General features: G+C 40.8%; 2 protein-coding genes across 3 annotated transcripts; both read right to left on the bottom strand.

Moving 5' to 3' along the window:
• Positions 1-4,232: 4,232 nt before the first annotated feature.
• LOC118577059 (short-chain dehydrogenase/reductase family 16C member 6) lies at positions 4,233-27,861 on the bottom strand. Its single transcript, XM_036177062.1, has 7 exons — positions 27,779-27,861; positions 27,004-27,350; positions 20,542-20,673; positions 17,096-17,195; positions 16,370-16,514; positions 6,246-6,371; positions 4,233-4,359 (listed from the first exon to the last, which is right to left on the bottom strand). The coding sequence occupies exons 2-7, from the start codon at positions 27,322-27,324 to the stop codon at positions 4,233-4,235; spliced, it is 951 nt and encodes a 316-aa protein (XP_036032955.1). The 5' UTR covers positions 27,325-27,350; positions 27,779-27,861.
• A 33,499-nt stretch (positions 27,862-61,360) lies between these two features.
• On the bottom strand, positions 61,361-66,762 carry Penk (proenkephalin). 2 transcript variants are annotated; one of them, XM_036178787.1, is made up of 4 exons: positions 66,598-66,762; positions 66,469-66,523; positions 65,848-65,988; positions 61,361-62,353 (listed from the first exon to the last, which is right to left on the bottom strand). In XM_036178787.1, the coding sequence occupies exons 3-4, from the start codon at positions 65,983-65,985 to the stop codon at positions 61,685-61,687; spliced, it is 807 nt and encodes a 268-aa protein (XP_036034680.1). In that variant the 5' UTR covers positions 65,986-65,988; positions 66,469-66,523; positions 66,598-66,762; the 3' UTR covers positions 61,361-61,684. The 2 variants fall into 2 exon arrangements, with proteins under 2 accessions (XP_036034680.1, XP_036034681.1); XM_036178788.1 differs by having other exon boundaries at positions 66,469-66,762.
• Between the last annotated feature and the right edge of the window lie 5,327 nt (positions 66,763-72,089).

Consider the following 72,089-nt stretch of genomic DNA (forward strand, 5'->3'; position numbering starts at 1 on the left):
TTCTACTTTAGTGATCTTTTTCCACTCTGGTTTTCAGACAGAGGTCCCATCTGTACCAGCTTTGCATGAGTGTTCTCCCTGGCTGCTGGATCTTTCTGTGAGGTGTCTTGAAGCTCGCCCCTGGTCCGGACACTGTGGTGCTCGCTGGAGGCACTATTTCTTCATTTGGGGAAACTTGTATATAGTTCATACTTTCCTTTCCTAGTATTTCTTTGATTTGCCTCTAGTTCCTCTCTCTCTAATCCCAACAGGATCTTACTGTGTAGCCCAGACTGCCCTGGAACTCAAGATCCCCACACATTTCCAGTACTGGCATTGCAGGCTGGTGTTACCATGTGCAGTGCCTGTTTTTACCTTCCACCAATTGTATGGTCTGAGTGTAGGGTCTTCATGGGGCAGCTGCTTCTTGGCTGCACTTGGAGGCCATACTTTGTGCTTTTTATTAGTCTCTTCACTCAAAGCATATGGGTCTCCTTGGGCCCCAAGACTGCTAGAAATGACTTAGATATCACCTGTGCCACCAACACCCAGCAGAAGCACTGTTGGCCCATAGGATGCCTTGCTTCCTACTGGAAGCTCCTCTTCTCTCCAGCTATGCAGCACATCTTTTTTCCTACACGGTCTCCAGGAACTCTTGAGTAAACCTAAGGACAAGAGAAGCTAGTACCAGTCCAGCTCTACTCCTGCATTCCAGGAGGGCTTCTTTACCCAAGCTTCTGCAGTCTTCCTGGGAAAAGGCGTAATTCTTTGAAGATTATCTCCACTTTGCATCGTCCTTTCTACTGCTCATCCTTGCTTTTCTTCCAGGTTCTGCAAAGTTATCTCAGACTCTCCGTTTTCTTTTTCCAAAGCAAACTCTGTCTCTAAGGCCAAGTACATTCGGTGATTTCACAAAGAGTGTTGCTTTCAGGCCCCCAGTAAAGATAGTTGCAAGAGAGCTAACTTACTTCTGTCACTCAGGTTTTCAGGGTCAGGTGGGTCCAGGCGACGGGTCACTCCCTGTCTTTGACTTTTGAAAAACTCCTTTCACACTCAGAACACCCTTTAAACTTGAGCAGTGTTATTATTAAGAAGTTCTTTTTAATGTGAAGCCAAATATTCTTTCCCGTATTTAAAAAAAGGCTCATTTTTAAAGCTCCTGGGAAATTCTAGTGCAATGACAGTAAGATTCTATTTCATTAGCTTTGAATATTTCCCCCAAACATTTGATTTTGAGTGGCTCACTCATTATTAAATACTGGTTTCACTTTTTAAATTGCTAGCATATTTGATAATTTTTAATAATTTAGTGTGTTGTTTTTGACAGTTTCAGAGATTTATCTAATAGATTTTGACTACTCTCACCCACCCCCTTTCATCTTCCTTCCATCTTTGTCCACTCTTTCCTTCCCACAAATCTTTCTTACATTTTTTTGACTCTGTGGGGTTTATTCAGGACAATTTGCATGATCCCAGGTTTGGAGCTATGCACTGGACACTGGTAAGCTCACCAGTGGACACACAACTCTTTTTTGAAAGATGAGGGTAATTGCCAATTACAGTGTTGTAGAAAAAAGAAAGAAGAGGGGTGAACCTTGTGTTTTAATGATTGCCATTCCCCACAGACCCCTGCTTCCCAGACAGACAGCATATGAAATGTTTAATTGCAGTTACTTTTTGAGAGGTAGGTAGAAAGAAATCATATGTGACTAAGTTTCAGACCCACTCAATTCAGTATTGATGAATTTGTTAGTTTTCATGGCTGATTTTAAAACCATGGACAACATTATACAGGTACCTGCTATGTGTAGTTGGCCCTCCTTATTCAAAAGTTCAGATATAAATAACCTGAGACAGAAAAGATTTGGGGAAAAAAAGATTCCAGTAAAGTACAAAGGGTGAAACTTTAATTTGCCACATGCTGAGTATTCCGCTGAATTCACACTGAGGTAGTGAGGCTTGGGTATTACTGTTGCTCTGAAGGTGGTTTAAAACACATGGAAGAATGTATGTGATTATATAAAAAAAACACTGTGTGTGAGTGTGTGTGTGTTGAGGCATCCTTGGATTTTGTTATCCATGGATATCTTGTACCCATCTTGGATGAATTACAATGTACATTGCACCATGAAGACTTAAAGATATTGTAATAGGAAGGAAAAGCACCATGTCTTATGGAGGCTTTTTATGTTCAACACAGCATTCAATTGCAAAATCAAGAGTAGGAATTGGCACCAAGGGTGGGAGAAGTCACTACACCATTGGGTAGTGATAGCCCTCCTCCTGCATCCCCTTTGTCTTCTCCTTGCCAGCAATAGTCCACATAGAAGTCAGCACACAGGTCAGACACATTTTCTCCTTAGCTTTAGAATGGGGCACATGTGATGTTTGTCTTACAACCTCATAGACTCAATACTTCCATGGACATAGCCTTCATGTTGCAAGGGAGCAGAATCCTCCAGTCCCTACCAGGTGCATCTTGTCCATTTATCACTCCCATTAAGTTACCAGCTACCAACTAGGGATCCTTATAAGCAACGTTTCTAAGAAACATATATGATATGTGATGCTTACTGGATTACCAGGGGGAATAGAATTGAGTTGAGGCAATTCTCATGCAGAGAGGTAAAGATTTTATTAATGTTTCATCCAGAATATGTCAATAAAAATAAAAAGCAGACGAACAGACAGTACAGTTTTTAAATATTCTAAGTCTCTAATACTCTAATATTCTATTGACCAACAATATTGACCAGGAAAAGGGCAAAACTAAACCAACTCAAAGTCTCTGTGTGGTTAGCAGCACCCAGAAAGCTCTTGTTCTATATTTAGTGAGTGTCTTACTCAGCTCTCTGTTTATAGTGTCATAGATATCAGGTACTTGGTAAATATGTGTTGAACTAGTGGATAAAAAGACTCTCCCTAGAGTACACAGTGAAAGCAAAACAAGTCCATTTTCAAACTCACAAAACTGTAAAACATCTTCTCACCTTACTGCTTTATTCTTCTGTTTAGGCTACCTTCCCCTTCTTTTTCTGCCACAAGGTAAAGCATGCTTTATTGCATGAATGTATTAGGACCGTGTCCCAGTAAAATAAGAATATATATTAGTAATAAGCTCTCTCACTAATGGAAGACATATTGTATTGCAGTAGAAATGCAAATTTCTGGTCTCACTATCATTAGTCCTTGGATGTAGGAGAGGTGAATGGGATCAGAATGTAGTAACTACAGTTAAAGAAGCATCTTTAGCCCAGATATCACCAGAAGTGCCGTTGTTAGGACTGTGTATGAAATGGCAAGAGGTGAAGTATAAATTCCCATGTTAGGTGTTTGAAAAATACATTGAATTAAGATATATTATTTAAGGCAGTATTTTTGATGTTATTACAAAAATAACTTTTATTTATAAGCCAGCAGAGAATAGATCTAAAGTGTTTATTTTTCTTATGGAGTAAAAGAGTGAATAATTGTTCAACATATTGGGATGCAAACAAAACTGATGTTACAGATTTTTTTTTAAATCCAATAAGCATGTTCAGTTTCAGTTCCACTCACAGTCTTCATATGATCCTCTAAACGTAGTAGTGTTAATAAGGCAATACAAATCAGCCTTCATTTTGTGAAGTAAACATTTTAACTACAAAATTAATATGTATGTCTAAATAGGATATTAGAGAATTATCAGTCCACAACACTGATTTTTAAGCTCATTACTTATAATTACCTTATTCCTGGAAGTGTCTTATATTCTATTTTTGAATAAGATTAGGGCCAATTTGCATTAACATTTTATAAATATATGATCTGTGTGATCAGAGTTCACTGGAAGGACTGTTCATTTTTATTTAGGAAACTGAAGAATTACATGGGAATCTGGATAGATAATATAAATGTTTAGAAAAATATCTCTGTGGTGATATATGTCTACAAATCCAGCTCTCAGAGGCTAAAGCGGGAGGATGTTTAAAGGACAACCTAGATAATATATTGAGAACCTATTTGAACTAAAAAAAAAAAAAAAACAAAAAAACAAAAACAAAACAAAAAACAAACAAAATAAAAACAAAACAAAACAAAACAACAAAATTGAGGAGAGAAGAAAAGAAAAAGCAGAGTGCAAACTGTCTCCTGGGAAGAGAAGCTGCAAATTTTTGAAAGCCTGGGTAGGCTGGCATGATGCAACTGCTAGGGGCATTCCAATCAGCATACCATCTCATCTCTGCATGTGAGTATTACATCTGCGGCCTCGGTCACTCCTGTTTCTTTTCTGTTTCAGCCTGCAGTTCTTTGGCCTTTGTTCTCCCTCTGAATGACGCCATACAGGTATCCACGCCAAGGTACTCACCAAGGGCAATCATCATTTTTGGAGATATTATTCTAGAGAAAAGCAGAGAAAGTTATGATCCTTTAAGACTCTTAAAGTCACTGAAGGGACTACATTGCAAAGACTAAGTGCAAATAAAATAAAGTGTGAAAGATCATGTTGTGCACCTTTTACTTAATGGGAGGGATGAATGGAAGGATACCACCATATCATAGTTCAAGGCCATCAACATCATGGATGATGGTGGATGCTTTCAGCCCTTCCTACACCCTAGAATCATTCCCAATGCTTTGAAAAAAAAAAAACAAACAAACCCAAAACCCAGTTTCTGAACATGTTATATTCCCTGGCCTTTTGGAGAGACCAGATGGTTCCTTATTTACTCCAAATATCCTTATTTTCTTGACAACAATAGGAAGAATTAGAATAAAAGCATACCAAATAAGAAGATGATATATGGCACACTAACTTTAAGTGTGAGGATGGTTCTAATGCACACGTGAGACTGAGAACCATTGCTTAGATCAAGGATAATGCTGAATTCAGATCACTTCTGCTTGGATCAGTTCAGTTCTGCTCAACTTAACTGAGCATGTTTACAAGGTCCTGTCCTGGGTGTAAGCATAGACTGGGAAAGAACTTAGAAATTGTGCCCTCAGAGAGCACACACATGTCCAGTGTGTTAAGTGCTAGAAGGCCATGACAAGTGTGATGGGTCATACAATGATGAATGTTGGCTTTCCTAAGCAATTAGAGCATCTGAGGAAGATTAGGGAATGTTTTGAGTAGGTAGGAAATAATAAAGGAAGTACTGTGTTTCCCAGGAACACAACCCTTCCTCATGCTCCAACTTTCAAAGCACCAACATGATGCCATGAGAGGAAAATTCCACACATGACATATGACAAGTCATAATAAAAGCACTTCATGAGATGGCCTTTGGGTCGTGTATGTGTGTAGGTATGCAGGAACACATGGGTACCCGATCAGACTTAGATTCTATCTCCAAGATAAACTAATCCAAATTTGAGTAAATCTAAAGTTTTGAGCACTTCTGATCCAAAGCACTGTTCAGAAGGGCAATCCATCTTGAGCACACAGCAGGGGGAGGGCCTGATGTGAAAGCTTCAGCATCTCGGGTTCATCTTGTCTTTTCTCTGTTCTCTCTAGACTCCAGATGTGCTATGCTTGCAAGCCTCCTGAACATCCATCATGGCTGGAGGCAACACACAGAAGACAATGCCTCCATGTGGGCCTATGAGAGTCTATGCAGAAATACCCTAGAATTCACCATGTTGGCCTTCAAGAATGGAGAAATTACCAAATACCTTAGTGTTTTCCCAGAAAAAAAAATCAGAATTTTTATGTATTATTGCAAAAAATATAACTCTGTATTATAGAAACTAAATTAATTGATCAAAAATAAAGACACAAACAACAATAAAAAGCTGAATGTGGTGTTGTATACAGTAATCAGGGAAGTTGAGGCAGGAGGTTGAAAACCTGGAATATACAATATGATTATTATCTCAAAGAACCCAAGTAAGTGAATAAACACACACACCCACACACACCACCACCACCACCACCACCATCACCACCATCACTACCACCAATAACAACAACAAAACAACAGGAAACAACCTTAAAACTTCCCCAATGCCCCCCACCCCAGAATTTGTGTGCTGTTTTGTTCCATGTAAATACAATAAATACAGTGTGTTCTGGAGAGGCCTAAATAATGCCTTAATTTAATTAATACCTGAAATAACAAAGATATTGTTCACAATAGTCCAATAAATTGTCCTTGTGTAGTATTAAAATTATTTGTCATAATTTTAAGTAACAGTGAAGTTACCTTGTAGAAAGAAAAACTAGCAATGATCAGACAACTTGTTCACAATCTACCCAAAGGCCAATTAGGTCTTCATTAACTCACTGTTTGAGAATCAATGCGAAATACGCAAACTTGGGTATGAGTAGGTAAACTTGCTCCTCTAAAATAGCATTGAAAACTTTTTGAGCCACATACTCTTGCTCCAGTAGAGGTAACAGAAGTGGATACCTGGAATTAAAATGCAGAGGTTGGGTCAGTAGAGTGATCAATTCCATGGTGATCAGTGTTAGATTTCAGATACTGAATTACAGTAGAAACTATAGCTGCAAATAGTAAAAAGACAACGAATACTTGGGGTTACTTGCATTTTCTCTCATGGCCAACGCTGGGAGCACTGTGGATATCTTTTGTTGCCTCATGTGAATGCCCATCCTTGATTATTTTCTGCTCTATGCTCTGGATATAAAGATGCAATTACTAGTCTAGGGAGATGGCTCAGCATTTAAAGTACTTGCTTCACAAGCTTGAGGACCCGAGTTTGATGCCCAGAATTCATGTAAATGCAAGGTGAGCATGGCAGACCACTTACAATTCCAGCCTCAGAAGTTTGAGATGAGATCAAGCTGATTAACAGGACTAGCCAGATCAGCAAACTCTGAGCTTGATTCAGAGTGTCTGCCTCAATGATAAGATAGAAATGTGGTCATGGTGATTCCTTATGTCAATCATAAGCTTGCATGTACACATGTGACTGTGTACCCACAGTTGAAGAAATATGCAATGCAACACACACACATACACGAAATGTAAAAAATGATGCAATTACTTTTAGATTTTTGTATCATTCTTTCCTTTTCTTCCTCACAAACATACAGAATTATAATAGGCATAAACCCGTATATTATTAAGAAGTAAAATTGCAAAATAATTTACCAAAACTATCTCTTGAGCATGAGCAATGCATCATAAATGATTTATAGGAGGCGGTGGACTAGACTGAAAGTAAAGACTCTATTTCTTTCATATTTTATGTTTTTATATTTTTTCAATCACTTGAACCATATACATTCAGACACTGTTTCTCTTCTGAGTTTTGGAAAGTAATCAGTTTTTTGTGACTGAAGTTTGACAACCCTTGAAAGTCCCTGGTGCTCCAGCTTAAGGGGCTCAGCACATTTAGATAGAAATCTATATTAAATCTATCATTAAAATCATATACTTGGTGCTTTAGAGTATCTCAGTGGTTAAGAACACTTACTGCTCTTGCAGAGGAGCTCTGTTCTGTTCCTAGCATTCACATCATGGTTCACAGACCTGTTTAACTTCAGTTTCAGGGGATCTGGTGACCTCTTCAAACCTCCTCAGGCACCAGGGTTACTTACACATGATGTACATACATACATGCAAGCAAATCACTCACACATAAAATAAAATTGGTGAACCTAAAATTTTAAAAAGTATTTACTCACATTACTATCAATTCTTACCGATATTGCTTTAAATTAGTGTTAGAAATAAAATAGTTAAGATATTGTGCTAGTTAGCTTTACGTTAACTTGGTACAAACCAGAACCATTTGGGAAGAAGGAACTTCAGTTAATCAAATGCCTCCAGCAAATTGGTCTGTGGGCAAGCCTGTGGTAAACTTTCTTGACTGATGATTAATATGGTAGGGCTAAGCTCACTCTGGGTGGTGCTACTCCTAAGAAACTGGTCTTGGATGCTATAAGAGGCAGGCTGAGCAAGCTAGTGAATAACACTCCACCATGGCCTTTGCTTCAGTTTGTACTTTCAGGCCCCTAGCTTTCCTTTCTTTGATGATGGACTGTGATATGAAAGTGTAAGAGAAATAATCCCTCCCAAATTGCTTATGGCCATGGTGTTTTATCACAGCAATAGGAACCCTGACTAAGACATATGGCAAAGACATACTGAGCACGTGTCTCTACTCACACATGGGGGAAGTGTTTACTGAGATTTGCCAAGCTCTTTTTTTTTTTTTTGTGGAGCTGAGGCTCGAACAAGTATTTTTTTTTTTTTTTTTTTTGCGAGTCCATTGTTAAAATTTCTTTATGTAGTTTAGAGAGAAGTCCTTAATAACCTGTAGGATTTATAAATTTTCCTCATTCTTTTGAGTATATATTTATTTATTTATTTACTTTATTGACATCATTTGGAGCATAGAAGTTTTTTCAGTAAATTTTTAAACTGTCATATATTAATTGTATATGATACTGGATTTCATGAAGACATTTTCAACAAGTATATAATGTACTTAGAGAACACTCCCCACACACTTCACCCTCCTCTTTCTCTCCCTTCCCCCCATCTTCACCCTCCTTTCTCTAGACAGATTCACTTCTATTTTCAGATCAAACATACATATGTGAGTGCACACACACACACACAGACAGACACACACACGGTTTTATGTATCGATGTAAAATCTAGGATACACAAATGAGAAAAACCTCAGAGACTGAATTCATTTAATAATTATCTTTGAAGCACAAACATTTTACAATTTGATGGCTCCAGTTTGTTTCCTGTTGCTATTTGTACCTTTGGGGTCACAGTAGGTGTCACAATTGGTAGGTTATTGCATAGTTCAAGGCTACAAAAATCCAGTTTTTTTATGACTTAACTTTCGTGCATTTTCGTTTAATTTTTGTGTGATGGGTTTTGAAGTTCAACTTTGCTTTTTTTCCCGTTGTCTCAGCATTATTTGTTGAAAACTGTTATTTTTGACATTTTGGTTGTGAGCCTAACCTTTCATGGCTGAACCATCTCTTCATCCCAAAGCTGTTATTTTTACTGAATTGTCTTGCCCCCCTTATTGAAATTTAATGGGGGATTAATGTAAAGCATTTTTTGACTATCAACTCTATTCTGTTGATTTGTGAGTCTGCCCTGTCAGAGCATGCTCTCTGTGCTGTTGAGGCGCTACTGAGTTTAAACATTAGAACCATGGATTCGGTTTATCTTTCTTCTGCATTTTCAGGGTAGCTTAGGTTCAGGCAACTTTTTCAGTGCTTTGCATCTCCACATACATTTTAGCAACATGTTGGCAATTCCTGAAAAGAAGTTAGCTTCGGCTTTTTATTTTTCAGTGTTTCATACATGAGTACTGTACTTCCATTATTTTCATCCTTTCTTCTCCTCCCTCCAACTCCTCCCATATCCTCCCTCTCAAGTTCATGACCTCTCCTGTAATTATTATTGTTATGTGTGTATATATATCAACAATATATATACACACATATATCACACACATATACCTACATGTATTTATAATCTACCAAGTCTACTTAGTGTTATTTGTATGTACACATGTTTAGGGCTGACCACTTGGGATGGGAGAACCTATCGGGGAGCTTGTCCCCAGAGAAGGCTGAGTCCCCTCTCACAGCAGCCATTGGTGCTTGTCACTCGTCACTTAAGGGTGGGTGGGCCTTTTGAGTTTCCTCTGGGAACCGCACTGAGTCTAGGCAGAAGTGAAATTTTAATAGCACTAAGTCTTTCCGTCTATGAACATGCAGTTTATTTTGTCTACTTTCATCTCTGTCAAAGATGTTTTAAAAATAATTTTTCACAGTATAATTGGTTACCTTCTGTTAAATCTGTCTTATTACTTTTATGCTATTATAAATGGAATTGCTTTTATTAATTTCATCTTAAGCTTGTTTGTTATAAATGTATAGAAATGCAACTGATTTTCATGTTGATTTTGTATATTGATCTTGCTCAATTCATTTCTTAGCTGTAATAGTTTTGTGTGTGATATTTGCAAATGTGTGTGTATATGTGTGTACACTTCAACATGTGTGTTCATGTGTATGCTTTAGGATTTTCTGCACACAATATCATGTCATCTCAGAACAGGTTTTCTTCTCCCTTTCCACTTCTCTATCTTTTATTTCATGTGATGTGGTGAGTATGCACACACTTGCTTTGTTTTCTGTCCTTTATTTCTTGTGCTGGAGATAAAGCACAGACCTTGCACATGGTAGCTAAGCACTCTGCTGCTGTACTGCACTGTACAATTCCTGCCTTATTCTTGATCTTAGGCGCAAAGCAATGTTTTCAGCAGTGAGTACAAGGTGACCTGTGATTCTTTACAGAGGTGATGATCTGGTTGCAGCAGTTCCCTCTAGTTCTTGTTTCTTGAGTGCTCTTGTGACAAAAGGGGTTGGATCTTGTTAATGTTGATGCTTTTTTCTGCGATGTTGAGATGACCATGCAGCTTTTGCCTTTTACCTTTTGATACAATGTGTTATATGACATTATCTAAAGTATGACCTAACTTGGCATCCCCAGGATAAACCCCTTTGACCACGGCATATGTCCATCATGGATGACATTTGGTTTGCTGGTTTCTTATTGAAGATTTTTGTTTCTTTTGTTTGTAAGGGGGTGTTGATCTTTAGTTTTATATTCTGGTGGTGTTTTGTCTGGCTTTGGCATCAGGGTAATATTATATTCAGTGAGTTGTAAAATGTCTGGTCTCTATCTAATTACAATAATGGTGTTTAGAATTTAGGTGTTTAATTCTTCTGAGGCTTAATATAATTCCCCTGGGAGGCCATCTTGACTGGACTGTTGGTATCTGGGAAACTTTTAGGTTACAAGTTCAGTATTTCCCTCCCAGTTAGCTCATGTCCCCAGACAGTTTGTCCTTGCATCGGTGACATCTGGCTTGATAAAGTGTGAGTTCTCATATTCTTTTTTTTTGTTTATGCTCCTTTCCCATTTGGAATGGCAGTGATGGTGTTCTCTCTTCAGTTCTTGCTTTCAGCAGTGAGTCTTCTCTTTCCTCTCCTTTTGCTGGTACAAACAGAGTTTCATTCATCTTTTCAATGGACCAGCTTTTGGATTAATTACTTTTCACTAATTTTCTACTCTAATTTATTTCTTTAGTGAGACTGAATATTTTTCTTTTCATTGGATTAATTGTGATCTTAGTTTACACAGTTTTTGAAGGTAGAAGATGAAGTATTAATCCAATATTTTTATATAGTAATTTACAATTATAAACGTTACTGAATAGTTGAAACTCATAAAAGTTTGTAGGTTTTATTTCAACATATTTGGAAATTTCTCAAATTTTCATTTGTTTTGATTTATATTTTTGTCAGTTTTAGCAAGACAGTGTACTTTATATGACTTTATCCTTTTAGATATTATTGATGGTGCTTCACAGCCAGACAGATGCTTCCTTCTGGGCAATATTTGAGGCATTCTCAGCATGAGTGTGCACTCCATTATTCATGCTCAGTATCAGTGTGCACTCTGTTTCTGTTGAGCAAAGTGACTGTCAACATCTGTTACATCTGCTTGATTGGGGTCTTTTGCTATCAAGGGTGTTCTTTAATACCTTAAAATTTTATTTTTGAAGTTATTTGCCATTTAGTTTTTCTGAGGTATATACTATATATTTTAATCTAGCAGAATCTACTTTTGATATAGCACCTTAATTTGGGTGTGATATAGACATTCTGTTCCTACAAAGCTCTACTACCTTTTCTTTCTTTATGCAACAATAATATTTTTATAGAAATACTATAGTATACAATTGTGTATATATGTTACAACATTGTGGTTATTACTAAGTTCTCTGTTTTAAAGGTGAAGGGACAAGGGAGAGCTGGTACGCATTACAGATGGCCTCCATGCTGGTTCTTTCTGTCTGCCATCATTTCCTAAGTCTAATGTAGCTTTGTTCCCACTCACCTCATCTGAGCTTTTAACAATACTATTATGTGCACACTGTTTATGACAGTGTGTTCATAATCAGTTCGAGGGAGGAAAGAAATACACAACTTTACTACTCTTCACACGGTTCTCTACTTCGGTGAATTTTTGATTGTTTTCTCATGTGAATTCTTATTATTCTCTGGTGTAACCTGTTACATCCTGAAGTACTTCCTTTTCTGTTTCTTGTTGGATGGAGTATGAACACTGTTTTTAGTGGTCTTCATTTTTGCAATATGGCTTTGCTGGAAAAGATTCTTGGTTGATTTTTTTGTTTAGTTTCTTGACTGTGTCATCTGAAATCTTTTGTGTCTTTCATTGTTTCTGTTGGAAGTTCAGCTGTTAATCACATTTTAGTTGACTTGCTTATGATGAGATGCTTTTCTTCTTGCTGCTTATTATCTTTTGTTCTGTCTTTCAGTGTTTTGACTATGCCATATCCATGTGTGGAACACCAAGTGATTACCTTTCTTGGAGCTCACTGAGGTTTTAGAAAATTTCTAATGAAGTTTACTAGCATGATTAAAACTTACTTGAATAATAACAAAGAGTTTTAGACATGAAGGCATCATAGAGGCTATATTTCATAACCAATATTTGTAATTGAATGGACAGCTATATTGTCTGTCTTCACTTTGTTTAAAAGATCCATTTATTGGTTCCATAATAACATGACCATTACTTTGTCTAGCAACCAGTCTGTTTTAGCAAACAACTCTAAAATACCTTCAATTGTTGAGTAATCCTGGGTAAACAGTTGATGAAAATCCACTGTTTTTGTCTTTAAAAAATATTCATTTTATACACTATGTGGAAGTAATTAGTATTTTAATTGTTTAGCTTCCTATCTGACAGTTGGAATGGCAGTCCCCAGAAATTCCCTTGTCACATAACTGCATTCAGCTCCTCTTCTGGAGGGTAGAGTCTCCCGTGTGTTGAAACTGCCTTAAAAAGAAAAGCCACTATGGTCTAATACATTGTAGTCATTGCGCCAGCCACCTGGCATGCCCACATGGCAATCTCCTGAAAGCTTAATGACAAACCAGCTTTTTTGAACACTTCAGGAGGGTGATTTACTTGTTGTTTCCAATTCTGTCCTGATTCCCAAAATTCCTTATGTTTTCTCGCAGTTGCATCCTACATGGTCCACACAGGGATAACAGAGAAGGGCTGGGTAGGGATGGCCTGCCTTCTAACACACTTCCGACATCTTTAACAAAGTCAGCAGCTGAGTGCAGTGGCAGCACATTCAAGCTCCTGATGACGTCATCTGGAACCTGAATTTTGCCAGTCATTTAATACAAACACAGTTTACAGCTGCTGTACAATAATTTCAGAAAGTTTGGTGGTATAAAAATTTTCAGAATGAGGGATCATGGTTTTTGTGATTTATCCATCTACAGCGCTAATAAAGATGTCTATGAATCCCAGTCCAGATTAGTTTTGCACAGTTTCTGAAACTGCTCTGGTGACAACTCGAAGCCTTTTCCTGAAGCCCATCATTATGTGTAGATACAAACAGTCCAGAAACAAATGGTAAAGTAACAGCACAGCTGCTGAACAGCTTCTCAGAGTTTTCGGTGTTGGTGTTTAAGATCAGTGTTCCTGATCAAGGTAACACATACAAGCTGGAAGCACTGAGCTTTTGATCTCTGTTGCACACGGACTACACATGATTGTCCTCCCCATTGTCCACGGCTGCTTACCCCCACCAAGGCAGTACACCATGTTAATGCACAGGGAGTGGGTGAGTGGGCTCCACCGCCCCCACATCCCCTTCCCTAGCACATAAGATGCCACACAAATCAGTTTGATGTCCTGGATGGTCAATGCTTCACTGCCTAGATGAGGGTGAATGTTGTAGGGTGAGTGTAGTGGTACATGCCTATAATCATAGCACTTGCTATCTGAGGCAGGAGAACCACAAGTTCAAGGCTGGCACAGGTTGCACAACTAGCTCTGGCTGGCGTGAACTACATCATGATATTATGTCCCAAACACACAAACAAATGTAGCAACACCCAGTGCTCTCCTGTGGGGCCTGTTGTACATATGTTTGCTTGTGTTTTTGTTTAATAGCTTTATTAGATTAGTTCAGGGAAGTCCATCTCTTCTGACTGAATGCTGTCAATGTGTAATTTTGATGTCATTTTCCAGAGGATGTAGTCTTGGGTATAACAAAATTTTCCTAGCTGTTGAATGGCACCAACGACTATGGTTTTAACCAAAACTCGTGTGTGTGTGTGTGTGTGTGTGTGTGTGTGTGTGTGTGTGTGTGTGTGTAAGTAAGTAAGCACGTGGAAGCATGTGGAAGCCAAAGGCTGACATCAGGATGTCCTTCTCTATTGCCTTTCAATCTTACTTATTCTTTTGAGATATGAACTCACTGAACCTGGGGCTTACTATTTCAGACAGGCTTGCTGCCTCACAAGCCCTGGGATCCAGTTTTCTCACACATAGCACTGGGGTTGCAGGTACACACTGTCACTCTGGCTGTGTATATGGATGCTAGTGATCTGAACTCTCTCTCTCACCTAGCACTGGGGTTGCAGGTACACACTGTCACTCTGGCTGTGTATATGGATGCTAGTGATCTGAACTCTCTCTCTCACCTAGCACTGGGGTTGCAGGTACACACGGTCACTCTGGCTGTGTATATGGGTGGTAGGGATCTGAACTCTCTCTCTCACCTAGCACTGGGGTTGCAGGTACACACGGTCACTCTGGCTGTGTATATGGGTGGTAGGGATCTGAACTCTCTCTCTCACCTAGCACTGGGGTTGCAGGTACACACGGTCACTCTGGCTGTGTATATGGATGCTAGTGATCTGAACTCTCTCTCTCACCTAGCACTGGGGTTGCAGGTACACACTGTCACTTTGGCTGTGTATATGGATGCTAGTGATCTGAACTCTCTCTCTCACCTAGCACTGGGGTTGCAGGTACACACGGTCACTCTGGCTGTGTATATGGGTGGTAGGGATCTGAACTCTCTTCCTCTTTCTTGTGCAGCAAGTCCTTCACTCCTGGAGTCAGCTTCCTAGTCCCCAGCCAGCAGACTTTTTCTAGCTTTTCTGCTGACAGTTAACTTTATAGCCTGCTGCTATCATATCACATCCAGTTCTAAAACTTGCCAAGTGGTTATGCTATTCTTAAAAAATATTTGAATCCATGGTCCTGTCTAATTGAAGCCAGGTCCACAGAGAAAGAGATGCATTTTTTGAGATTGTCTTTGGCCTTCACCTGGATAGGATCTCTGCTACAGAGCAGGACATGCGGGTCCTTGTTTTTCCCTGACTAAATCTGTTCAATTCATCTTATTCTGGAGGAGGGTGGAAGGAACTGGAATTCACAGCTGCTACCACCGTCTTGTATGGATTTTCCACAACCTAGAGTCCAGGAAGACAAGATCTACCAACATCATCTCTTTGGCAAGTCTACCTAAAATTTGCCTGTTTTAGGAGACTTAAAGACACGGGAGCTGGAAATTCGACTGCTAAGGATCCTGGGGCCCTGTAACAACAAGCTGCCGCTCTAGAAACAGGACCTGCCCTCCTTGCCTAAGGCCTCCTCCGAGTTGCCCCGCTCAGGAGAGATGGAGTCAGAGGAACAAGCCCTGTCTAGACGAGGCTGCTCATTCAGTATAGTTCATCTACTTTGATCGCTTCTGCAGAGCGTCTGAAAGCAGGTTTGACAAGGGCTGCCAGCAAGTGGAGACCAGCTCCTCTGTCCTGGGGGCTGAGGCAAGGTGGGAGCTGTCACTTACTTGCCATGCCCACTGAAGTGGCTACAGCACAGTCTGGTGCAGTATGGAGCCTCTCATGTCATGGCCTCTCAGGATTATTACGGGATTTTGAAAAAAATTCTTTGAACAGTTTTCTCAACTGCAGTATGTTCTTTGATCAGTCCCCAGACCTTTTTAAATGATTGTCCTTATGACTTTCAGCAGCTTAATAAATAAACCTTTAGCTCAAAACTCCCCCAACCCTGTACATTTCCAATAATTCTTTATCACATGCCTTGGAGTTTTTAACTTAATTTTATAGCTTCAGTGGACTCAGAATATCTTGAAGGTCTTTTTGCTGGTGCTCCGTCTTTCTCCAAACACAGGTGACTCAAGGGCTGCTAATGGATCATATGAGTTCATTATCTAGCAATGGTAATAGTGGCACAATCCTCACAATAAGGTCACTGTAGTCCACTGTTCCCTGTGCAAAGTCTTCACGCCGCGTTAGCATTCTAGTTCAAATTATTCTAGATAAACTTAATCTTCATATTAAAAATAATTTTGCAACATTTCCTTCACAAACCTTTCAAAATATTTTATATTTGGGGTTATCTATAATTCAACATTTTATATAGGAAGCGAGTTATTTTCTCAATAAAACAAAGCTATCTTAATAAATTCTCATTGCCAACTTCTGTTATACCTTAATATTATATACAAGCAAAGATTGCTGAAAGCATTCACTTACTTGGTTGCACAACCTTCAAACATTCCAGTTTGGATGAAATATGGGCAGACGATGGTGCTTTTTACTTTAGATTTTCTTAGCATAGTTAATTCAAGGAAGAGGGACTCAGCAAAGCCAAAAGCTGCAAATTTGCTTGAAGAATAATCTGAAATAAAGTGAGGGGCCACTAGTGATACAGCCTGGGAAATTCTCACAATGATTTAAAAGTAAACCTCCTTTTCTTTCTTTCTGGCTTATCTTGAGGACAGAGTATCTCCACACTGTGTGGCCAATAAAAACAGTGAATTCTTTTCAGTTTCTCTTAACTCAAGAATACCAACAAACCAATAGGCACACACACATTATTTTATGTGTTTTTAAAAAGGAGAGTACCAAGCCAGGCAGTGGTGGCACACACCTTTAATCCCAGCACTCGGGAGGCAGAGCCAGGCAGATCTCTATGATTTTGAGGCCAGCCTGGTCTACAGAGTGAGGTCCAGGACAGGTACCAAAACTACATAAAGAAACCCTGTCTCAAAAAAAAAAAAAAAAAAAAAAAAGACGGTGAGTGAGTACTTTTCCTAGTCTGCCATTGTGCTGAAGGAAATGGGAAGGAATGCACTTGGCATTATGAGTAGGGTTGAATGCTTCAAGAGTTCTGTTTGGGACAGGAAGAGCTTCTCTGCATTCTGGAAGGGCCCCATCTCTAGGAGAACAGAAGGATGTGTGGTACATGGAAATACTGACCTGATAGTCCATTAATACCCACTAGTCCTGCTATGCTTGAAATACAGACCAGGTGACCATGGTCAGCTTTAATCATGGCAGGAAGGAAGGCCTTACAAGTCTAGGAAATATAAGCACATTAATTGATTAACTAATTATTCTCAGTATTCTGTAAGCATTTGATGAACTTATTAATCCACTAAGTAAAATTTTATTTAACACTCATGGTGTGTTAAAATCTATGGCAGCACACAAACAGGAAGTATAGAGACACTGTTAGTTGGGTAATTAGATGAGAATCTTCATCATAATATTTTAAAAGAAGTGAGAATTCATGGTATAACTGGGCCTCACACCTTAGTAGGCTCCCAGACCTTAGCACAACTGACTCTATTGTGGAAATACCACTCAGGCGCTAAAACTCAACACATAGACAGTACCACCTGCTAAAATAAAAACAAAGACATAATCCATCAAAGGGTGTAGTTCTGGGAAAGTCTTTAAATGTATCAATCTTGCTTTTGGGCTTCTGTAGTCCTGCTTCTGTTTAACTGTTTTTGTTAATTGAAGTAAGTCAACCCAGAACATGGTTTTTGTCCTTAACCTCACCCTGAGAAAGGCTTGGTGCTACAGTGGGAGTCTGAACGTCCAGTGTAGTTGTCTGCCAGCTAATAAAGTATTTCTGTTGGCTTAAACCCATGTCTGAGCAGTCTTCTCTGGTGGACACCCCAGGACAATAGTAAATAAGTGTTGAGCCACCAAGCACAGTTTTCATTTTTTTAAAAGCAACTGTTAATTGAGATGATGAGTTCAATGCTGTATATATCTTATCTTCTAATAGAATGATAAGATTAGTTGTTGAAGTTACATAGAAAGATAAAAATATTTATTTTTATAGTTATACTGCTTAGAATTTAACTCAAACTAGTGACTATGAAGACGTAGAGCCTGACCAGGTCTTTGAAGAATGTTGGTCCCCCATTCCCACAGATACTAAAATTCAAAGCTATACAGGCCCCTTGTATAGCATGCTATAGTGTTTATGTATAATCTGTGATCATTCTTTTGTAAATTTTAAATGTCTCTGTTATTTATAACACATAATTCTTTTTTTTTTTTTTTCTGGAGCTGAGGACCGAACCCAGGCCTTGGGCTTGCTAGGCAAGCACTGTACCACTGAGCTAAATCCCCAACCTCTATAACACATAATTCAATGTAAATGCTATCAATATATTATTTTTATACTGTATTGCTTAGTTAATAATAGGAAGTGTTTATACATGTTTCTTCCAGATGCAACATCCTATTTCAAATATTTTCAGTTAGTGCTTGATTGAATTTGTAGATATGGACAGGCCGTAAAGAGCTGCAATATAGAATCAGTGAGAGATAGTTAATGTAATTAATGTTTTATTCTTTGATGAGTATATTGGTAGGTGTGTGAGGAAGCACTTCCCCTTTATTCTTGATTTATTTCTTTAAAAATTATTACATATACTACTTTTGCATAATGAGTTTGTAATGTAAGTTAAATGTTGCAGTTTTGGTTTATTTGTAATTCTCTATTAGTGAAACTGTAGGTAGAGTAAAATTCTTTTTGAATTCTTTTTGTGGTATGACCAGAATCCAGTGAAAATATTTGTAGGCAACAAGGGAAGGCAATTTTTGACAGACCAGAAAGCTTAACAGGTTTGAGAAAAGGAAATCTTTCTCTAAAAGTACTATAGGCACAGTGTTTGGAGATATCTATGAAGAGCTTGGCCACCAAGCTTTGGAGCAGGTGAATCCAGTACAAGGGGGAAATATACAAAATTGTGGGTCTCTCAAATTTTAGAAATGAGTGATGATTCTCCCTGGTTTGGGGATAGAAGTGGATTTCCTGGTTTTATTGGTTGCTCAGAATCACATCTAAATTTTCTGATATACACCACAGTGGCTTTTGGGTGTTTATTGATTCCTTTCACTGTTAATTGTGTGAACCAGTTAAGGCCATGACTGAACTTGCTCACAAAATAAGAGTACAGGATCAGTGACTACAGGGGGCCAGAAGATGGCAAGTCAGGGGAAAGGACAGCTCATGCCAAGACTCCCTGAGGAGGGCTTGGCATACTGGGGTTAAGTCAGGGTCTCAGGAGTTAATTGAACATGAGCAGAAAGTGGAGAAGTTGAGAGTTGGGAAACAGATAAGAGGCTATTACCATGTCATGTTAGGGTTTACAAGCTGTGCTATGTAAGTGGACTTTACTCTCAATGTGTTTCGGACCCTCTGAATGAGTGTTGTTTGAACCATATGTTGAATGAGATTATTTGATTAATGCAGTAGAATCATCGACTTGCTTCCATATGAAGAAGATAAGTTAGAAGATATCAGTGTGGAAGATGGAAAGCTATGATAAGCTGCCAGTAAAGGGACAAGGTGGCTTGAATAGCTGTGATCAAGGGTGGAGAGACATGAACTTGAGCATGAGTTGTATGACAGGTAGGACAGTGTCAAAGCAAAGGAGGGAATCAAGGTGACTTCTAGTTCTGTAGTGGGATCAGGAGTTCGTGGATCCTAGTTCCATTTCCAACATGGTATTTGCCATCAACCAAGGCAAAAGCCTAGGATGTCAATGATGCAGATAAGGAAACCAATGGCTTGTAGAAATGTTCACAGGAAACCTAAAGTATGTAAGCACCATGTTAGTTGTTCTATTATTGTTGACTGAAATAAGTTTGTGGGCTCCAGTGTCATTTCACACCACTTCCTGGTGACCAAGGAAGAAGATAATATATATATAAAGACAATATAATCTTTATGAAGATTATAAAGATCAAAACAATTTTAAGCGACAATAAGTAGGAGTTAGGAGACTTGAAACAAATCCACTCCAAGGTCTCTCAGAGACAAAAAGGATCAAGGCCCTGCTACCCCTTGTGAGTCTCCATCTTATCCATGGCCCTGGCTCCAGTTACTTGAACATCCCATATCTTACATGCACCACCAGTAATCATTTTTCTATCACAACAAGTGTAATCCCTCCCAGTGGAATGAACTTTTTGGTAATCCCAGCTTCCTTCAGTCTCTTACCCACTCTGTAGAGTGATGCTGTCCAAGGCCTTAGTCTTTAGGCGTTTGTGGCTAATTAAACATACATTAATTGTTATAAACTATATAGTACTATTAAAGGGCATAAATTTAAGAGTTTAGCTCTTCTTTCCCATCAATCATGTTTCAAGTGGTTACCATATGAGGAAGCAGATAGAAAACATTTTTATTGTCAAAGGCATTTAGAGATGTCCTTGACAATTTGGACTAGGGCAAGACCAGGAAAAACTAATCCAGGCTAAGTACAGTGAAGCCTTGTGAGGGTGAGACTTCCACCAGTTGTCAACAGAAAACAACCAAACGCTATATTTATAGACAAATGACTGAACAGTTGCTTGAGATTTTTACACTCACTAATAAAAATGAAAGAGAGACTTACCCAGAAATGAGAGATGGCATTGACAAGAAATGATTTTTCTACCATATGATCTGGAATATCAAGGAAGGGCTTCCCTGTTACAACACCTGCATTATTAATGAGGATAGTGACATCACCAACTTCTTCTCTAACCTGGCCAGAGATGAGAGAAACATGACATAGACTGAAGTGGTGAACTTTTGGTGTATACTTTCCTACATCACATTTTTACTTCTTTTACTCAAGTGTAGTTGTGGAATGCACAATGTGTCAGTTAATGGCAGATAAAGGTAGTCTCAAGATTAAATTGTCTAGTGATATTGTAGCCATATCTGCTTGGGTAAGGAGACTATGATGTAGTCACTACCATGAAATCACTTAGCAGTGTGAAGTTCAGAACACACCTCCATCATTCAATCATACTAGACTATTATTTCATTAAAGCTATTTATTGCTATTGTTTCTCATAAAGAAATTCAGCAATTCAAAAGTAATCCTATGATCAATTATAATCTTTGAAAAGAACACTTCAATTTGAAAATATTGCTTAAAGAACATGATTTCCTCTGGAAGGTGACCACAGCCGTAGCAGCAGCTTATATGGTGTTGAGAGTCTCAGAATCCTCTGATGAACACTTTGAAAGGGGTTTCTCATGTCTGGCACTGGGGCTTTTTAAAAAATATTTTTTATTTTATAATTAACTTAATTTCACCTATCAGCCACAGATTCCCCACTCCCTCCTCCCACCTCCCAGCCCTTCCCTCCTTCAATCCCCCCATTCCCACCTCCTCCAAGGCAAGGTCTCCCCTGGGGAGTCAGCCCAGCCTGGTGGACTCAGCTGAGGCAGGTCCAGTCTCCTCCTCCGTACACCAAGGCTGAGCAAATGTTAGGAACTCTATGGCTCTCACTGGGAGCATTGTCAGCCCAAGTGACTTCACTTCATTTAGCTGTGCATGTTTATAGATACTTATATGTATTATATGTGATTTTATATACATAAAAATACACTTCCTTATGGATTTTTTGAACATCCTTAATGTTACTTTTTCCTTTCTTCAACCCTCTCCTTCTGTATTCTACATTATTTTGGTGAAGACACCATTCATTCTGGACATAGGACTTGGAGAATCTGAGCCAGATCTGCCCTGAAAGCCCCCTCCCTAAGTACCAGCTTACATAGTAATGGAAGGTGCTCTGAATGCTGCCAAGTGAGGGAGCAACAATATTACTAGCCAGCTCTGACCACTGTGAACCATCACAATGAACAGTAGGCAAAACATCCCTAAAGGTGAAACAATGACACTCATATCTTGGCAGTAACCAAAAACTAATCGAACTTAAGGCCAACTTCACAGGAAGAAAATCATTCCTGGTACTGGAAACCTATCAGTTACCGGGGCTATTTGCGATCATGGATCTGGGAAGAGAACCCACTACCTCCACTTACTAAGCCAGAGTAATACCTAACAGCATTCTAAACATTAGTCCTTAAACTCATAGGTAAGAAACTTCTCTTTGTGACAGATGGAGACCATTACAAAAAACAAAAACAAAAACAAAAACAAACAAACAAACAAAACCCCATAACTGGTGAAAATACAGAGAACTACTGATTATGGGTTACCTAGCTCCAACTGATACTTTACAATGTACCGTTTTTACCTACAGCTCAGGGAACAGTGAGGAACAGGGAGCAGAAATATCATAAAAGCCAGAGGACTGAAAAGTCTGATGTGAGATTCTGTCTCCTAGACATGACAGGGAAGCTACGCCTGTGACATACATATCTCAGCAATATGGCTGCCTACATAAGAGCTCTGAGCAAGAACACCACCAACAGACGTGCTAACAGGGAAGGGGGGTATCTCATGGGGCCCCACCCCTAATGAAAAACCTATAGACAACTAAGGAATGCTAAGAGAAGGAAAAACAGTCTTCCCCAGGAATGAGTACCCTAATTGGTTATCCAATACATTTGTGTGTGTGTGTGTGTGTGTGTGTGTGTGTGTGTGTGTGTGTGTACATGTATAAAACACTGAAAAAGAAAGTGACCATGAATTTGAAAGGAAGCAAGTAAATGGGGGAACATAGGAGGGACTGGAGGAAGGAAAGTGGAGGGGAAAATAACATAATTATATTTTTAATATCAAGAAAAGAAAAACCCACAAAACAGCAAAAACTCTTGATGTGTTTATAAACATATATGACATTATAAAAATATACAATTTAAGTGTCAAGTTGGATGAATTTTAGTAAATTCATATATCTATGTAACTTCTACTTCAAAGAAAACACATTTCCAATACCCTAAAAGTTTTTGCATGTCTCACTTCTTATCTGCTATATTTTGGAGCTGGAAAGTTCCTTGAGACCTGGGATCCACTTTGGTGCTCTTGGGACATGGGGGAAGCTTTGAGATGGGGGATCTAGTGGGAAGACTCAGTCATTGGAGGGATTTTCAATGGGGATGGTGGGATGTGGTATTTCTCTTCCACTCCTGGCCACAGGGCAGCAGGTAGGTTGCTAGCAGTGCCCTGTGCCCCTGTGGTGCAGTGCTGCCTCCTGAAATCATGAGCCGTAATGAACCTGCTAATATGATTTCCTCAAGAAGATGGCCTGCCATATGGGGCAGTTCTCTCTCTCTCTCTCTCTCTCTCTCTCTCTCTCTCTCTCTCTCTCTCTCCCCTTTCTTCTTTCTCGTTTTGATACTGAGGATTAAACCCTAGGTCTTGTGCATGCTAGGCAAGCAATCTACTCTCAAACTGTTTCCCTAACCCTCTTTTTACATTGAGCTTCAGTAAGTTGCTTAGACTGGTGTTGCTCTTGTTCTGTAGCCCAGACTGGATCTGAGCCTGTGATCCTCTCACTGTAGATTTCTGGGTAGTTGGGAAAACAGCTAGTGGCCCACAGACCCAGCACAGTTTGCTTTCTTGCATCTCTGTTGCTCTGGTTTTCTTTCCTGCCAGTCTTTAGGGACAGCGAAGTATAAGGACACTCTCTGCCTGTATATCTCTTATATATTCCTTCTTGTAGCCATTAGGTTTACTGTCAGCATGTGGATGCCTGATGATTAATTCTATTGGCACCATTTCCCTAACTAGGTCAAGTCAGTACTTGGAATGAAGACACCCCATACAATGATGTATTTGATCTAGTGCCCAGAGACTTCAGTGATCCTGTGTACTCTGCTCCAAAGATGACTTCTAATCCAAATGCTATCTTTCACTAACATTTTTATAAGCTCTCATCTCTTCCCTCCCACATAGCTCACTTCTTCTGCTTACATAACCTAGTAAGCATGAGTCCCATTTGGAGCAAAGCATGCTCCAGGAAGCACTGAGCAACTGTTTCTCTCTCCTACCATGTTGTCTCAGATTATGCCTTTGTAGGTCACAGTGACAAAGCTGATTCTGGAGCAGAGCAGGAAACAGGTTAAGCGATGACTTGAAAACTTCAAAAATCCTGAATCAAATCTTCTGGTAGATACAACTGCTCTTTCTTTCCTCCAGACAAGAAGCGTTGCCTACCCTGACTTTTCTATTCCTGGTCCATCTGATATGCTAAGTCTACTAGTTGGAGCTGCGTTGGAAAGATGGGGAGAGCACTGCTGTTGATACAGGTAAGGGGGATGAGTTACTAAAGGGAGACTTGGCGATGCTGACTTGATGTTGGGATTAGACCTCCGTGTTTTGGAGGAAGGTAAGTCTAAGGAAACATCAATGAGAGACAGGTTTAGTGGGACAATGCGTGCAAACAAGGACTCAATCCTAGGTCAGAGATGGATGCCTGGTCAAAAAAATGGGGAGGAAGTGAAGTCTTTTGTGTAAAATCTCTAAACATCTTAGGGAATGAATGGTCACTCAGGTCACTCCAAGAGAAAGTCCTGCCTCTGAGGGGCACTATAGCAGCAGGAGAATGATCTAAGTTATGGGATTTAATTTTTGCTGTATTTTAAGAAGACGTTTAGGAAGGCATTATTCTAGCTCATGGATTAAAAAATAGGCTATGGGAAATTAAGAACCTGCTGAAAGACTCACTGCTGAGAGGAACATTGACTCACATCCAATCTGGCAGCACACACAATACCTGCTTTTACAGAATTCACTCTTCTTCATCACCAAGATCATATAGCTTCAGCTTGCCTTGCACTCACAGCCTTCCTGCGTCAATCTCTCCAATGCTGGGATTATAAGCATGTGTGCTGGGTTTGACTAGATGTGTTGACTTTGCATGCTGGAATTGAAAATTCTTTCTTCATCTGCTTGTGGAGAGCTGATTACTGTGCCCTTTGGAATGCTGCCATGCTGAGTGTCAACTCATTTCAAGGGTGAGGATGATGCCTGCCATTTGTTAAGGTCTTACAGAGAAAGTACTTGGGTTTCCCAGTACTTAATAACTAACAAGCAGAAAACAAGATAGAGTGACACACTTAGAAAATGCTACATATAAGAGAGTGGCAAAGAAGAAACCTTTCAGATATATTCCAATGGCAAATATTTTCAAATTTTTTAGATGTTTTCCTACTGGATACCAAAAAAATTTAACCAGAACAGAATGTTTTGTAGGGAGGTTAGGGTGGTGGTGTAGATGATGGTGCTTTTTGGCACAGGGGAAGGTTGGGCGATGTTTTCTTGTTTACAGTTCACTGAAGATGCTCCTGTGATAAAGCAGTCAGAGCTCTAGGGCCACCTAAGGGTCTGTAAGTTTCCTGATACATGACCTGGCTGATTTCCTTCAGCTTTCCCTGCCTCTGTTTTATTATTGACAAAGTAGCAAAATGATAGTTCCTGTTTCATTGTAAAGTTTATATAAGATCAGACACAGAAGCAAAGGCCTTTCCAGGCACCCTGAGCTGGATGGTGCCTGGTTCTGAGACAGGAGCTCTTGAAAAAGCAGATCACATTAAGTTCACCCCAAATGCATTTTTCTGGGAGCTCTTCATGCTATGTTTCTTTCCTTTTTGCAAAATGAGGAGTAACCTTGATTTCCCCTCTTTACCAAAATGGATCCAGGGAACTATAATGCCCACATTGTTATTAGTTGTCAGTGAGTCACAAAAACCCAAATCTTGTGGGTCTCCAAATAAAGAAAGAGGAAGAAGAAAGCAAAGAAGAGAAAGGTTCAGAAAGTATCACAATGTGGTAACTCAATAATTGATTTTTAATAAATCAAAAAATGAATTCCACAAATAGAAATTGGATTGCAGAGAAATCCCTTGGAGATTCTGTGGGCAAACTGTCTGTACTCTGTGGCTTCCAGCTACTTGGATACTGTGTCTTGCCAGTTTCTGGCTGTGATCTTGTGTAAGTTGCATGTTCAGTGCTTCTTGGCTTCAACATCTTGCTTAACTGGAATGATGGTAGCAACACAGTCTCAGGAGGTTGAGGTGCATTGATTAACTGAGTAATTAGGTGTTCAAACTATGTAAAATAGTAACTAATAAGATAAAGATAATATAGTTGCAAATTTTATCTGTTGTTTTTTTTCTGCTTGTTTGTGACTCTGACTAGAGGCTGGTACATTAACCTTTGAGAAAGCCATTAATTTCACATGCCCAGCTGCTTTCCTTAATAGGCTTACGGTGGTCTAAGCTACTAACATGTCTATCTCAGTTACACCAAAGCCATCAACTAGAAAACCAAGATGTCCCTACGCTCTAGAGACCTTTGAAATTATTCAAATCGCCCAGTTACTAAATAGCCTGCCTGCTTTTTTCTGTGGAAACAATAATAGAGAATAGTAAGAATAATAAACTGCTTACAGTTTCCCTTCTTCTGCTTCCTGACACACTGATATTTCCATTGGTGGTTCCCTATGTGCTGTGCTGTGCTGTGTCTGCCAGGGGACTGTGTGTAAAGTGAAACATCCCCTGGGAAGTTAGACAACACTGGTAGGTGAAGTGTGAGAACTTTTATATGCTGAGTGCTTCCCCCTTATGCTCCATATACTATGTTCAAAAAACACAGTTTGGCAATAGACTTGCCATAAGATGGCATGTGAGTTCATTGTCATTAAAGTCATGAAACAGTAGGAAACTAAAGCTGGGTATGCTCTTGCCAGCAACTAGCTTTTCATTTCACAGATGTGGAAACAGGGTGAAGAAAGGTAAATAAGTTGGTAAAAGTTGCACAACTAAAGCAGAAGAACTGGGGCTTGGCAGAGTGTCTAGCCACCAAGGATGTTCAGTGAATCACTAAGCAAAGCCACCAGCTAGGGTGGGGCTCTGAAGTGAGAGAGTTGCCGAACCAATCAGCTGGTAGCACTCGGCTCTGAAGCCAGACCAAGCCCTACTCCTCCCACTGTTTTAGGCTATGCCTGCTTTTTGGAGGCCATGAAGTCATACTTAAGACAAAGAGAATTAAACTGGAAGTACACAACAATCTTTGGGAGAACCCATAACAAATCACTCCCCGCTGAGATTAGGGAAAATGCAGGGTAAAAGCAGTTTTCTCAATCAAAGCAAAGAGCAGTGCTAAGCTCACCTGATCGGCAACCCTGTAGACCTCTTTCCTGTCGCTGCAGTCACACTTATAGGCCAAGACTTTCACACCACCTTTTTCTTTGGCCAGTCTACATGTTTCCATGTTGCCTTCTTGATTAATATCCCAGAGAACTAAAATGGCTCCATGCCTGGCAAAATGCATGGCCAGTAGTCTTCCAAGTCCACTTCCAGCTCCTGTTATAAGGACAATCTCTCCAGTAACATCCTTTTTCCTTTTGGGAATTATCTTGAAAACTACAGATTCTAAAAAGTAATATAGAAACTTTCCAAAAAACACGACTGTGTCGGCTACTGCGTTCATGTTGATTGATTGTAGAAAGGAATGTTCTCCTAAGGAGAAAAGCAGCTGGTGAGCCCATTTCATTACAATAGCTGCAGTACAGAGCATCATCGAAAGCAAGGGCTTTCTATTTGAATTACGTGACTAGCAGAAATTGTCAAAGCTGATGCGTTGTCAATTATATAAACAAGGATTACAAGAACATTTTGTGTTAACAAAAAACATTTTAATTAATAGGATTTTTTCAGATAATCTGATTGATAGTAATCTGAAGTAGGCCACAGATGATAAGAATAGCATTGTAGTTAAGGGCAAAAAGTTTTTGTGCCTTGACTCCCTCAGCCTTACATGATAAGTAAATCATGACTTTGGACACTTGGTCTAGTCATTTTTCTATCTTGTCCTAGTTAGCTTTCTCTTGCTGTGACAAAGACCATGACCCAAAGCAACTTTGGGAAGAAAGGGTTTAACGTACCTTACAGCTTACAGTTCGTCATGAAGTGAAGTCAGGACAGGAATTAAAGGTAGGAACTTGAGGCAGAAACTGAAGCAGAGCCCAAGCAAGGAGGAGTACTGCTGACTGGCTTGCTCACCATGGTTTACTCAGCCTACTTTCTTATACAATCCATGACCATCTGCCTAGGGGTTGCACCACCCACAGTGGGCTGGTCCCTCCCACCTCAATCATTAATCATGAAAATAAATGCCTCTCAGACTTGCCTGCAGGCCAATGTGATAGAGGCATTTCTTTCAACTGAGGCTCACTTTTCCCAGATGACACTGGCTTGTGTCAAGTTGACAAAAAAAAAAGAAAAGAAAAAGCAAAACAATATAAACAAACAAAACTAGCCAGCACATAAATTTATTTAATGATCTTTCTTTTTTTTTTTTTTTTTTTTTTTTTGTTTTTTTTTTTTTGTTTTTTTTTTTTGTTTTTCGAGATAGGGTTTCTCTGTGTAGTGCCTGTTCTGGATCTCACTCTGTAGACCAGGCTGGCCTCAAACTCACAGAGATCCACCTGCCTCTGCCTCCCAAGTGCTGGGATTAAAGGCGTGTGCCACCATGCCCAGCTATTCCTGATGATCTAACAGAGATGCATGCTCACTTGGCAGCTCTTTAATAAGAATATAGAAATAATATTGTACTACAAATAAAGCCTCCATGTCTTTTCACCTACTTCTTATAATAATTTTTGAGAGGGACAGGCCAAGTATTGCTATTTGATACTGAAACAGCAAATATCAAGTAGTTTCACTGGGGAAGGGGTCACATGGCTATCTAATCAAGAACATAAGTCTCCCTAACTGTTCTCCAGGTCTTTACAACTAGAGTAGGCGGTTCTTGGGACTAATGGGTCCTTTAGCCACATCTATCTTTTTAAAAAAAGTTAGATGATTTTATATTTGTCACATTTTCCTGATTTTTGATAGTTTTTCTTCTGTCATACATTAATCATCCTACACCATCATTTTATGGAGTCATTAGCTATAGAGAATGTAAAATCTGTACTTAAGCCAGAGCACCTCAGCAGAATACCCACTGTAATAATGATAACAATGTTATCAACCATTGTTGCTAATGCTATAGAAATTTACATGCCAGTCAAATCCCAAGTCCCTAGCAGGCAGGAAGTCATTGAAGTTTCACAGGGGATGCCCATCTTGCTGAAGAAAGTGCAGTCAATAAGAGGCTAAGTAAACCCCAGTTAGTAATAGAAGAGACATAGGTTGACTCCACATTAGGATTTCAATGTCCATGTCCTTAAATATAAGTGATAGCACACAATTTCCCATCCTCTGCAAAAGACAAAAGTTGAGTCTGATAAAAAGAATTGCCTTTGAACAGTCAAGAATTAACCTGAAAAAAATAAAAAAAATAAAAAAGAATCAACTTGGAGATGTCCTACTGAGGATGCCAAAAGACCCAAGGTGGTATCACCTTGCTATTAGCCCTAACCTGCAAGTACTTTCCACTGAGAGAAAATGGAAAGAGAAGAATTCATCCCCAAATCATCACTGTAAATATTTGGAGGGAAGAAAGAAGAAGGAAGTTAAGTTCAAATAATAAGTGTGTTTTAAAGATGCTGAGTTACAGTCTATATCATGGAGGAAGAGAGTGGAGCTCTGAGACACAGAAGGGAGGTAAACACAAGGCTGCACCATGGTAAGTGGTACAGGGCATCACCTTAGCAGTTGGCTTGGCCCCAGAGTGCAGTAACAGGGAGAATGGTTCTTAGGGGGCTGAAGGAACGTGTATAAATAAGATTGGCTTCTAGTTTATCTAGGTTTCCTTCAAGATAGAACAGACCATTTCCATTAGCTTATCTGGATTTACTGAAAACATTAAGACTATTCTGTTCTCCTTGGGATTTGGACCTACCTTGAATTTAGAGTTCATGTTGATTGCCAGTTTCTACTTAGAAAAAAGATTGAGATAGAGAAAATCCATTATCTTCTCTAAGCATATATAGTCCTTTCTGGGTCAAGCACAACCTCAAATAACATGTACTGAATTTCAGTGATGAAAGAAACCCATATCTGATCTTCTAATCAGGTATGATGGAGAAGAGGCATTGGACCAAACAGGATAGGGAGAACAAGTGAGGTTTGGGGCTTGCCTTTGAATGATCTCTTCTCAGAATGCTGATTCTCAAAGTATATGATTTGAAATATCTGTAAAGGAACCCAATTTATCTTGCTATAAATTTATCTTGCTACTTCAGCAACATATTAAGCTTGGAACTACCTGGAGGATAAGAGATTTGCATTTTTAAGACAGGAGCCATCATTTAACTGTCCATTGAACTGCATTTTCAGACAGCAGAATGCATTCGATTTTGGATCCAAGTTTAAGAAATGCGCACAAACCCTGATGTAGCTAGTGATGCCCATAAGAATTATTATTCCCAGATGGGTGCTTGGACACTTGGGGCTACCAACAAATCAGAAAAATGTCACAAAGCAATGTGATGAGTAAACACTCATCAAGTGCCCGTTGTCACTACCTAACTTCCCTGCCTTATTTTTATTTGATACTCTGTAGTCCAGAGGATTAATAAGAATGCTTGCGTGGGTATACAACTAGCCAAGGGTTGCACCACTCATGAATGGATTTGGAGATTTGGATTGTAGCCCAGACTCCATGATTACAGAACCCTTCCTTCTCTGGCTGCTACACAGACAACTTCTTCAAATAATTTCAATAAACTGGGCCTTAACACATGAAGGCTTTCCTTCATTTATCTTTAGGCATGTGCTAAGGGCTTCAAGTTGAAGGACATACTGTGAGACTAGGGTAGTCATTGGTACTGTTTTCACATGGGTTTTGAGCCTGCAATTATTAGGTCAATAGGTAATAACTAGTGCTGCCTACTCCTTGAGGATTTCAGACATGCTTAGCTTTTTTGAGCCTTGGGTTCCACATCTATGAGGTAAACATACTATTGACTTCCTATGAATGCAATAGGCAATGAAATAGCAAATGTAAAAGGGTTCTTTCCAACTGCAAATGCATTGTTAACAGTAGTTTTTGTCCCTTTCACAAACTCCTCTTTGATGATGACAGTGGATTTGCTGTCATCCACCCATAAATATGCTCAAAAACAACACAGGAGAAACATCTCTGTGGTTTCCAGCTGGACTGAAATGATAAAACTCTCCTGGAGAACTTGGAAGAGGGGTTTGCAAGGGAAATCTACTAGAAAGGAATAATAATGAGCCATTGGAGATAGTAAATGTTAATTCATTGCCCCATCCAGAAAATGTATGCTGTCATACCCAGAAAAACCAGCTCTTAACAAGGGTATAGAGCATGTGCTGAGGGACCAAAGGATCTAAATATACCTAAATAAATATTGCATTCAAATCATGTGCTGGCTAGTTTTATGACAACATGACACATACTAGAACCATTTTGGAAGAGGAAACCTCAATTGAGAAAATCCCCCACCAGACTGGCCTGTGGGAAAGCCTGTGGTACATTTTCTTGATTGATGAACAATATGGGAGAGTCCAGCTCCATTCAAAATGGTGCCACTCCTGGGGTGGTGGTCCTGGATGCTGTAAGAATACAGACTGAGCAAGCCATGAGGAATATGCCAGTAAACAGTCTCTCCATTGCCACCATACCAGCTCCTGTCTTTAGGTTCCTGCCCTGATTTACTTCAATGATAGACTATGATGTGGAAATGTAAGCAAAATAAGCTCCTTCCTCCCCAAATTGCTTATGATCATGGTATTTTATCACAGCAGTAGAAATCCTAACTAAGACAGATGCCAAAAGTGTCTTCAAAGAAACTGAAACAAATATTACTGTGTCACAGCTAGAAGCTGTGCTTCATGTTGGTTTGTTTGACGGGTCCTCCCACCTTTTTGACATCTGTCTTGTACCTGTCACAGATACATCAACCATGAGAATGTGCCTGTTGCTTCCTCCATATTTTCAGTGCTGCAATATATGGCACACATCTTGTAAATTCAGCTGTCAAAGTGGCCTGGAGTGAGAGATGTGCCTCTGTGTGTGAAAGCTTTTCTCCAATAAATTAACATGCCCTCCAAAGCTTTGGAGAGCTCTGTAAGCATTGTGAGGGAATACTCACATTCTCTGCTTGATTGTCTCTTCTCACAGTATCATTCTGCCTTTGTCGTCAGCCCTTTATGCATGCCTTAAACCATTTCTACACAGAATGCAGACACTTCTTTAGTGTAGTAAGGTAAATATGAATAAAGTTACCAATTCATAAACAATTTGATGGTCAGGATACAATTTTATGCCCCCACCCTGTTTTTTTTTTTTATTATGGAAAATTTCTAGCAGTTACAAAACTTGAGAAAATGTCACATAAACATCTTAAGAACATACACTTAGCTCAAATAACTAGACCAAACATTTTACTGCATCTGTTTTTCCTCTCAATCTCCAGAAGCATCACTTGTAAGTTACCTTCAGAGGTTATAGTTCCATTCTGAGTGTCCTCAGATCTCATCTAACAAGGTAGGCATATCACACAGCCCCAGTAAGATTATTTGCCCTAATAAAATTAACACCTGCCTCTGATCCACATTCATAGTTTCCCACCTCACCTGAATTGCCATTGCAATCATGCACTGCATTTGATTATATCTTTAGAACCCTTTTGCCTAACTAAAAGGGTTCTGCCCCAATAAATTAAAATTTATTGAGAAGATGACTCACATTTTCTGGTTTCTTTTTCTTATGTATTAGTTACTTAGAGTTTCATACTATGTGTCTCTTGCAAACTCCAAGTTAAATTTAGGGGCTTTACTACATTCCTAGGAAATATTTTTTTGCTAGCAAGTATGGGCAAAGGCACCAGCTCAGCATCACAATGTTCAGTGAGTTGTGTAGATGTTTTCAGCAATAGGGTCTTGCTGTCAGTTTGTGGAAAGCTATATAGTCTTGGCAAAAGTCTGAGTTGTTTGGGGATTCCCATACCACTCCTTTGGCCAACAACTTAATTAGATGTAATCTAATCTTATACTGAAAGCTTCATTTGGTGCAAGAGATGTCCAGTTGGGACTCTGCTCCCCCATTGTTCTGCAATTCCATTTGGATGACTTTCATATATGGATATATTTTAGGAAACTTCTACAGCAGTAGCACGCAAAGAGGACCTGTTGTGGACCAATGCAGGCCCCGTACTTTCTGCTTCAGTCTCCGTGAGCCCAGATGCACCCTGCTTAGTTGATTCAGTGGGACATGTTCTCCTGGTGTCCTCTATCTCCACTGACTCCAACCATCTTTCCTCCTCCTCTTCCATGGGGTTCCCCAATCTCCAAGCGGAGGGACCCAATAGTCCAATTTAGACTCCCTCTCCTCATAATGTCTGCTGCCAGAGGAAATCTTTCTGATGATGATTGGATAAGGCTTCTGATCTATAACAGAATATCATTAGGAATAATTTCATTGATTTAAAAATTATTATTGTTATTATTTTGCCAGTCCTCTTTGGTTCTACCTCTGGTTCTTGGCTATGCAGGCAGTATAGGTCTGTATAGACTTCCTCTTGTGAGAGGGGCCTCAAGTTAAACAAAACCTTAGTTGGTCACTCCACATGATCTGTGCCACCATTGTCCTAGCACATACTGCAGGCAGGACAGGTGGAAGGTTTTATGACTGGACTGGTGTCCAGGTTCCTTTTCCATAGCCTGCAGAGTACCTTCTCTGCTAAAGAGACTAGAATGTAGGTGTGAAGGCTCCAAGCCCACACCAGCTTGACCTCTCTGCATTCAATGAGCTGAGTGGAAGTTGTCCTCAGCAAAGGAAGTTGTCATCAGTCAGTTTTAGAGGGTGACTTTCTGTTCTAGCATTAGCTGGGATTGTTTAGTGGTCTCCACAGAACCTCTTTGGCCAACAACTCAACCAAATATAACCAAGTCCCACCACTGGAAGCCTTACCTGGTTACAAAAGATGGCCAGTTCAGATGCCTTACCCTCCATTGTTAGGAGTCCTCACTAGGTTCACCCTCATAGATTTCAGGAAGTTTCTACTCAACTAGATTTCCATACCACCCTCCTAATGTCTCCAAATTCCAGCTGTCTCTTCTGCCATTCTCTTCTTCCTCCTCTCCATCCACCTGATTCCTCCCACTCCCATCCCTCCCCATCCCAGTCAACCCTCAGAGTCATCTATTTTCCATTCCCAGGGAGAGCCATAATTCCCCCTATAGCTTTCCTCTTTACCTACCCTCTTTGGGTCTTCTGTGGATTATAGCATGATTATAATTTATTTAATAGTTAATATCCACTTATAAGTGAATACATACTACAAATTTCATGATGTTGTTTTTTAAACTTCTTAGTAATACTCTATTGTGTAAAAGTATCACAAATTTCTTTATCTATCTTTTAGTTGAGGGACATCTAGGGTGTTTCCAGTTTCGTGCTATTATGAAGAAAGCACATGAACATAGGTGAGCATGTGTCCTTGTGGTAGGATAGAGTATTTTTTAGGTATATACTATACCCAAGAGTGGTATAACTGGCTTTTGAGGTAAATAAATTCTCAACTTTCTGAGGAACCATCATATTGATTTCCATAATGGCTGTACGAGTTCATACTCCCACCAGCAATGAAAGAATGTTCCCTTGCTTCACCTCCTCACTAACATGAGATGTCACCTGTGTTATTGATCTTAGCCATTGTGATAGGCACAAGATGGAATCTCAAAGTTTTGATTTATATTTCCCTGATGCCTAAGGATGTTGAACACTTCTTTAAGTGTTTCTCAACCATTTGAGATTCTTCTGTTGGGAATTCTCTGTTTAGAGCTGCACCCCATTTTTAATTGGCTTACTTGTTTTTAAAAATATATAGTCTCTTGAATTCTTTATGTATTTTGGATATTAAACCTCTAGTGGATGTGGAGTTGGTAAAATTTTTTCCCATTCCACAAGCTATCTCTTTGTCCCATTGACGGTATCCTTTGCCTTATAGAAGCTTTTCAGTTTCTTGGGGTTGTATTTATTAATTGTTGATCTTAGTGCTTACCCCATTGGTGTTCTGTTCAGAAAGTAGTCTCCTGTACCAATCTATTCAAGGCTCTTTTCCACTTTCTCTTCAATCAGGTTCAGTGTGTCTGGTTTTATGTTGAGGACTTTGATCTACTTGGACATGAATTTTGTGCAGGGTGATGAATTTGCATCTTTTTGGATTCATTTTTTTTTTATTCTTTCTTCTATATGCAGACATTCAGTATGACCAGTACTACCAGTACTATTTGTTGAAGATGCTGTCTTTTTTCCATTATGTATTTCTGGCTTCTTTACCAAAAATCAAATGTGCATATGTATGTGAATTTATGTCTGGGTCTTCAATTCAATTCCATTAGAAAATTGCATTTATGCTAATGCAATGAGGTTTTTATTACTATAGCTCTGTAGTACAACTTGAAATCAGGGATGATGATACCTCTAGCAGTTCTTTTATTGTTCAGGACTGTTTTAGATAGCCTGTTTTTTTTTTTTTTTGTTGTTGTTGTTTGTTTGTTTTTGTTTTGTTTTTCCATATGAAGTTGATAATTGCCCTTTCAAGGCATGCAAAGATTTGTGTTGGATTTTGATGGGGATTGCATTGAACCTGTAGATTGCTTTTGGTAGAATGGCCATTTTTACTATGTTAATCCTACCAATTCATGAGCATGGTAGATCTTTCCATCTTCTAATATCTTCTTCAATTTCTTTCTTTAAAGACTTGAAGGTTTTGTCATACAAGTCTCTCACTTGCTTTGTTGGATTTACCCCAAGGTATTTCATATTATTTGAGGCTGTTGTGAAGGGTGTTGTTTCTCTGATTTCCTCCTCAGTCCGTTTGTCATTATAGGAGGGCTATTGATTTTTTGAGTTAATATTGTATCCAGCCACTTCTTTGCTGAAAGTGTTTATCACATGTGGGCATTCCCTAGTAGAATTTTTAGGGTTATATATATAGTATTATAACAATTGCAAATAAAGATACCTTGAATTCCTTATTTCCTATTTGTATCCCCTTGATCTCCTTCAGTTGTCTTATTGCTCTAGCTAAAAATTCATGTACTATAGTGAATAGATATGGAGAGAGTGGACAACCTTGTCTTGTTCCTAATTTTAGTGTTATTGCTTTGAGTTTCTCTCCATTTAATTTGATGTTGGCTATAGGCTTGCTGTAAATTGCTTTTATTATTTTTAGGTATGCCCCTGGTATCTCTAATCTCTACAATGCTTTTATCATGAAGGGGTGTTGGATTTTGTCAAAGCCAGACAGCAAGGAGTGGCACCAGTTTTCCTGCTCTCATGCCCTAGGTTCCTGGTCACCCATACTCACACCACTAGGGCCAGCTCTCCTGTGCACTACAGCTGGTGAGGGGCAGGGCCAGCTTTCTCACCTGCTGCAGACGGCAAGTAGTGTGTGTGTGTGTGTGTGTGTGTGTGACATCTTTCCCTCACCCATGCCACCATATGGCAGATGAGAAGGGGGGAAGCATCAGCTCTGTTGCTTTCAGGGCTGGTTTCCCTGCACCCTTGCCAACAAGGTCAGCTCTATTGTGCTGCCTGGGCAAGGTGCAGAGACCCCTCTTCTGAGTGTTGCTGCTGGTGAATGCCAATTCTCTCTCTCATGACCTCAAGGCCAGCTCTCCCACCCACCACAGGTGGTGAGGGGCAGTGCAGGGGTGAGATCATCTATCCTTCTACCTCTCTACTACATGGCAGATGAAGATGTGGGTCAGATCTCCACATGTGTTTGGGGCACTGGATAACCTGACTCCCCCCACCCCTGGCCTGGACAACAGGGTCAGATCTACTTAGGTGAAGTTTTACTTCTTTTGATAATTAACTTCAACTGTGTGTGCTTTCCTCCCCCACAAATGGCTTAATTTTTAAACCATTCATTTTGTTCAAAAGATAATTTTTAAAATGGTTGTTCCATTGGGTTTTGTGTGCTGGGCTCCAGGGGCCTAGGGGGACAAGTACAAGATTGTTTTGCTTCTCAGAAGGTTTGGTGGAGATAGAAAACAACTAATTGAGCATGAGCATTTGATATCAGTTACATGTGACAGGTACACAAGTACTGTAGAGTCAGAGAATCTAAAGCAGATATTCCCTGGGGAGGTAGTTGTATTTTGCTATCTGTCATATTTTACATGATTTCACATGGTAGGTATCCAACAATTTATTTATTTATTTGATTCAGGTAAGTTTTATTGTGCAAGGCTGACATATAGAGGGTCAGCTGATATATATCTAAACTCTGAGCATGCAGGTTTAGTTATCCAGAATGTTATATGTCCTTCCCTGTGTGCCACCAAAGCTTCCTTACCTCCCAGTAATCCAAAGTGACATTGATTATGACAGGCTCTCATCAGTTTGTTTAATAGTGTTTGCTGCATCATCTCAACAACATTTATTTACTAACTGGTTAATGGGAAAACTGATTTGTGTCATTCTTCATACCATGTGACTAATGTTGATAATAGATTAAAAATAAACATTTTAATAATATTTTATCCTCAAAGAAACATTTCTTATGCATAGTGATTTGGTTCTTTTTACCTTCTGGAATTTTCTGAGCTATGTCCCACTGTCCTGATGGAATTGCAGAACTGTAAAGGATCCTTTAAATTATTTGTTCTACTCCAGAATTTTGACATTAGTCTAAAATTCAATAATTCATTCCCTTAAAAGTTGGATTTGCTTTAAAGAGCTCTGGAAGCCTAGGTAGAACACTTAACATCTTGGTCTGTAGTAAATTTTCTTGATTGTGCAAGTCCTCTTGAAAATTTTAACAGCATACTAGATATTTATGTAATAGACAATTTTTATAATGGGTTAATAATAACTACATTTTGTATGGACTAGCTGCACTAATTAATGGTGATAAGACATAACTAGGTAGAATTAATTTTCAGAGAAGAATGTTACTTTGGGAAGAAATGGGAGAAGCAAGGGAAGGAGATTAACTAGTGAAGGGACAGAGAACAACACAGACAAGGAGAGAGGGAGGAGGTCTATGTAACATTAAGGACATTTGAAAAAGCTATCGGGAAACATTGTTTTATGTTTACTTAAAATACATATTATATATGATATCTATATTAATTGAAATTATTCTACTTGGGGTTATAATACTTCCTTCAAGAGTCATAGAAAAAGGGTTTTTCATCTAGCAAAAACTCCTGTGCTAGGCACAGGAAACTTCCTTCAAGTTGTTGGTCAGGTGAACACAGATACTCTTAAAACATGTGCTGTTGATGTTGCTTCCCAGAACATGGAGTGTAGACCATATTGCTGAAGACACCTGTCTTAGTTAGGGGTTTCTACTGCTGTGAAGAGACACTATGACTATAGCAACTTTTACAAAGGAAAACATTTAATTATGGTGGCTTGCTTATTGTTTAGAGGTTCAGTCCATTATCATCATGGCAGCGAGCATGGTTGCATGTACCCAGACATGATGCTGGAGAGGTAGCTGCTACATGCAGGCAACAGGAAGTAGACTGAATATTACACTGAGCAAAGCTTGAGCAAAAGAGACCTCAAAGCCCACCCCCACAGTGACACACTTCCTCCAACAAGCCAAACCCACTTCAACAAGCCACACCTCCTAGTAGTACCACTCTCTTTAGGGGCCACTTTCTTTCAAACCACCACAACACCACATGCTCTAGACACAGGTCTTGGAGAAATGGACCCGGGACTGACCTGGATGCCTCCTCTCAGAAGACTAGCTTTTGTAGCTCATGGTACTTTGAAAACTGCCAAGGGAGAAAGCAATAGTCCATTGAAGCTGTAAAGCCTATAAAACACAACACTGGGATGGTGGCCCCCAAAGGTGCAATAGTGGCACTTATGGTTTTGGAGTAACCTACAGCTGTCTAATTAGACATGATGCTGGTTGAAAAGGAAGGAGGCCATCCCTGGTGCTATAAACCTAGCCAGGTGTCTCCTCTTAGATTCAGCCATATCCTCAGGCACAGCTCCACACCATTGTAACTGGTAATACGGGACCCAGAGTGAGGGTGTTTTGACATTCTCAGAGGTGCTTCTTTGGGAGTCCACATTCTGTTTGAACCAGTTCCCATCTCCTGTTCTTAGTACTGAAGGTGCTTCTTCCTCAATATTGTACCTTTTCATTGGCCAATAAGGAACTTGGAACTCAGCAAGGTCACACACAAATCACAAGGTTCATGCAAAGCTAACCCTACACTCTCACTTATTGCTCGCTCCTTTTTGCAGCACACTATATCTGGAAAGAAATGAAATGTTCTCTATTGTAAACATGCTAAAGTACTTTCATGGCTGCATCCCACCACCAGGGACAGCACCAAGTCCTATGCATATATTTCTTCAGCTATGATAAAGTTTAATTTATAAATTCAGTATAATAACATAAACTTTATTATATAATCACAAAATGGAATAATACAATAACATACTATACTAGAAGCTATGTCGTAAGACAAATTGCTAAACAGTCTTACTAATAAAAAACCCAGAGCCAGATATTGAGGTGAAAAACAGAGATCAGAGGAATAGGACAAACCACAGCCAACCTCACCTTATTGACTCCTCAGCCTCCAACGAGACCTACTTCCTGTATACCCATGCCTATAAGCCTTTCTGTCTCTGTCATCTCACTCCCTTTCTCTGCCCAGCTACATCACTTCCTCTTTCTGCCCAGTTCTGTCACTTCCTGTGTGTCTGTACAGACCTCCAGACCTTCATGGTTAACTAGTGCTGGAATTAAACACACGTGCTACCATGCCTAGCTTTGTTCCCAGTGTGGCCTTGAACTCACAGAGATCTAGATGGATCTCTGCCTCCTTAATGCTAGGATTAAAGGTATGGGCTACCACTGCCTGACCTCTATGTTTAATATAATGACTGGCCTTTTCCTCTGATCCTCAGGTAAGCTTTATTGGAGTACACAGATAAAATATCACCATACTATGTGAATGTAGTCTTTCTCTTGAAAGTTCAAGACCAACAATGTTAAATTTTCAGTTCACAGTTTGCTGTGGATGACTGAAACCCTGTAAAGTGAGACCGTAGATGAGGGGCTGAGTGCATGCATGAGGCTGAAAGCATGTATATGGGTAAAAACTCCAAGTGGACAAAAGTCACTAAAGAGAAACTGAATTTGTAGGTGGTATCAATCTATAACAATTAGTATCTAAAAAATTATAAGGAGTTAGGAGCACTAGACAGAATTCATGAAAAAACCCACTAAATTATCACATGTATTGCTTTCATTCATAAAATACCATGACTATCCTGTGAGCAGCTCTAAGTGTTTGTTTGGTATATTCTAATTTACTCTAAGAAAGGGAATAATGACCTAGAGCCAATTTTGTTTTATCTATTCCCAATATTTAAGAACTTTAAAAAATGTTTTTAATTGAAATATAATTATTTAACTCCCTACTTCCTGTTTCTCCCTCATCTCCTTCCCTGTCCCTTCCACCCCATCTCAAATTTATGGTCTCTTTATTATTATTATTATTATTATTATTATTATTATTATTATTATTATTAATGCATTGCTATATAAATAAAGCCTGTTGAGTCTGTTTAGGGTTGCTTGTATGTATATGATTTCAAGGTTGACCAAGTGGTATTGGATAACCCATTGGGGCCTCATTCTTGGGAAAGACTTTCTGGTTTTTCATCAGTCATTAGCTTTAGTTCTTTGTCTAGGGAAGGGACACCATGAGAATTCCCCTTCCAGACTAGCATGTCTATTGATAATTGCAGATCTTATTTTGGCATCTATACTTTTGTGGTGTCACAGGTGTAGCTCCCTGTCATCTCTAAGACATAGTCTCATAATGGACTTCCTGTTCCCCTGGCTCTTATGGTCTTTTCACTCTCCTGTGATGTCCCCTGAGCCTCAGATGCAGCGGTTGGATAGCTGCATCCACTGGGCCTGGGCACTGCTCAATTAGCTGATGTCTGCTTTATAACCAGTTGTGGTTTCTGTAATAGTCTATGTCTGTTGCAAAGAGAAGTTTCTTTGGTGAGGTGTGAGAACTGCACTTATCTGTGGACATAAGTTTTAGAATGCAGTTAAGAATTACATTGTTCTAGTAAAGTGGGTTTAATAGGCAAGGTTTCCTTCCTGTTGAGTGGGCCATAAGGCCACTTAGACAACTGTTGGTTACCTCAAAGATACGAATAATACCAGTTTTGAAAGTTCTGGCTGTCTGATGAATTTGTAATTCTTCAGTTTCTTGACCTTATGATTAGCATTGCTGAACAAATGCCAACCTTACTGGATAACCTGGGTTGATCATAGGATCCACACACCATGGCTCTGTTTATCTGAGAGCTTTTCTTTTGTCTCAGGATTTTCAGTTGTTTATCATGGCATACTAGGTCCCTCCAGTCATATTAGAATTCCAGCAGAAATACTAAAAATTGGGTGATTCAAGTAGCTTAATAATGATACTATTTACAGAGATATGGGGAAGGCATGGACAAGCTAGATGTGGATATGTGATATCCAGGGATTGATGACAGAAGACTGCTTTGCCATTTCTGGGTCTGAGATTAGCAGAAACAGGGAATATTATTAGAACCAAAGACAGAGAGGCAGCATGGAGAAGACTGCCTCCTGGAATCGAATTAATCCAGGTGCCCATGTGGCCAGTGGAGGCCTTCAGTGAGGGAGCTGGAGGTATGACAAGTCTGCCAGTTACTGTTTGCCAGTGCCCTCTGCTTAGTGAAAGGTAGTGGCATGCCAGGGAGCAAAGCAGCCCAGTGATGTGATTCAGTGAGGCAGAGCCCCTTGGTTACAAAGTCAAGGAGAACATGAGATGCAGAGGGTGGTGGGTTCTCAGTGTGCTCTTGCTGAGAACCTGACATCACAGACTAAGTAGAAAGAAAAGAGGTAGCCGTCACTTGGATGTGCACCCCCGAAGCCCATGTGTTAATGAGCTTGGTGACCAGCCGGTGGGGCTGTTGGGAAAAGTGGGACCTTGTAAAAGTGGGGGCTAGAGAGAAGAACTTAGGTTACTGGGGGAACATGTTTTGAAACAGATATCGGAAACATAGCTCCCTCCTCTTTCTCTGTCAGTTTTCTGGCTGCTGCCTGGTAAGCAGCCTTGCCTATTATGAATCTCACCATGAAGTACTTCTTTGCCTCTGGCCCAAAAGCAATGGGATCAACCAGCCATGGACTGATAGTTTAAAAACTGTTGGTTAAAAGAAACATTTCCTTCCTATAAACTGGATGTTTCAGATATTTTGTCAAAGTAATTGAAAAATGCCACCCAGAAGTGAATTTTGGCTTACAGTTCTAGCCCAAAGCTGGCAAGGATATGCCTGGTGGCTGCCTTCTCCCTAGTAGTTTTGAGACAATTTAGGATGAAGAGACCTATCTAAAGTGACCTTTGTACTATTTCAATACACTAATCAAATAAATAGATTAATTCACTGGTGAAGACAGAGCTATAATCACCTCTTATGTGGTCTCATCTCAGCTTTTGAAAATGAGAATTAAATTTCAACATAACAAAACAGGCCACCCTTAATTCCAGAAAAAAAAAAATTCCAATTTTCACTGGGAGGCTAAGGCAAAAGAGTCAAGAATTCAAAGACAGCCTAGGCCATAGAATGAGATGCAGTTTCAAAAATATTTTGACATGAGTACTAGTACAGGCAAACCACACACAAGCCATATACGGAAATGTGCAGTATTTAGGGTACTCTTCAGAGGTCTACAATGCAACTGAATACTTGGAAAGAGGTAGGGTGCCATCACCAGGTCAGGTGAAACATGACTTATTTTAAGGGAAAGGGTTCTGATGTCTGACAACATTTTGGTCTGGCCCACTCTTTAGCTTCTGATCCTTCCTCTCAGCGTAACTTAATGTTGGCCTAAGGCTTAGTGCTTTCCCTTTGAAAACATCTTTCCACGTTGGTATGGCCTAGAAGAACATTTGTTAACTATCTGTTAAGGGAAGGAGTGTGGTCATGACTTAGCAAATCATCTGCTTGGCCTGCTACTCTGGTTTGGCCAGCATTCTCATTTCCATTGCCCAAGTTTTCCCTTGGTTAATAGCCTTCCCAGCTTTCTTTGGTGCATATTTTCATTCTGTCCTACTTTGATTGGGTGGTAAGAATACTTATGAACAGGGCACATATATGAACACTGGAACTTGGAGTCACCAACCCTTCCATACTTTGGTGTTCTTTTAAAGAATTTTTACCTTCTCCCTTGGATTGGCACCTTTGGAGTGTATTTTCATTGTAGCTATTATGCCCATAAACCTTTACTAGCCAGATGTGGCAACTCACATTAGGTTCCTTCCAATAGCTCTAAAGGCTTGTTTTAGGACTTACCAGCTACTCTCTGAGCCTTGTAAATCTATAGCTCAATAAATGAGAGAGAGGACTATGGATCTTGAAGCACAAGTCTAATGTATTTTAGTATCAATTTTCTCATGTTTTCTTCTGAAGTTCTAGTTTCAAGAAGTAGATAAATGCTCATGGGTTGACTTGTTTATGTACTCATATCCACTCTCAGAATTACTGAGTCTAGTGACAGCCCCTCTGTGGCCTTAGCAGAGCCCTGGAATGGACATTAGAGGAGGTTTAAGTTCATTGTTGACACGACTCAGTCTTAGACATTTGGGATAATTTGGGGAGGGCATTACAAAGACTTGAAGAGTCTACTGAGCTATTGTGGGAAGATTTTGCTTCTGAGGAGTGTTAAGTAGCAAGTCTCTGAGGCAAACAGAAAAGGAGAGTGATATTTGATTTCCAGACCTCTCCCTAAATTTTATCTCTCTTCTTTTTTGCAATAGATACAGATAATTTCACCATGTAGGTTACACTATTGCTATTACAGAAACAGTTCACTCTTAAGCAAGTCATATAACCTCAGGTGCCCTAAATGGGGTAATAGCGTTACCCAATTTATAAGCTGGTTGTGAGAGAAAATGAGGTGATAGATGTAAATGTTTAGCTATGTTTGACACAGGGATAAAATCACACAAACCAAATTAACAGAGTGTCAGTAATCTGTAGGGTAATGTCAGTCAAATATATGATGTAATCTCCAAAGGAAGGGGGAAAAAGGAGATTAAATATGGTGGTCCCAAATTTTGTATAAGCTATCAAACAATAGATCCAAAAATCCCAGTTCTGAGGACTAGAAATATAATTACACTTAAGGCTATCAAAATCAAATTGTTTAAAATGAAGTGCAGAGAAATTATTAAAAGCAGTCAGAGGGAAAATATGTCTCATATATACAAGTTCAGAGATAAGGACAATAACACATGTATTGGAAGAGGCATGCCTGCCTGAAAACAATGAGACATCTCTAAAGTACAGAAAGAAATATCATAAAGCCCCACCACACTGGATATATATACCCAGATAAGATGTTTTCAAAGACAAAGACAAATACAAACATTTTTTCAGAAATACAAAAGTGAGATAATTTATTACTACTAAATAAATTAGTAAAGAATCCAAAAGGCATCCCTTAAGGAAACAGAAAAGCTATGAAAAAGAAATTAGTCCACTCAAAGACCTCAACATAAAATCCAGTTACTCTGAACCTGATAAAAGAGAAAGTAGGAAGTAGTCTTGAACACATTGGCACCAGCGACCACTTCCTAAATATAACACCAGTAGCACAGACACTGAGAGCAACAGTTAATCAATGGGACCTCTTGAAACAGAGAAGCTTTTGTAGGGCAAAGGGTATGGTGAATAAAACAAAACAACAGCCTACAGAATGGGAAAATATTTTCACCAACCCCACATCTGAAAAGGGCTGATATCCAGAATATATAAAGAACTCAAGAAATTAGACATCAAAATGTCCAACAGTACAATTAAAAAATGGGTTATAGAGCTAAACAGAGAATTCTCAACAGAAGAAGCTCAAATGGCTGAAAGACATTTAAGGAATTGCTCAACATCCTTAGTCATCATGGAAATGCAAACCAAAACAACTCTGAGATACCTGTCAGAATGTCTAAGATCAAAAACACTGAAGACAGCTTATGTTGAAGAGGATGTGGAGCAATGGGAATACTCCTACACTGGTGGTGGGAATGCAAACTTGTACAGCCACTTTGGAAATCAATATGGCTCTTTCTTAGAAAATTGGGAATCAACCTTCCTCAAGACCCAGGCATACCACTCTTGGGCATATATCAAAGGAATGCTCAATTATACCACAAAGACACATGCTTAACTATGTTCACAGCAGCATTATTTGTAATAGCCAGAAGTGGAAACAACCTAGTTGCCCATCAACCGAAGAATGGATAAAGAAAATGTGGTACATATACACAATGGAGTATTACTCAGCAGAGAAAAACAATGACATCATGAGGTTTGCAGGCAAATGGATGGAACTAGAAAATATCATCCTGAGTGAGGTAGCCCAGACTCAGAAAGACAAACATGGTATGTACTCACTCATAAGTGGATACTAGATGTAAAGCAAAGCATAATCAGACTGCTACTCACAACTCCAGCGAGGCTACCTAGTAAAGAGGACCCTAAAAAAGACACAGGAATTGCCCAGCAACAGAGAAATGGATGAGATTTACATGAGCAAACTGGGGGTAAGGAGGGGTAATGGAGGGCAAGGTTGGGGGAAATCGAGCTTAGGGGAGCAGGAGGTCTCAGTTGGATCAGGAATAGATTGGGAGAACAAGGAAAGAGACACCATGAAAATGAAGACCCCATGGGAATAGGAAGAAGCAGAGTGCTAGAGAGGTTCCAAGAAATCCACAAAGATACCTCCACTATAGACTACTGGCAATGGTTGAGAGAAAGCCTGAATTGACCTACTCTGGTGATTGGATGGCCGAACACCCTAATTGTCATGATAGAATTCTCATCCAGTGACTGATGGAAGCAGATGCAGAGATCCATGGCCAAACCCCAGGTAGAGCTCCAGGAGTCCAACCAGCAAGAGAGAGGAGGGAATATATGAGCAAGAGATATCGAGACCATGATTGGAAAAAGCACAGGGACAAATAGCCAAACTAGTGGAAACACATGAACTGTGAACCAATAGCTGAGGAACCCCCGTGGAACTGGACCAGACCCTCTGGAAAAGTGAGACAGTTGATGAGCTTGAACTGTTTAGGAGGCCCCCAGGCAGTGGGACCAGGATCTGTCCTTAGTGCATGAGCTGGCTCTTTGGAACCTAGGGCCTATGTGGAGATACTTTGTGCAGGGAGGAGGGGACTGGACCTGCCTCAACTGAATCTACCAGGCTGGGCTGAATCCCTAGAGGAGACCTTGCCTTGGAGGAGATGGGAATAGGGGGTGGATTGGGGAAGGAAGGCTGGGGGTGGGAGGAGGGAGGACAGGGGAATCTGTGGGTGATATGTAAAATTAAATTAATAATAAAATAAAAATATTTGTTAAAATAAAAAAGAAATTAGTCTACATCAGCAAACACAGCATCTATTGATATGGAAGAATTAATTTATTTCTTTTCCATTTCTATGTTACTGGTGTTGTCTTATTTTATTAAGTGTTTGCATACCTTTAAATAGGACTGATAACAGCATATATCCTTGCTCTGCTGCATATAAACAAAGAAATATTGAAAATTTTTTATTAGTAAGTGCTTTATTTTTATAGTGTTTTTATAATATTTTGCCTGTATAAGTCACTTTTTATTTATACTTTGAGATCATTATTTCAAAAATACATATTTGTCTCTCCCTCTCCCAGAAGCTAACAATCAGCAATATCTTGACATCTAGGGTGGGATTTCATGTTCAGCTCCTGTCTTTAATATGAGATTTAGTCTGTCTTGGTCTTGCCCTTGTTTTGTGCATGCTGTAGTAACCACTGTGAGCTCCTATGTGCGGCTGTCCTATTGTGTCCAGAAGACACCATGTCCTTGTAGTCATGTGCTGCTTCTGACTCTTGCATTCTTTTAGCTCCCTGTTCCACAGTGACACCTGAGCCTTGGAAGCAGGAATGTGGCATATGCTTCCATTTAGGGCTGAGGATTCTTAAGTCTCTTATTTGCTGTACCTTGGCCAGTTGTGTGACATTGTGTTAACTACCATCTACTGCTCATTGGAGGAGAGTTGACAGCTGCATTTCTGTATGAGTATGAAGATAAGCCATTAGGAATTGGTTTGGTGTTATGTCCATTTGACAGAGCAATAGTAATAGCTTCTTCCCTAAGGGGCTATTGCCTGTCTAGCCATAAATTCTTGGCCTAATAATATAGATTTCATCTTACAAACAAAGCCTTAAATCCAGGCATGAACTGGTTGGTTACTCCCATGGTGTTTATGCCACTATTATACCTATGGGCATGCCTTGACAGGCTGATCATTATTGAAGCTTTCAGGATTTACAGATGAGTGTGCCCAATGACTACTTTTCTATTCTGGTAATATCCATAATACCTTCCAACAATATGAAAGCTAGGTATAAAGTAGGTATAAAGCATCTAGGTGAGTAGCAGCTTGATTTTTCTGTATTCCTTTTATGATTTAAATATGTCATCTAGTCAGGAAAAAGAACAAACAAAAGCATTGGTAATAGCCTGTAATGTTTGGAGGTCTATAAGACTGTATTGTCCAATAACTCCAAAAGAGGTAAACCATTCATGGCACTGGGCTTATTTGTTAATCTCTGATATATATTAAGGACATCATTGCTTTATTATAGGGTAACTCAATTTGAATTTTTTTATGTTTAAGAAAAGACACACAATTTTTCTGGCTACAATCAAGTAGAAAAATTAGTTTGACTTCATAAGCATACAGGATAAACAAGAAATTTAACAACAGATAATTTAGCAAAGCAATAGCTCCCTAAGCACAAACACTAAAAAATCTTTATAGAGGTGTTTGTAAAACATTATAAGACATTAGCATGAGCCTAAATGTAAAGATACTTTTTCATTCATGGGAATATCCATGTTCTAATGTTTTTTATTCTATATAGATTAGTCTGCATCTTTAATATGATTCTAATGTATGAATAGAATGTTGGTTTCCACTGGGTAACAAAGACAGCAGAATATGTATTTGACTAGTATCTTGTGATAAAGATACCAGTATTATAGATCTAGTTTTATAAATTGTTGCAGCCTTGTTGAGCAAATATCCATAGATTTTGAAATGAAAATTACGTTGATATATTGTTGTTGATGATGTTCGGGTTTAGCTGCCATAGTAAAGTGTCACACACTGGGTGTCTCAAACAAACAAACAACAACAAAAACAATTTGAAATAGAAGACAAGCATTTTTAACATTCATTAAATGGTGATCGATCGTTTAAGGTAGAAAAAAATGGCAATATGCTATAGAGTTTATATTATGTGTAAAAACAAAATATGTAACAGCACAAAGGCAATGAGGGTGTGTGTTGAAATGTCCTGCATTATACATAAAGTAATGCAATGTTGCTTGATGCTATATTGCGAGAAGCTTAAGAAAAGTCAGAAAAAGGAAACAGATTTACTAATACTCTAGTAAAAGAAATAAAAGAATAATTAAAAATACTCAGTTATCTCAAAGGCAGAGAACAAAGAGTAAATGAGACAACCACATAGCAACTCAAAATGGGAAAACAAATTCTTCTGTATACATAGTTATCTGAATATCTAGAATTCTCAATTTAAAAAGTCAGGGACCATAATGTTAAGAAACACAAAGCCCTGCTGCATGTTATATGTAGAAAATATCACTTTAAATGAACACAACTCAGATGAAATGACACAGAGGCAAAAAGGTGGAATGAGACAGATTACCCCGACAGTCAGTTTAGAAGCTATAATCGCCATATTAACATGAGACAGAGTTGGTGCCTGAACAAGAAACAGTGAGGATCAGCTCGTAATAATAAAATTGCTGATTAATCAAGAAGTTACAGCCACTACAGACGCTTACTGACACAAATGTCGTAAAGCTCAGTTACACTGAACGGGGAAACAGGCAAATGCAAGCATAGCTAGAGACTCATAGCCACTCTCAGAATTAATTAAGGGTTTTACTCTTTTATTTCATTCCAGGAATGAAAAACTAGTTTAATAAGAATCAATATAAGGGCCTGTGAGATGGCTCAGTGCATAAAAGTACTTGCTGCACAAGTCCAACTATATAATTTCAACCCCCAGAACCCATGATGGAAGGAGATAAATGACCATCTGTGTTATCTAAGTTCCATGTACATGGTATGGCATGCATGTGCTCACAGGCACACATACTGATGTGCATATGTGCAAACACACACTAACAAACAAACAAATAAATGTAACTTACCACATCAACAGGCTAAAGGAAAAGTCTATACTAAAATTTCAATATATAGTGAGCATGTCAAAAAAATGTAGTATTCCTCCTTCTTAAAATGTATGGTAAATGAAAAATAGAAGGAAAGTTTTTCAACATGTTAAGTATAACTTTGGAAAACATTGCTATCACAGTTATTTGTGCTGAAAGCCACATGCTTTGCCCTGAGGTCTGAAGTCACATAAGGATGTGGCCTCACATCACTTCTCTTCACTTATTACTGTCCTCACTTGTAAAGAGTGCAACCAGTGCCCTAAAGCAAGGAAAAGAAATAATGTGCACACAGATTTGAAAGGAGAATCCAAATGACCTTTTCACAGATGACATTGCCCATGCAGAAACATAGAGACACACGAAAAGAGGCACCGGAACTAAATGTGCAAAATAGTGAGCATATGGAAAGGCTGGCAGTAGAGTTGAACACTTCCCACAACACCTCACAATTCTTCTGCTTGGCATTGCCTTGAGACCTGAAAGCACATCTGTATAAAGACCTGCACACAAGTGTCCAAGTGCACTTTACTTGTAAGAGCTCCAACCTGGAAACAAATAAATCATCCAAAAGCTGGATGGAGAAACAAATTGTGGTGTACCCATTCCAATGGACGAATGATTGATACTTGCAGTATTATGGATGGAGTTCAAAACAATTATACTGGCTGAGAAGAGAGAGGTAAAAGGATATATTCTGCATGATCCCATTTACATTAAATTCTAGCAAATGTAAACTAATGTCTGATGATTGAATCAGTGGGTGTGGGAAGGCAAGGCCGGGAAAGAAAGTTTGAGTTGCGAAGTGTCAAGTGTCGGTAGAAAACGTCATATGATTATGTTCACTAGTCTGATTGTGATTAGAGTTATACAGTTGAATTCTCTAAAAACTCCTCAAAATATTCATCATGCAAATTATCATTTGACAGTCCCACTCCAATAAAGCAGCTCCAATGTTCAGTAGCCTCATAAAGAACATCTAGTTTCTCACCCTTCTGGTTCTTAAAAACAGTCTTGCCTCCAGCACCCACAAATTGCCTGCTTCCCTTATTATTTTCATATAGGATTTTGATTTAAAATATGTATACTTTTTAGAGCAGTCAGTGCACATTTATATTGAAGCTGCTGAAACAAGACAATTATATTCTAGAGTCTTAGGCTGATTGTAAATTTTTGTTGTTTGTTTTTCTGCTTCTGATTTATCATCTTCTTTCTTTCCTCTCATCCCTTTTCTTCCCCAGTCACAATTGTGACTGAATTGTGCTGAATTCTTACTTTACTATGCCTTCCAAAAAGGGTTTATTTTCTTAATATTTGTGTTGCTCACAATGTGTCTATTCTAGACTGTTAAGTACTGGCTTATGTGGCTGTCTGACTTGTCTTGACTGGCCGTCCTTCTTCTTCCCTTAAAAGGTAGTTCCCGGTCCTCTCTCATGTTGCGTGTGGTGCTGATGGTGAAGTCCACCCAACTTTTATCTTTGTATAGACAACTTATCACTTACAAGTGACAGTTTTCAGATTTTCTGTTTACTGATGGTGTAAGTTCAGATGTGGATTTACTCATGTAAGAAGCTGGGTGACATTTTTATGTTAGATTTGTTTGATTTTAAATTGGTTTATCATCAACTTGTTATGAATGAATAAAATCTTTAACTATACCTGGCTAAATTTGTTTTGTTTCAGAGGCTGGCGGTATGGTTCAGTGGGTAAGGTATGTGTTGCACAAGCCTGATGACCGAGTTTAATCCGTGGAGGGAACAGAACCCACAGACTTGTCCTTTGTCCTCTACATGCACCGGCTGACATCATTAACCACCCACGTGTACAATAATAATAAATAGATAAAATCCTGTTTAATCAGATTCTCTAAAGCCAGTGCCCTCATTTATCGCTAAAACCTCTTTTCACACTTGAAAATGAAATTATTTACTGCTAAAGCTCCCCTAGTACTGGAGGGAGGCTGCAGGCTGGAAGATAAGCTTTGGAGCATTGCAGTGGAGTATGATCCTGGCCACACCTTGCCCCACGTAGGTTTTTTTTGTAAGCCTTATGATGAGTAAGTAAAGTGCATGCCAGGATCTGGGTAACAGAGGACATGAAATAGGAATCATACTCATTATACACACATGCCATTAGTTATGCTCCAAGAGGCTAGCATAGTTCATAATTTCTCATCCTCTTTTTAAACAGAAAGATTCCTGTCTTTATGTCTTTGAAAATATTGAAAATCATATTTCGTTGTATTTGCCTCTGGTCAGGAGTCAAACCACTGCCATGTTTTTGCCCTCTGTCTCAGTGTTTGTTCTTCTGCTCCTCAGCATTCTTCAGTGCTGCTCATATGGAGCGTGTTTGCCTTTCCCTTCCGTCTCTCCTTCAATAGTTTCACAGTTGTGGCTCAGAAACAGCCTTTACTCTGCCTGCCTTGGGCCCAAGTTCCAAAATGCTGTTGTTACTATTGCAAATCTAGGCCCAGAGTTGTAGGTGGCTTGGCCTACATCATGTCCAACCTTTCCACATTGCAACATGGTATTGTCATCTGCAGAGGTCACACTTGGGAACTACACAATGCAATTTAAAAAATCACAAAATATCCACCGTATAATGTTTTAAATAAGGTGTCCCACTTAGAGCTGTCCCAGGGTGCATGCAGCACACCAGTAGGAGGGTGAGCATGGTGAGCATGTCTGGCAGAACCTGCATCTTTATCTCTACCTGCTGCCTCCGCCACCCAGACTCCCTTCTTTGATCCCATTACCCAGATGCCCACTATTGATAATCTCTGATAAACAGCCTTGACATTTTTTATCCTTTTCCAAAAATAAGAGAGACCTTACTAAATGGCCTCAGTTGTCACAAAGAATTGAAGGAGGCGGCTCTTCCAGACACTCCTCCTGTTCTTGTGCTGTAACTTGTCATTCACACCCCATTCTTTCTATGTGTAATTGCGTCTTTTAAATTAAAACAGTTTACATATCTTTGCTATGAATCTGGGTGGTAACATCAGCTCGAATTGATACTTGTTGAATACCCATAACAAGCAGAGTCTTTTTGCACTAATCAACAAGTTGATCTTTCACATTGAAAACAACCACAAAAGGAAGCAGCTCTATGATGGCAAAGCAACAATAATACATTCTTAAATGAAGACCTTTTCCTGTGGGAGCTGAAGTATGTGACCCTCATTACACTGCAGAGTACCCACAGGGAAGGTGAGCATGTGGAAGCTGCAAGTCAGTCTCTGGAAGTTAAATCAGAATGGCTTTGCTAGCATAGTCAGTTTGCTTGACTGATAGATAGGAAATGAAATGCTTTGCCTTAGTGGTTTCAAAAAGTTTCCCCTCACTAGGACCCTTGAACAGAATTACTTAACACTGTGGGAGGATGAGGACAGGACACTATACTGCAGTTGGGAATGTGAATCAGTAGGGAATTTTTAGCACCCGTGTGTGATCATTTGAATATTCTACATAACAAATACTAAATATATGCATTTTCTTTGATTTAGCAATTCTTCTTTTAGGAGTTAATTCTATAGAATTTTGTCATGACTAATACACACACACACACACACACACACACACACACACACACACACACAACCCACAGGTGTATCAACCCATATGTAGCTAAGGACAGCTATGAATGTGGCCCAACACAAAATCATAAACTTAAAATATTATGAGATTTCTGTTCGTTTTCTAATGAGAGAAAGAAAGGGTGTAGATCCAAGTGGGAGGGAAGGTGGTGGGAATCTCTGAGGAGCTGGGGGAAGAGAAACCATAATCAGAATATACTGTATGAAAAAAAATGTGTGATTCTTTTGTAATTTTTCCTTCTTTCTTTAGTGACTTAATTGTGTGGTTCTTGAGTGTGAAATTTGTAGATGACATCATGTCACAATGTCAAATGTTGGGAACAACTGGTTGTGCATGAGAATATTTATCAAAATATTGTTTATAATATGGATTGTTCACTGGCAAAGTTGTTAAGAGCAATAATACATGCTACACAATACTGAGGCAATGGTTAGCACCAGATCTGTCTTCTTTCCTGATGGAGAAATATTGCTAGCCTACTAAGTGAGAAAGTCACAGCACAGTATGTACGTAATTAATTTATTCATCTTAAGAACAAGCTAAGACTGCACATATCCATGCACACATGTCTGTACTTTATTTACCTGATTAAATATATTTAAATGCTGAACTGTTAGGGCAGTTGCTGCTGTGGAAGGAAGAGGAGATGAAAGAGGAGTGTTGCCTTTTTTTTTTTTTTTGGTTTTTCGAGACAGGGTTTCCCTGTGTAGCTTTGCACCTTTCTTGGAAGTCACTTGGTAGCCCAGGCTGGCCTTGAACTCACAGACAACTGCCTGCCTCTGCCTCCCGAGTTCCGGGATTTGGCTAGGAGTGTTGCTTTTAACTCAGAACTACACTGAGAGGAAGACACCTCGGAAGAGCAAGCTCAGCACTTAGGGTTCTGCAATAGCTGTATCTGCGTGCCATTGTCTCATGCATGCAGAAGGTAAGTTGTAAACAAGCAGGCTTGAATGGTCCTTCATTTTTCTCTTCCATCTCCTGGTTACATTATATCATCCCTAGTTATCTGATGAATAATTTGGATAGTAAAAAGGAAAAAAAATACTTGAATAAATTTTTCTGTTGCCACACCAATTTCCCCTAACCCCTGCAGTCAATTGCTTAGCAACAACAGAGGCTCCTACCACCTCACTGACTTCAAACTGGAGGTCTTCCTTCTCAGCTGCCCACTGTTCTTTTACTCTGCAGTGGTGATGGAGCCTAGGGCCTTGCTCATGTTAGACTTACTCTGCATACATCTGTATGTCCCCAGATATTTGGCCCTCTTGAGCCATGGAATCCTTACGTCTGGAAAGTGGGCTCTTTCAGTTTGTTTACAACTCCCTTCCAGTTTCCTTTCTAGATTGTAAGTCAAGACAGCCCCCAACTTCTGGAATCACAAGGGAAGAGCTAAATGAGAATCTTCACCCTATAGGGTGAGGCAACAGGCTAGAGCCTAATGATGAGGGAAATGGTGCTCCACTTCAGGCCCAGGAAGTGGTTCTTAGAAATGACTCTGCCTTCTTCCTATATATAACACCAGTAGCACAGACACTGAGAGAAATAATCAATCAATGGGATCTGTTGAAACTGAGAAGCTTTTGTAGAGCAAAGGACACAGTCAACAAGACAAAGAGACAGCCTACAGAATGGGAAAAGGTCTTCACAATCCCCACATCTGACAGAGGGCTGATATCCAGAATACATAAAGAACTCAAGAAATTAGACATCAAAATGCCCAACAGTCCAATTAAGAAATGAGCTATATAACTAAACAGAGAATTCTCAACAGAGGAAGTTCAAATGGCTGAAAGACATTTAAGGAATTGCTTAACATCCTTAATTATCTGGGAAATGCAAATCAGAATGACTCTGAGATACCACCTTACACCTGTCAGAATGGCTAAGATCAAAAACACTGAAGACAGCTTACGTTGGAGAGGATGTGGAGTAAGGGGAACTTTCCTCCACTGCTGGTGGGAATGCAAACTTGTACAGCCACTTTGGAAATCAATATGGTGCTTCCTTAGAAAATTGGGAATTCATCTCCCCCAAGACCCAGTTATACCACTCTTGGTCATATACCCAAGGAATGCTCAATTATACCACAAGGGCATTTGCTCAGCTATGTTCATATCAGCATTGTTTGTAATAGCCAGAATCTGGAAAAAACCTAGATGCCCTTCAACTGAAGAATGGATAAAGAAAATGTGGTACATATATACAATGGAGTATTACTCAGCAGAGAAAAACAAAGACATCATGAGGTTTGCAGGCAAATGGATGGATCTAGAAAAAATCATCCTGAGTGAGGTAGCCCAGACTTAGAAAGACAAACATGGTATGCACTCACTCATAGGAGGATATTAGATGTAAAACAAAGAAGACTAGACTGCTACTCACAACTCCAGGGAGGCTATCTAGAAAACAGGATCCTAAGAAAGACATAGGGATCACCCAATGACAGAGAAATGGATGAGATCTCCATTAACAACCTGGACATGAGTGGAGGTAATGAAGGGCAAGTTTTGAAGGAAAGCGAGCTTAGGGGAACAGGAGATTTCAGCTGGATCAAGAAGAGAAAGGGGGAACGAGGAATAACAGACCATGATAAATGAAGACCACATGAGAACAGGAAGAAGCAAAGAACAGGAGAGGTCCCCAGAAATCCACAATGATACATCCTCTGTAGACTACTGGCAATGGTCGAGAGAAAGCCCGAACTGACTTAGTCTGGTGATCAGATGGCCATACACCTTAACTGTCATGCTAGAACTCTCATCCAATAACTGATGGAAGTGGATGCAGAGATCCTCGACTAGGCCCCAGAGGGAGCTCCAGGAGTCCAATTGTCGAGAAAGAGGAGGGAGTGTAAGAGTGTGAATTGTTGAGACCAAGATTGGAAAAAGCACAGGGACAAATAGCTAAACTAATGGAAACACATGAATTATGAACCAAAAACTGTGGAGCCCCCAACTGGATCACGCCCTGTGGATAAGTGAGACAATTGAATAGCTTGAACTGTTTGGGAGGCACCCAGGCAGTGGGACCGGGACCTGTCCTTAGTGCATGAGCTGGCTATTTGGAACCTGTGGCTTATGTGGGGACACTTTGCTCAATCTGGAAGGAGGGGACTGGACCTGCCTATACTGAATCCACCAAGTTGAGCTGAATCCCCAGGGGAGTCTTTGCCCTGGAGGAGATGGGAATGGAAGGGAGGGGCTGGGGGGAAGGTGGGGGAGGGGGGCAGGAGGGGGGAGGACAGGGGAACCCATGGTTGATATGTAAAATTAAAACACAAATATCCATATGAAAAAAATAAATATTAAAAAAAAAGAAAGAACTCTGCCTTCAAAGCCTGTGGAGCCATCAAAATATCAGAATGGTCTGTACTCCCTCATCTTGCTAAGAGTGTTTTGGGAGGATCTTCTCAGGTCTCCTCATCCCAAGGACCCAAAAGTCACTCAATTTGGAGAGGGCTGTGTTACATAAACATCCCACTCAGATGTATAAAGCAGATGGCACTGGAAGGAGAAGCCTTCAATGAGGTGAATGCCATGTGGTCACAATCACAGCAAGGGATGGAATCAAATGGATGAAAATAATTACAGGGTGTTGTTTTAGAAACAAACAAACAAGCCAAAAATTTTTGGGCCAGGCACAGTAGTGTATACCTTTAATCATAGCACTCTGGAAAAAGAAGTAGATGTGTTTCTGTGAGTTTGAGGCCAGCCTGGTCAACATAGCATAATCTAGGCTACAATAAGTCAGAAAATAGCCACAAGTGCATCCAGAAAAGATATATTTAAATAGCAGAATAACTGAACATCAAAATGGTTGGTAATATATACTGACCTGATATGGTGGTATTTTATTTGTGCTGAAATGTGATTTTTTTTTTTTTTTTTTGAGACAGGGTTTCTCTATAGCTTTGGAGCCTGTCCTGGACTAGCTCTGTAGCCCAGGCTGGCCTTGAACTCACAGAGATCCATCTGCCTCTGCCTCCCAAGTGCTGGGATGACAGGTGTGCACCAACACCGCCTGGCAATTTTTTTGTATGTTAATAAATAAAGTTGCCTGGAGGTCAGAAGTAAAAGCGAGCCATTAAACAGAAGTCTGGAGGTGGTGGCACACACCCTTAGTCTAATCACATGGCCAAGTGTGGTGACCAGAACCTTTAATCTCAGTACCAACCATAAAGACCTGGAGATCTGCATAGACAGGCAATGACAAGGAAGTCGTGTGGCTGGGCTTTGAACCAATGAGAAAGCAGAACAGAAAAGCAATAAAACACAAGTCACACAGGAAGAAGGTCTCTTTCTCTGGGGAAGCAAGGGCAGCCAGGTGGTAAGATAAGGTGGTCTTGACTCTTCCCTAGTGCTCTGGTCTCTTGGCTCTGTGTTTCTTATTTAATAAGACCTTTAGAATTTCATTTACAACCTGATCTCATTTGTAGCTAGGAAAGTATAAATTAAAGCAGAAGGGCTGAAATGATCAGAGACTAACAGTAAAACTATCAGTGTGCTGTGTCAGTACAGGCAGGAGACTATATTGAAACACACAAACACACACAAATGCACACACACAAATGCACACACACACACACACACACACACAGTCCTTGACTCTATGAACAGTGTTTGCATATTTGCATAGTTTATGATCAGGAAAATCTGCTGCTGTTTTATATACTGAAGAGAAATGTGTGAGAAGAGACATGGGCAAGGATATTTATGGAAGTACTATTTACAGTTGTTAAACTTTGAAAGTCAAGCACCAAGTCAACAAGGAGGTTGAACTGAAGTGTTGTCATACTGTGGGGCACCAGTATGTGGCAATAGAGATGATACACCACAGCTCTGTGCAGGTTCATTAATGAGCCTCATTAATACAGTTTGGGTCACTAATGGATTCAAATAATATGAAGTTTAAAACAGATGGATTAATCTTTGGGTTTGAAGTGTGGGTGAGAAATGAGGAGCTAGTCCTCAGTGGGGGACTTCAGAAAAGTTTGGAGAAGTGGTTGGAATTTTAGCTTGTTGCCTAGATAGTGGCTTATGGGCTTGTGACTTAAATTGGATGTTGAGTGTTTGTCCCTTGGTGGTTCTTGTGTTAAGGGCTTGGCCTTGGGCTCTACTGAAAGGTGGTAGGATCAGCAGGAGGTCCTGACATCATTGGAGTCAGGTCATCAGTGTGGAGCAGAAGACTCTGGTCTCTCTCTTGCTGCCTCCTGCCTGGTAAGTTTTCCTCCCTACCTACTCCCACCATGATGCATGGCCTCTCCAGAGGCCACAAGTGATGGGGCCAAAGTATGAATGTTGCATGAGGTATTACACATCCTCTTCTTTTTGTCCTGGAACCCTCTTTCACCAGTTAACTGTGCAATGGGATTCATTCACTTAGTCAGTGAATGAATAAATTGAGTTGTGTGGGTGCTGAATAATTTTAGGGAAAAATGGCAAATGCAGATATTGGAAGCACAAGGATGTTGCTATCTTCTCGAGGCCCCTGTAACCACAAGGCTCAGACTCCTCATGCGCCTCGTTTTTTGAACAAAATGTTAGAACAGTTTTAGGTTCACAGCAAAATGTAGTGAAAACTACAGACATTTCCCTTGTACTCCCTGTGCCTGCACATCACACCCTCTCTGCAAACACACCTGAGCCACATGTCTGCTTTTCAAAGTCAAGAAGCCAACAGCAGCACTCTTGGTGTTGGTCCTTCTGTGGTTTAGAGAGATGTATGGTGACATGTGAGTAGCTGATCACATGAGCTATTCAGTTGTGTGGTGAACACTGAGAAAATGAACAAGGATTTAGAGGGTTCTTCATGCAGCAGCTGTGGGGTGGATACAGGAAAGCATCTGAGCACTGAGAAGCAAGAATCCAACCTATACTATCTGAAGTGAGGGGCACTGCCTTCAACCTTTCTCAGAATTATCCAAATCTGGGCCCAGACATCATTAAATCTCTGAAAGAACAAAGCTGAGATGGGCATGTAGTGGAGAACCCGAGATCCACCTGAAGAGATGGAAGGCTGAGAAAGGGGACACCCCTGTCAGTCTGAAGGCTTCCTTTTCTTTGACCTGTGCTCCACTTAAAACTTAATGAAGGGCAAAAGAGAAAATAAGTGAGAACTTCTGTTTTGTAGTTGGCTGGACTTTCCATGCAGGCCAGCTGGTCTCAGCACTCACACTTACTAACTTTTAGAAGGAACCTCAAGGCTACAGGGTGGGGTTGTAGAAATGCAGGTGAGTCGGAATGAGGGAAGAAACAGGCCGGTAAAGGATCAGAATGGAGCAGCAGCGCCCTCTGCAGGTGATGTGATCTTCCTTCCTCTTCACCCACCTTCTCAGAGCCCCCTTAAGGCAGCGGAGACTTGGGTTCATTTTTAATCCTAACTCTAGTTCTTGTACTTACTGATGAACGCACACTGAGTGTACAGTCAGAGCCCAGGTATCTGCACTGACAGGAGTGTCCAGGGTGGCCCTAGACAACAGCTCCTCAGAATTTAACAGAACGTTCTTGAAAATATCCAGGCCTTTACAAGTAAAATTCTAGTGACAAAGCTGTAGGCTGGAGGGTGGGAAACAGGGAATATCTGGATACTGAGGGGGGCCTACAGAGCACTCTGGAGTCATCAGTCCTAGGCCAAGCATGATGCACCATGGGATAGTTCACCTGGGCTCGGAGCCCTGGAATCTAGCAGTAAAAAGAAAAATCCATTTCCTTCTACCACTCTTTTCTGTCCCTCTGACTGTTAATTTCTCCCCTGAGCAGCTTCAGAGAACTTTTTGAATTCCTGGTTCTCTACCAGTCTAGGAGACTGTTCCATCACAGACACTGTGTGGTCCTTAATACAGGAGACAAGTGTTAATGGAGTGGCAGACAGCTGTCTGTTGCTATATATTAATAGCATTTTGGTGGCCCAATTTTTACAGTACCCCCAAAAGGGAAAGAAATGCTTCCTGGATGTGCTTGCAGAATAACCTGTCCAACCATGCCTTGTGCTGGTTTCTCAGACAGATCACAGTGCATGCAGACATACACATTATTTTCCCCTAGGATAATTCTGAGAAAGGGTTGAAGGCAGTGCCCCTCACTTTAGATAGTGTAGGTTGAATTCTTGCTTCTAAGGGTTCAAATGCTTTGCTCCAGGGAAGGGAATTAATTGACTTTTTTTTTTTTAAACTTTCAAAATATTAGCTTCCATGTCTTTTGAATCTAAAGCTGTGTTTTCTTTGACTTGATGTTTTGTTTTGATTCACACCTTGTCTTGCTGTAGCTGTTATCTCAGACTGACCTGGAATCTGCCACATGGCCCAAGCTGCCAATAAACCTGTGGCTGCTCCTGTCTCAGTCTCTAGAGGGTTAGGATTACAGGTGTCAACACATGCAGTACATGCACTATCTTAAATGGGGCTGTTTGCCAGTAGTAAATAGAAAAAGATTAGGGCAATGTTTTAAAACCTAAGTTTAACATCTCTTTGGAAACAACTGCCAGTATGAAGTTGGCTTTTCTAAGGGAGGAAAAGCGCCTAGCTAAAATGATGCTGGGCACCTGCATCCAACATATCCCAGAGCAGACTTTGTTTCTAATGCAGCTCTCCAGAGCCAGCAGCTCTTTCTTTCCCCTTGCTTCTTGGTGTTTCATTTCCATTACTGCCCCTCGCTCAAAGTGTAGAGTTCTCAGAGTTCTTCCTGGAAGAAAAAGTTAGGATCTTGATCAGAAGGGTCTCTGGGGGCAGTGATCCTTGAGACTGGGGACCTGTGACACCTTGAGCTGATCAGGAGAAGTAGGAAGTCCCCAGGTCTCCTTAGGGCTAGACTTTGGGATGGGCTCTCAGGGTTGCTAAGGTTGCCTTTTCATGTGGACCACACAGACTGGAACAGAGAATGCTGTGTGGGAACCCCAGTGGACTGCCGACCAGGGGCTCAGCTTCTACTGTCTTACAATCTGACCCAATTTTCTGAAGGGCCCAGGGTAAGTGTTGGTGACGGTTCCGGGGAAGTGAATGGATGGCTAGTGCTGCCTGTGGTTTCAAGTAGGAAAGTGAAAAATTGTTGCATTTTTGATAATGTGAAATTATAATGTGAAATTCACCTTTGTTAATGTGAAATATCCATCAACCCCTTGTGTTTTGGGAATTCATATCACAAAACAGCCATAGTACCCTTCTGGATTGACTGGTTGCCAAATGAACTCATTTATCCACTTTATTCATTCATTCATTCATCAGCTATTAGAGCATCCACTATGGTCATGATAAAGGGTGTGCCATATTGAGCAAGATTATAGTCCCGGGTTCTGCCTGTTCTTGCTGGAGTTCTGGATGGGAGATATAAGCACATTGGGGTGTAAAGGACATTGACTGGGAACAAAAAGTGTAGGGCTTTAATCTCACTCCTGTTTCAACTTCTGAGCAAATTTAGACCGAGTACTAACCATTGTGACCTTCACTTTCTGTACATATAAAACAGGGTTAAATTATCTTTACATCTAATTTTGTCCCATTGCATTTACTTTTTTAAGAGTTCACATACAAACAGTTAAATAAAAAGATGTTTTGTGTCCTTGGCCAGGAGAAAGAGGCTAGTGATTATTCTGTCATAGCAGTTGATGGTACTGTCTCTAAGTCTAGCATTTACTGTGAACCCTCCCAGACAAAAGACAGCCACGTCTCACAAGAACACTGTGCAGTTGGGTAATGAGTTTATTATATCTATATACAAGTAAGCATTTATTGACGTTTTGTCAAAAGTGAGGGATGAGGTAACAGAAACTATTACAGCATGATAACGAGATGGCTGCACCAGGCCAATACCGAGCTTTAAGACTCAAAAGAACACAGACCCCGACATCACAGCTTTTAGGCGGTGTGGTTACCCAGACCACACGGGCAACATCACAGCAGAAGCAGCATGGGACAACAGGGACAATAAACACCACTGATGAGGCAGTTGCTCACTGGGGATGGAGCGGGCTGGTGGGTGCCTGGGGTCACTGTTGGGAAAGGGCTTTAAAATCGCATAAATCCGCCATATCTTTTTTCTATCTCAGGAACTTCTTTAGAGTAACTTTCACCTTCTTCATCCGAGGGCAGAGACTCAGCAAAGCGCTTCAGGAAGCCCCCGTATCTCTTCTGGTAGTCCATCCACCACTCTGGGCGGCCCACCCTCCTCATGAAGCCCCCATAGCGCTTCTGCAGCTCCTTTGCTTCATCTTCCAGCTGGGGGCTTCTTCTGAGGCCTCTCATGAAGCCCCCATACCTCTTGCTCACATTGTCATCCTCGCTGGCAGGGCTCTCCTGGTGTTGGCTCTCTCTTGCATGGTTGTCTCCTGTTCCCAGGAGCTCTTTCAGCAAGTCGGAGGAGTTGGCCAGGGCGTCACCCTCATCTGCATCCTTCTTCATGAAGCCACCATATCTCTTGGGGAGGATCTCACCTCCAGCGGCTTCTTCTGGCTCCACAGGATAAAGCTCATCCATCTTCTTCATGAAGCCCCCATACCTTTTCATGAACCCTCCGTACTTCTTGGCTAGCAAGTGGCCCTCATCCTGTTTGCTGCTCTCTTTGAACATGTCGATGCTATCCCAAGGGAACTCAGGCTTGAACACCTGCAGGAGATCCTTGCAGGTCTCCCAGGTTTTGAGAGAAGGCAGTTGTCCTTCACATTCCAGTGTGCAAGCCTGGGAAGACAAGAAGACACATGACCAAAAGAGACCCTTCTGAGACAATGATGGACCACAGTTATCTGCTTTAGTATACACACTGTCACAGAGAAAGACTGTATCTACTCTCCCATTATAGCTTTCTCTCAAATGGAACAGTGAACCGGGGAGCACTGGAAAAAGGAGTCGAGTGGGTAATAAAGTCTTATTAGAGATCTTGTTGCCTATGTTGTGTCATCTTAGGATCCTCAATTCTGACTCAAATGGCTGCCTTCAGAACCCAGTCTCGCCACATTGTTCCCTACTGAAAATGCAATTTTGTTTGAGACTTTTTGAGCCCCAGGGGAGGAATTTCTATTTATCTGATTAGGGACATTTCCTAAAATTTCCCTTCACAAGAGACAAGCTTATTAATGAGACTTATGAGATTGATTATTGAGTGACCCATGTCACTATCTTATTCAGTCTTCCTGAAAACACGTCCAACCTTCAAAAAAGGGGGGAGCAATTCCAAAATAAATTTAAAAGGAAAGGCACTCAAAACACTACACCCCTTATTTGTTATGAATTACTTGATTGGCCAAAAAATGAGATGCTTTGACACCCCACCCCACCCCCCGTGGTTGATTAAAACAGATTTGGTCATTTTGAACCAAATGCTGTTAATTACCTGGATGCAATGCACAGATTACTCATATGATATTCTTAAGATTAAGCCACTGGTGTATAAACAGATCTTTTCCAATGCAGACGTATTCTTTAATATAGGAGGAATTAGCAGCATTAATTACTTTCTTATTATAGAGCAATTCAACTCAAGCCGTAGTCAGCTTTAGGCTACACATCTTAAATGACTCCTTCAGACAATTTTTCTAGTCAATCGTTTGCCTTCAGTAAAAAACCATGAATATTATATAACGTTACAAAATCCTATGATGTTCCTAAGCATTTCAGGGGCTTCACAACCTTTGGAAGGCTCTCACAGACACCAGCCTTTGATTTAAACAGGAAATCTAGGTCTGTTCTTGGCATTTAAAAATTGGTATGTTCATATTAAATACACATATTATTTGCACAATGAAAGCTTTTTATTCATGCAACAAAAATCTTCTGGAAAGATAGTTAACCAACTTTTAATGGTTATTTTAGTTTTGTGTCTGAGAAAATTAAACATATGTGTATGTAAAAGCTAAAGAAGCGCTAATTAAAATAACCCATTTTATTCTTGAAAATACATGATTAAAGACTCAAAACATCATTAAAAGCTTAAGAAATACAAGTTGCAATAAGATTTACACTCTAAAAATGTATTTCCTTGATTTGGTGGCCAAAAATGAATATCATTGATGTAGCTTTAGGGGCACTTATCACATATGAGTGCTCTGGTCTAGAGCGCACCAAGTGGTAACATGTAGACAACTGTCAGGGCATCTTCTCGTCTCAGTGCCCATTACACTATCTCATGGGAACCTGGTAAATATTTATTCACTAACTGTACCTTTGGCTAGGCAACCTCCTTTTGCCCCTGAGTTCTAGCAAAATTCCAGAACAGCTGTAATTTTAATAACATTTGAGCATTAACTAATTCTCTGTCAATGAGAAAACAGCAACATAAAATGTACACCACAGTGGAAAACAAAATTTTCATTCAAAAGGCTTCCTAAAAGATGTAACAGTTAATAGAGGCTTTTCCCTAACCTGTTCATACTGCATGTGCCCTCTATCATCTGCATCATAGATAAGAACAGAGAGCTACAATAGCAAGGGTAAACTGTACTGAGGAAAAGTGGAGGAAAGAGCAATACCCCTTCCACACTCCCCCCATCATGTTCTTAATGATGAGTGGCAGCTTAGAAGAAGCAGAGAAACCAGAAGTTTCTCTGCTGTTGAGTAGCTACTTGTCATACAAGGACCTTTGTTCATGCTCCTCAGCAAAGGAAAAGGATGATGGGCATCATTTTTGATCTTGGTGAAGGGCACAGTTGAGTGAAATTTTCTTGACTAGGTATTGCTAAATGTCAGTTATATTTGAGTTCTCAAATCATATAATTTAGTAAATCTGCTACTGTTTGAGGCCAGATTATTGGCTCACAAACTCTTCTAGATTCACATCACCATTACAGAAGGTTCTCTGGCAAAGAACATTAACACTTCGTGTTGAGTTTGTAAGTTTGTACTGTGTTCATCAAGCAGAGGACAGAGCTAAAATGCCAGTGACTGCTCAAAAGTTACCCGTGGCTGTGCCCCAGAATTCAGGAGCCAGATAGAGATCTTCAGTATGGTATGCTTTTAATTTCCTGGGTATAAAGTCCATTACTCACAAGGTTGATTCTTATTTACACTCGCTCAGTTTAGGGAAACCTCACATGACTATAGTCTCATGACTATAGGAGAAAGAAGAAAGCTGAGTGAGAACATTCCTGTTTAAAATGGAATAATTTTTCCCTCACAGTTTAAATACACAGTGCTCTCCTCTTTAAGACCAAGTTAGTCTACATCAACTGAAATAGATCATGTGATCAACCATTTCAAATGAAGCAAATGACACCTAACTGGAAATATCAGTTTGGATTTGGGGACTCCCTGTTTCTTCTCAATTTCAAACATCTCAAAAATGTGAAGCTCCCCCAAAGCCTCAAGTGTGAACTGAGGAGGTTCGAACTAACATGACCCTCTCTTTTGAATTATCAAGGAATTTCAAAGACAGGGCAAGTGATCATTGAGAGAGTTAGTAAAAAAGGAAGCCTCTGGAATCTCAAATCTACAGATTCAGACCCAGAGGCCCCCACTCGTGATTGGAAAGCCTGTGGATGATGACGAAGAGAACAGCCATTTTGTCTTCCCTAAGTCGTGTGTAGGGCTGTCTTTGGACTGATTCCAGCTCCTTGGATGTTGACTGTCTTGCCTGTGCTCTTCTCACAGCCAAATCAATCTGTCTATTTTAACCGTTATTATAAAAATGCAGTCAAGACAAGGCAAAAGGGAATTCTGGGACTATTAGTTCTTTCTGGCCTCTTCGGGCAATTTCCTATCTCCCCTTATCCTTTTCCAATCAGAGAGGAAGGCCTTAAGGCTCAGGAAGCCCAACAAAAGCAACGGGTGGGGGTGAGGCACGCTCTTAAAAACAATTACCTTCTTTGCAGGAAGGATGTTTGTTTGAAGGGCCCTTGGCTTGTGTTCTAAAGTTGGGGTGAAGACTTCTTTCTGATAACCTAGATGAAGTGCTATCCGAGGTACTGAGAGAACACATCTTGGGGTTCCTGCATCCCCAGGGTCAAAACAAAATTGGTTTGTGTGGCGACAGATACTTCAGCCCTTAAGGGACCTGGATAGGCTTGTTCCAACAATGGAAAACAGAGCGAATCGGGATCAACATTTTGGAAATGTCAGGGTCACCCAGGTCACCAAAGGCTCCGGCAGTGCACCTTCCGAGCGCGTGTGACGCTAGGTGTCTGCAAGTCTGGCTGCACGAGCATAGCCGAGGACATCCCCTCACCGAGAATTCAACTCACCAGTAAGTTGATATCTCCGGGGCGCACTAGGCGGTAGCTGCACTTGGCGCAGTCCTGGCTGCAATCTGCCTGCACTGTAGCCAGGAGGCAGGACCCCAGCGCCAGCAGCCAGGTGCAAAGTCTCAGGAATCGCGCCATGGGCTGTAGGAGAGAAGGACGCTCACGTGTAGTCTTGTCCCGCCTCTGAAAGGTTCCCTAGGAGGAAACCTTGCTGGGTGGGAGGTCGTGGAGCAAGACCGGTACAGACACTCTTTCCTGGACCCCGCCCACAACCCAACACCTTCCCGGGTGACTCAGGCTCGGTCCGGAGTGGCTCTGGCAGTCCTGGGGTCCCCTCGGGGGCATCCTGTTTTCCTAGGGGCACCCTATCTTTCTGGGGCGTCCTGTCTTCCCAATGGCATCCTGTTCTTCCGAGGGCGTCCTATCTTCCCGGGCGTCGGTTGCCCAGGGCAAGATTCTGTTGCGAACACTGGAGATCCCGGCTCAGGAGCGGGCGCTTGGGGACGAGGACCCGGACCCCCATAGCAAAGAGTAACCCCGAGAATGTTGGGAGAACGCATGCAATGAGGGAACAGGCATCGGTAGCCATGGCACGGGAGACTTGGGGGAAAAGTCACTCACGCTGCTACTGTTCAGACTGAGCAGGCTCCTGGAGGCGCGGGTCCCAGACGCCACTCTGCAAGAGAGAGAGAAGGCAAGTGTGAGACGGCCGCGTCGGGGAGCTGGGCAAGGCGCGGGGCAGATCCAGACCTCACTGTCGCGGTCCTCGGTGTCGCTGGGCTGCGGGGCTCTGAGCTCCTGCCTCGCCGTCCGGAGGCTGGCAGCGGACACAGCCACTTTATAATTAGCCCCAAACCGAAGGAGGCGCGCGCGCCCCAATCGCCGGCGGGCTGCGGCTGACGCAGGCCCTACGACAGCCCGCGCCGACGCCTGGCGGGAGGGAACGTCCCCGCAGCACGCGGCCCCCGAGGGTGGCGGGTGCGAGTGGGCGCCGGAGCCCTCCCCCCACCCCCCGCGCAGTTGAGAACTCTGGGGAGGGCACGGAGGGAAAACTGCTTTCCCTGCATGAATCACTTCTGTGGCATCGTGGGTGGGGGTGTTTGAAAGGGCAGACGGACTTGGGTTTCTGTGAGAAATTGGACATCCTCGGATTTGGCGAACTTGCCCCTTCCCCGCCGCCTCTCCAGAAGTACTGCAGGGATATCCACTGCACAACTCTCCGAAAGTCTTCATTTTTCACCCCTCTGCCCTGACTTTCCTGCTGTCTAACAGCGTCAAGTGCACAGTAGGCACTCAGTTAATAGTTACGGAAAATCAATAACTGAACCTTTCTGAGGATCTTAAACTTTCTCCTTTAGATCAGTGAGATCTCCGGTCCCAGAAGCAATACCACAGGTACAGAAAACAAAACAAAGCAACCCCCCACCCCCAAACAAAAAGGAACCTCAAAAAACAGAGCATGTTCTCCAAAGACCACAGGAGGGGTCAATCTTGGCTACCGGGCGGACTTGCAGGTTCGGGACTTGCTGTCTCCAGCGTGCTGCACAGTGTTTTGGGGGGGTGTTGATGAGTAAGGGGGTGTCGGAGAGGTTTAATGTCAATGTGTCAGGAGTTTGGTGTGGTGGGAACAAAGAAGAACGCCATGTCTTGGGTCTTGCACATCTTGTCCACCGGGAGGGACCTAGCTGCAGCAGGCGAGGCTGAGGCTTGCCTCTTCACTTCCCTGGTCTGTAGATGGTCGTTAGTCAGGAAGCTTAGGTCTTACTCTAAGATCTCATTTTTGTTTTTTCCCTACTTGTAGAAAGGCAGCGGAGGTAACATGCTATTATGTTGGCATACGAGAGAGAAGGCACGGTGTTTATTGACAGAATCATCTGGAATAATGGACGAAATTACTTAACCTGTCTGGCCTCAAAAGCTGTTTTTAACCACTCATCATCTCTCTCCTTTGGATCTATTATCAGTTTATCTCACATATCTCTTTTAAAATTAACCCATTGTTTGTACCTATAGAAGGATATCACAAACAGTTCGAGAGAAGAGAGGATCTCAAGGTTTCCCCAGTCATACAAATAATTTGCTCCTGCCTCCACGCAGCTTCTGAGAGGCTCAATCTGAAATGCGTCCCCCATTTTGGTCGCTAGAGGGCAGCGCTCTCCTGCGTTGGTGGAGCACACCAAGGGCTAGGGCCGCATCTACTCCCCCTCAGGACTCACTGTGCTGGCTGAGGACACTTCAAAGACTGCTCCAAGGGGTACACAGGTGCACTTGTTTTTTTTATCCTGCCTGGGGAGGCCTTGTACTTGGACCATGAAAGCATAGCACTTGTGTGGTACAGGCCAGCTTTGTCCTCTTTCTACTTTTTAGGTCCTTCTCACCAGCGTTTTGATGACTTTTGTTCAGTTCTTGCTTCTTCTCCCCAGTGAAAAAGAGAGCTTCTGCCTGTCGTCACTTAAAGACGATTTCCTCTCGTTGCCCAGGCTTTGCAAAAGAGACGACTGCACTGCAGTACTGTGCAATATACTGATCAGAAAGAAAGACACCTTTCTGCACCTGGGCTTTTGTACACCTGATATGTTCCTCGGACTCTCAAAATCCTGGTGTGCTTCTCTTGGGATGTTTAATGTCCTCTCTGGGTCTCTTGGAAGGCTGCCTTTACTCAGTGGCTTTAAAAATGTCACAAGAGCAGCAACAAATGAGACTGCTCCCTAGAAGCCCTCGGGCCTGTCCGGCACGGATAGTTTGGTTACAGCCTGTAGTTAATAAATGTGTGCCAACTGGATGGTTGCATGAGTGAGGCACCAGTGGGTTAATCTTGCTTGCAAAGCAAATCAGTGAGTGTTTTTTCTTATCATTTTTAATATCTACTCTGGGGTAGAAGTCGTGTTTCTGCATTTATTTCGTTAGATTTGAACAGTTGCAATGACTGATTTGGGATCCATTTTTTTTTTTTTTTTTTGGTCATGGTCTTTTAAATATATGCAGTAGATTTTGTAGCCGTGTTCTGACAAGGAGCCATTTCAGAAATCAGACCCCCCAAATATGTAAAGGCACCAGTCTTAAAGCATTTGATTCAGAGATTTCTGATTTTCAGGTCAAGACCCAAACCTTACCTTCTGACTCTAGGGTTGCAAACATCAGCTTGGAGCCAACATGGTGACTTCTTGGGGTGTTTAACCCGGTTCTTAGCTGTGCAGCAAAGTGTTTGAGAAAGAGGGCAGAGGAAAAGTCCTGCAGGGGCCCATTCCATTCTCCTTCCTCATGCCACTGGCAATGCATGAGATCAGACAGAGCTTTCCTCTGGCCCCTCTCTCTAAGGCTCAGTGGAGGATGGCGGCAGCTTGTACCAGCAGAGGCTTCATGCTGTAGCATGTCAAAGGCTTGGTGCTGTGCCAGAGCCAGGGAAATCTTGCTGATTTTTGGCTCCAATCTAAAGTAGATGCTTTGTAAAATGGGATCCTGTGAGTGTGGCAAGTTAGCATGAAGCATCTCTGCTGTTAAGGGGTTCTTTTGGGTGGGCCCAGAAGGCTTTCATAGATCGAGACAGTTACATTGGCTTGAGTATGATGCTTTTCTGTTGTCATAAGTTCCCATTTTAAGGAAACCATGTGCTGGTTTATTCTCATTTTCAAAATCCCAGAAACAGTTACGACTCTTGAAAGAAAAGGTAACCTGGGGTATGATCACCAGAACTGAGTTTAAAAGAGAGTCATGGGGGGGAGAGAGAAGGAGATGAAAATGCCAAGCATACTGTGAATGCATTATAATCTTAAAGGGAATGCAAGAAACATCTGAATTTGACCTTTGTGAGTCAGACAGAGAAAAACATCACTTTTAGTATTAAATACATATAATAAGACAATGAGTGAAACAAACCACATTATGACTCATCACAGCAACAGAAATTGTTGTGAATACAGTCAATATAGGGTTTGTGGAGAAGCTTGACTTTCAATAGTAACTTTTGGAAAGGTGTTGAGAAACAATGTTAAAATTTTGCATTGCCTCATTGGACAAAAGCCTTATTCAGCGGTTTGCCTTTGATTTGCTCTTAGTCGTTTTCAAAATTAAATTCCCAGTTCTACCTATGCAATTCTGCCAAAGAAGCCGTTTCCATGGCCGCGGCTGTGTCAGAAGAGAAGTTACAATCAGGCTTTGAGTCCTGTCAATCACTGAGGTGAATAGAGCCACTCTGAATCAGGTCCTTAAGTGAATTTCTTTGGAGGTGATCCACATCACAGAGGCTGAACATAATCTATATGCACTAAAGCTGTTTGAAATGTGTTTCAGATGGCCTTGGTTAAACCAGAGGTCATGAAACAAAGCAAAAGTCCTGAGCCTAGGAAAAGGACTGGTAGGGATGGAAATTAAGAATTGGTAGGGACAGGAAGGGAGGGAAGAGTGAGGGAGAGAGAAATTATGTATACATGTGTGATTGTGTTACAATATCAAACAACACAATTAATTTAAAAACACAATTTTTTTTATTAATAGTCACTTTTGTGTAGCTTCCACACACCTTGGATGGACTCAAGTACTCAAATGCTTTGACTGTAGCATCACAGGACTCATCACCATCATTGGGTTTGGGCAGTGGAGGCAGGGATGTCTTGAGTTTGAGGCCTGCCTCTGTTATATGGGAAGTCTCTTCTCAAAAACCTTCCATAAGATTTTATAGGGAACTTGTCCAGGTGTCTGCAGAGATGACCTGTCAACAGCTCAGCAAACAGAAAGGCCAACGACTCTGTTTTAATCTGTCAATGGGGCAGAGTCACAGGAGAAAGTATCTCCCTGCCCTGGAGCTGGAGAGAGCAAGAAATGATGCAGAAGATTAAAACCAAACAAAGGCAGCTTGCTGGAGCAGAAGCCCAGAACACCAACCTCTGTGGAGTAGTGTCCCAGTGGGCCACCTGCATCACAAGAGCAGTTCCTGCAGCCTCGGTGGAGCCAAGGCAGCAACAGGAAATGCAGGGATCCAGGCTCATGGGCACACACTCTTTGGAGTGTCATCTCCAGGAGCATGACCTGGCTGTGACAGTGGACACTGGAGACAAGTGCATGCTTCTGGCAGAGAAGAGAGACGCTGGTCAATCATGGAGAATTCTGCTTTAAAGCCTGCCCACCACAGGAGAAGCCACGCAACCAGACACTGGCTGACCTGAGGAGAGGAAAATGCCCAACTCCACGCCACATGTGCTGTTCCGATGACAAGAAGAGTTAGGAAGAACGCATGTGAAGATCACAGTCCAGGGCACAGGCTTACTGAATAACAGACTCACAGGGCTATAGCTATAGCACTCCTTCATCCCAGACACAAAATTACTACTGGCCTGTTGACATCACTTTCCTTTCCTCAGTGTCCCGTATCTAGCTATCAACTATCAATAAAAAAGACAAGGTAGACTAAAGGGCGAAAGAACAGTTTGAAGATACAAAGAAAGCATTGGACTCACTCAGATATACCAGGCCTTTAAAACAGCTGTGACTTATACGTGAGGCATACATAAAGGGTTGTGATGGGTAAATACACAGCACCCCATTAGAAGAAATAGAAGTAAGTAGCAATATCAAACATTTAATACAGAAGCAGAACAGAACACCAAGGGTCAAGCATGCTGTAAGAGAGGACACATTTGAAAACATTGCTGAACTGGATATGGCTGAGGCAATAATCTCGGAACCTGAAGACATGTCAACAAAATTGCCCAAACTGAAAATCAAAGAAAAAAAAAGACGTATCAGAGAACTTTGGGGGTGTGATATACTGCTAAGAAGGCTCTAAGAGTGGAAGAAAGCAGTCACATGCATGTCTGGACCCCCCCCCCCCCCTCACTCTGGAAGCTGAGCCAGGAAGAACTCCACAAGTTCAAAGCCAGCCTATGCTTCATACTGAATTCCAGGCCAGCATGGGCTTCAGAGTGAGATTCTGTCTCAAAAGAACTCTCCAACAGATAAACGAATAAACAACAAACCCCAAATCATCACATGTACCTCCCTTACATTCAGCAAGTTCACTAAGCATTGAGCCCCATGGATGAGAACAGTGTGCACTGGGGACACCATTGTCAAATCAGAGGGATTCACACCTGAAAGAAGACGGAGACACTTAGAGGGACAAGGGAGTTAAGTCTGCCTTCTCCTTAGAAGTAGATGCGGGTGCCTAACCCACTGGCCCAGCTGGATACGCTAAGTTCTGTGAAAGTCTTACAGTTCTATATTCTGTGACAGCGTTCTTCAGAAAG

Source organism: Onychomys torridus, chromosome 2 (assembly GCF_903995425.1).
Source record: "Onychomys torridus chromosome 2, mOncTor1.1, whole genome shotgun sequence".
Taxonomy (NCBI): domain Eukaryota; kingdom Metazoa; phylum Chordata; class Mammalia; order Rodentia; family Cricetidae; genus Onychomys; species Onychomys torridus.

What these genes read in the sequence shown, in the direction of transcription:
- LOC118577059 (XM_036177062.1), bottom strand. Translation starts at nt 27,324, where the DNA reads ATGAACGCAGTAGCCGACACAGTCGTGTTTTTTGGAAAGTTTCTATAT. An exon ending in ATGCCATCTCTCATTTCTGG is followed by an intron (nt 17,196 to 20,541) that starts GTAAGTCTCTCT and finishes TATATTTCCTAG; the next exon opens with ACTTGTAAGGCCTTCCTTCC. An exon ending in GGGTATTAATGGACTATCAG is followed by an intron (nt 16,515 to 17,095) that starts GTCAGTATTTCC and finishes ACTTTATTTCAG; the next exon opens with ATTATTCTTCAAGCAAATTT.
- Penk (XM_036178787.1), bottom strand. Translation starts at nt 65,985, where the DNA reads ATGGCGCGATTCCTGAGACTTTGCACCTGGCTGCTGGCGCTGGGGTCC. An exon ending in CCGGAGATATCAACTTACTG is followed by an intron (nt 62,354 to 65,847) that starts GTGAGTTGAATT and finishes TTGTCTTCCCAG; the next exon opens with GCTTGCACACTGGAATGTGA.